The 72,089-nt window shown below is 39.2% G+C and overlaps 1 protein-coding gene across 1 annotated transcript; it reads left to right on the top strand.

Moving 5' to 3' along the window:
• The first annotated feature begins 41,912 nt into the window (after positions 1–41,912).
• On the top strand, positions 41,913–53,669 carry LOC140785910 (D-3-phosphoglycerate dehydrogenase 3, chloroplastic-like). The gene is made up of 5 exons (XM_073134015.1): positions 41,913–42,550; positions 51,420–51,796; positions 51,898–52,008; positions 52,097–52,192; positions 52,882–53,669. Exons 1-5 carry the CDS (start codon positions 42,004–42,006, stop codon positions 53,551–53,553), a joined length of 1,803 nt encoding a protein of 600 aa, XP_072990116.1. The 5' UTR covers positions 41,913–42,003; the 3' UTR covers positions 53,554–53,669.
• Positions 53,670–72,089: the final 18,420 nt, after the last annotated feature.

Below are 72,089 nucleotides of genomic sequence, written 5' to 3'. Positions count from 1 at the left end.
TCCGATCGACATGATCTTGGTTGATGTGGATTCCTTACTTCAAGAGGAACAATCAATCTAAGTTATAGATCTATTGGACGGTTATATCTCCCACAGATTTCCTCGAAAGTTCCGTCCAAAGAAGAATTTGGGTTGATCTTCATATTGTTGCAACCTGATTATTCCTGAACCTATCAGGCTTCCCTGGATTGACGGGCTATTACCAATAGTTTGTTGCCAACTATGGCTAGATCGTTGCCCCCTTGACATCACTATTGAAGAATGAGGAGTTCTAGTGGACCAAGGCAACATCAACGGCATTTGAAGAATTGAAGAAGGCAATGACCACGGCGTTAGTCTTGCTGCTACCCAATTTCACCAAGCCTTTTGTGGTGCAATGCAACGCATCAAGAGCTGAAATTGGGGTTGTCCTCATGCAAGAAAGGAGGCCAGTGGCCATTATGTCTACATATGAGTGAGAGATGCTGCCCATTATCCATGCCGTCACTAAATAGAGATTGTATCTCATCGGGCGGCGATTTATGGTGTGTACTGACTAGCAAAGTCTTCGATATTTTCTTAGACAACGGATTCACACTCGAGCACAACAGCAGTGGGTGACAAATTTGTTGGGTTACGACTACGAATTGGTGTACAAGAAGGGAACTTAGAATAGGGTCGCCAATTCGCTATCACGGCAACCCTAACTGACCGATTTAACCATGATTTTGATCCTGATTTTTCCCTTCCTTTTAGAGATTAGGGCTGCATGTTTAGAAGATCCAGAGATGAAGGAACTCATGAAGAAATTAGAGGAAGAACCAGCTAGCTATCCTAGGTTAGAAGTGAAAGATAGTCTACTACTAGACCGAGGGCGAGTGCGGGTATTGGCCAAACCCAAGTTGCGGGTGACTTTGATTTGCCACTTCCATTATACTCCTTTGGCGGGACATAAGGAACATTTATGACCTATAAGATGTTAACACAAAATTATGTATGAGATTTTCTCAGGTCAGAGGACATACAGTGATAATGGTGGTGGTCAACTGGTTGATGAAGAGTACGCACTTTTTAGCTCTAGCAACCTGTACACCACAAAGAAGGTAACATAATTTTTGTGAAAGAAATAGCCCCATTGTATGACATGCCGAGATATACAGTTTCAAATCGTGATCCAATCTTTATGAGTCACCTTTGGCGAGAGTACTTTAAGTAGCAAGGTACTGAACTCAAAATGAGCTTGGCGTATCATCCGCAAACTGACGGGCGATCCGAAGTGGTTAATCGCTGCCTTGATTAATATTTACGGTGCTTCGTCGGAGAGCAACCCAAGAGATGGCTAGCTTACCTACCCTGGGCAGAGTACTCATACAACACGGCTGACCACACCGCTATTGGGATGACACCCTTTGAGGTAGTCTATGGACTGTTCCAACATAGATGAGGTGCTATTAGAACCAGAGGAAGTTCTCAAGTGACTCAAGCTTCAGCTAGCAGCAACACAGAACCGAATAAAGCAAGTGAATGATCACAAACACTAGGATTGAAGCTATGAAGTTGGCAATTGGGTCTATGTTCGACTCCAACCATATCGACAAATCTTGATACGACCAATTTTGAAGAAAAAATTAGCCCATCACTTCTTTGATCCATTTCAAATTCTAGGGAAGGTGGGAGCTATCACATATAAGCTAGACTTGCCCGAGTCATCTCGAGTTCACCCGATTTTCCATGTATCTAGCTTGAGGGTGCGGGTTGGTCCAGTTGAGCAAGTTGTGGCAAAACTACTCGAGCCTACATTGGAGGCAACTGAGTTCACTCTAGAGAAGATCCTAGCACGAAGGAGGGTTAGACACAATGGACAAATAGTCATAGAGATGTTGGTGAGCTGGGCCAGTCAGACACAAGATCAAGCCACATGGGAACCCGAGGTGACATTGATGGACCATTATCCTGGATTTGCACTTTGAGAACGAAGTGAGTAGAAGCATGGTTGAGTGATGTGATTTGGACCACACTAAATCATCTCGTGCATGGATACAACCTATGGACCCTTTTCATGTTTTGATTTCTTAGTTTTCTGAAGAATAAGAATCCCGGCTATCGCGTTCGAATGCAGGGAGGTTGTGTTCAAATGCCCTTTTGGTTTCTTAGTTTTCTTGTAGAATAAGAATTTTGGCTGTCAGGATCGAAAGCGGGGAGGTCGCATTCAAATGCCCTTTTGGTTTCTTAGTTTTCTTGAAGAATAAGAATTATGGCTGTCGGGATCAAACGCGGGGAGGTCGCGTTCAAATGCCTTTTTGGTTTCTTAGTTTTCTTGAAGAATAAGAATTCTGGCTGTTGCATTCGAATGCGGGGAGGTTGCATTCGGACACCCCATTTGAATGCGGGGAGGTCACGTTCGAACACCCCGTTCAAACTCGTACATACATTCTCACATACAAAGAATATGAATTGATTGTTCAAATGTGCTCAACCTCGTTCGAATGCACTCAACGAGAATGCACTATTTCTAGGTTTATCATTTGTTAGTTTTTCTTGTTAGGTTAGCCACTTAATATGTGGACGGCAATCTCATTGGGATTATCAATGAATATTGTGTTAACCTTTCTTCTTCTAATATTCTAAATCTTCTCCCTCCTCGCTCAAACCCTAGTTTTGTGCCACCTCGATGCCAATTACTCCTAACCTCCCTCGATTGTCAAGTCCTCCCTCCTTCTTAGGATCTCAACCACCTTCTCCCCCCTCTTCCTTCACTCAATAGCACCTCGTGCAACTATTCTATCACCACCATCATCAACGTCATCCATCATCTCCACCTCCACCATAACTTTGCCTATTTTCGCCCTAGCGTGAGTCAAAATCTGCGAAAGGCATGCATATTAGAAACATATAGGAAGATATGGAACAAACTTATCTAGTTTCATAATTTTCTGACTATGGAAGAATATTTAATAAATATTTTTCTCCGACTGCATAAATTGCTTCTTTGCATCTGAGCTTAATCGTGTAGCTAAGGTCGATTCATAACAGCCACCTACTCTAAGGTCGTCCACCACCAACTTAGCCATCTTCCACTCTCCGACAATCGCCACAATGTCAGATATTTTACTATTCTACCTTATTCTCACCTTGCTCCACTATTTTATTTATATCTTTTATCTTGACCTCTGATTTAGATGAAATCAAAGCTATTAAAACTCTAACTCATGATGCTACCAACACCTAAATTTTTATAACTTTCTTACATCCATATCGATCCAGATTTGGTGCATAACAAACCAAGCTCAGGCTCAGCTCGAGTAAATAAGTTGGGCTACAAATTGATTTTGAGCCAATCCTGACTAGCTCCGGGCTCACTCAAGTTTGGCTAATTTACACACCTACCTTTTTTTCCTTTAAAAATAAAAATCACCCTTAACATCATACCGCCTCCTCCTCTACCCAGCACCACCACCACCACCACCCCCTCCTCATCCTCCTCCTCAGCACACTACCTCCTCCCACTCCACCTCCACCCACTACCATGATCACCTCCTCCTCTTCCTTCCATTACTTTTCTTTGTATATTATTCGTCCAAAATTTTGTACACCATGCAAACATGATAAATTAAATGAATCAAAAGGGAAAAATCAATATAAGATCCTTTAGTTGCACTTTTGCAATCTTATATGTTCATATTCTTATGGAAGTTTTTCGTAATTTACCTAAAAGAGGCTCTAAGTCATCTGTTTATCTTAAAAAATGAGCTGGTATGCACTTGTACCTTTAGAAACAAAAGGTGCAGCCCACCTATTTTTTATTCTTTGCCATTTTGTTTTTACGGGCTGTAGGCTGGCCCACAACCCACTTGCCATCTTATTTCTATGGGCTGTAGGCTGGCCCACAACCCACTTGCCATTTTGTTTCTGTGGGCTGTAGGTTGGACCGCAGTCCACTTGATCAATTTTTTTTTATGATTAAAGTTTCGTATGTTTTCATTATCTGTTCACTTTTAGAGTTATATTCTTTTTAACAAATAACAAAATTAAGGCAGTAGATATTAATTATTGGGAAAATGGTATGTCAGTCATCTTTATTAGTTGTTATAAACTGAACTTAACTAATTTGTAATAGATGTAGAAAATTTTGTATCCTTCATAGTTATTTTATATTGATCTAATATAGATGCTTATATTAAGGGCACCAATAATTAATAATACTTCAAATTATCATAGATGCTAACACTATTATTTGGGCATTTAAATTTAGGAATCTAAACCTACCCAAGTTGATAGCAGTAATGCGTAGCCTAAATAATTAGTCAGATCTTGGTAGATATGTTTGTTTATATCCGATTATTTTATTAGTTGGTAGATCCATTACCATATTGGGAGGAGCTCGAGACACATGAAAAGATCAGCATATCAGGAGAGCTTATTGTAGTCCGGATATACTTTTTAGCATGATATTGTGAATATTATAATAATGCATATATTTTGTGACATGTATCTTATTCCTTATGTTCATATTCTTTACTTATGTGCATGTTATAAGTTAATGATCTGATCTATGCATTATAAAATCATGTGTCCTATAATTATCATAAATATGATGTGATTCAAACTTGATGAGCTTACCTTAGAAGACTGAGCTTGATGGGTCGAGTCATATCTTGACTAAGTCACCTGCTATTTTGAGTCCTAGTTGATTAAGTGGTCTACTTGGCTTAGTTAGTTACTTATTGTAACGAAAGTCTTAATTTAAGTTCGAGTCTAGTTAGCCTCTATGTATATGTGGTGTGTTGCCCATTTTATGGTTATGACAATATTAAAGTTTATCTCCTCAACCCTAATCTCTCCTCTCTTTCTATCTCTCTTCGGTTCCAATCATAGCCACCGAGCCCATACCAAGGTCGGCCGCCCCATTCCCTCCTTCGATCACTAAACCCCCTAGACCATTAGGACCTTTTCTTCCCTTTCTTCTTTTCTAATCCCTAATCATTTACTCACCAATGCCCTCATCCTTGTTGCCCACACCTCAGTCTCCATAAACTCTAGCCGCACCATACCACTACCTCCAAATAGCACCATGATATGTATGGAACGTTCCCTTCGATATCTAGATTGGTTGTAGAAAAGCAGTCCGTGCAACTGAGGGAAAATATTTACCAGATATTCTTCTGTAGTCAGAAAATTACGAAACTAAGGGTGATCAATTCGTAACTTCTTGATCTACATATTTAGCTCTTTGTAGATTCGAACTGTAACTAGGACGAAAATACGAAAGAGTGAGGGTGATGGTGGTGGTGATGGGTGGAGGTGATGATAGGGTTATGGATGATAATGGAGATAAGGGTGGATGGTTGATGTAGTTTAAGAGATAAGGATGAAGGGGGAGAAGTGGACGAGATCCCAATGAGGAGGGAGGACTCAATAGACGAGGGAGATTAGAAGATAGATGAGACCTTGCCAATGGTAGAGGTGGCTGGTTGGTGAAGAGGGAGGAGGGAGATTAGGGTAGAGAGATAAGAGAGAGAATAGAGAAAGATAGAAATCAAGATTCATTCATCATAATGATTTTGGTTGCTATCCACACCTTTAAGAGGCTAACCAAACAAACCAAAATAACAATTATTAACCCTAAAAATAGTGGACTCTCATCGATCGCGTTCGAACGAGGTTAACTATGTTCGAAAGCACCAATTGTGTTCTCTGTCAATGTGAACTAATGCAAGCGTTCACACCCGGCATTCAAACGCATATTTTGCGTTACCTGTTGATGCGAACTGATGCAGGCATTCGCAAGGGTGTTCGAATGCGCCCCCTCCCGTGTTTGAATGCTTCCCCCACCTTGTCCTCAAGGTGCGAAGTCAGGAAAATGCTCTAAGATATCTATCTACAGCTCCCATGTCGCCTCGTCGAATAGTTTGCCAAGCCACTCGACTAGGACCTCCATCTCCAATCTAGTACCGTGACATCGTCGGCGCATAGCAAGTACACAAACTGGCTCTACAATCACTATCTCCACCAATGGCTCTGGTAGAACCGATCCAATGACCCAGTGATCTCCAATCCACTCCCTCAGCAATGAAACATGAAGGACCAATTATACTCTCAACCCCTCAAGCAGCTCTAAGCGATACGCAACCGGATCGATATGCTCTAACACCCGAAACAAATCGAAGTACTGATGTGCTAACTTCTGGTTTTGCATCGGAGTCATGCCAATATTGCTATGGTGAGCAATATTGTAAGACCACTCCGCCCTCAGTAAGATTTCTGATCAGCATCTCTGCATCTCTCCCACAAAGTACCGCAAATACTGCTCAATCCCTCGATTGACTACCTTTGTTTGGTCGTCCGTCTGTGGATGGTAGGCCGAACTGAAGTTCAATCGAGTCCCCAGCAATCTGAAAAACTCCATCCAAAACTCCTCGCATCTCGTCTCAGTCTTGACCACGTGCAGCTCTATGACATCCTCCTATAAGTCCTCAAGACACCCTCATGACTGGCCTCCAGAGTTTGGTGGAAGTGCTCTAATAATTTTTGTTGCAATCTGTCATTTGTGGGCACCCAGATACATCCGCGGTCCAGTAGCAAACTGCCTCGGTTCTCCAACTCTAAATGGTGCTCTGGATCATCCAACACCTCCTGTAACAACCTCTTAACATCTAGGTCAGATGTACATGCATACCTTAGCTCGTCATGAAAAGAAAAAGTGGGAGAAGAAAAGGCTGCGAGCTTGGCGATATCGGGTTGGCACGATAGTACATCCGCCGCTTTATTTTTTGTTCCATTCTTGTACTAAATTTCATAATCATACCCCAGCAATTTTGTAACCCATCTCTGCTGTGCCAAAGTGTAAATTCGTTGTCCCATAAAGTATGGAAGACTCCTTTGATCGGTTTGAATGATGAATCGTTCACTGTTCAAATAAGGCCTCCACTTTGTCACCGCATGTAGAATTGCCAACATCTCCCTCTCGTAGGTCGATAATTGTTGAGATTCTTGTGATAAAGCATTGTTGATAAAGGCTATGAAACGTCGTCTTTGTATTAGTACAACTTCTATGCCAACCCCCGAATCATCGCATTCCACAACGAACTCTTTGGTGAAGTCCGGTAGAGCTAGAACGAGCGCCGTTGTCATTGTTGTTTTCAATTTTTGAAAGGCTGTAGTGGCTTCCTCCGTCCATCTAAAAGAGTCCTTCCTCAGCAATCAAGTGAGAGGAGAAGCGATCTTTCCATACCCGGCGATAAAGCGATGATAATACTCGGTCAGCCCCAAAAAGCTGCAAAGTCCTGTGGTGGAAGTAGGGATCGGCCAAGCTATCATGCACGCCACCTTTGAGGATCTGCCGCCACTCCTTCCGCTATTATAATGTGGCCTAAATACTCAATTTGTGGTACTCCCCATAGGCACTTAGACTTCTTAATCTTCAGCTGGTTTTGCTTCAACAATTTCAGCACATTCTCTAAATGTCGCCAATGCTCTATTTTATTCCTATTATACGCGAAAATATCGTCAAAGAATACTAAGACATACCATCGTAGTAGTGGCCAAAAAATATCATTCATGAGGCCTTGCAAAGTTGCTGGAGCATTGGTGAGCCAAATGGCATCACCTGAAACTCATAGTGCTCGTCCGGAGTTTGAAATGCAGTTTTATGCACATCCACTGGGTGAACTCTAATTTGATGATACGTAACCCTCAAGTTAAGTTTGCTGAATATGGTCGCCCCTACAAGCTCGTCCAGCAGCTCCTCTATGACCAGAATGGGATACCGGTCCTTGATGGTAATAGTATTTAGTGCCCAGTAGTCGACACAAAAATGCCATGACCCGTCCTTCTTTCGCACCAATAACATGGGCGATGAGTAAGAGCTATGATTTAGTTGTATGAGGCATTGCTCTAACATCTCGACCACATTTTAGAGATAACATCCTTCTGTACATGTGGATACCGATATGGTCTCACATTCGACGGTGCAGCACCGGGCACAATCTCTATGCAATGGTACGTCATTCGCTTCGGCAACAACTCTTTTGGCTTCTCAAACAGTCCAACAAATTTTTCCAATAGATTAGACAAATCAATTATAGTACCTAGGCTCATTTGAGACTCATCTCCTGCTGATCCTAACTGAAGAAGATAGGCCCAATCACTTGCATAAGATAGCTCCGCCATCGGCTGCATCGCTGGAATAGGCAAGGACTGAATGCCATCAAGCCATACCTCTTTGTTTCCTTGCTAAAATTTTATCCACATATTTCGAAAATCAAACGTGACAGGTCCCAAGCTCTGCAACCACTGAGTGCCAAGGACAATGTTCGCTCCTCGCAACGCCAACGGAAACAAGTTCACAATGATGTTGTGTCCTTGCACTCATATACCAACCCAGCGGCATAAACTCTCCGCCCAAAGCTTCGTGCTGTCTCCAATAGTGACCTCAAACCCTGTGGTTGGTTCAGCGTCCAAGACCGTCGATGAGCATCACACTCCCGATCGGTTTGGAACACCGATGACCGGGGGTGAAATGTTCATCGCATCGAAAGCAAAGCCCCTTCGCTCTTTGCTCCTCCACTTGGGCAGGTGTGAGAGTTCGAATGGGGTGTCTTTTGCCTCCTCTAACATCAGAAGAGGGTCTCAAGGGTGGTTGTGCTCCAGTACTAGCAGCCGCTGCCTATGAACCAGCAAAATTTCCAGCCGGCATTCTCGACGTAAACCACCCATCTCGATTGCCCCAACTTGCCTTCGCTGCCATTTTAAGAGCCTAGTGCTTTTGCTCCATCCTTGCGACCTTCTCAAAAGCATCCTCAAGTGTGGTGGGACAAAGAGCACGAATATCCGCCTGAATCTCCTCCTGCAGCCCTAAAATAAATGTGCTCATCAATGTCGGTTCGAGCAAAGGTGGCTCGGAACGACTACTAACTCTTTTAAATTCTGCTTGGTACTCCAACACGGTTGTCCTCTAAACCATCTTGCTTAATGTGGCAGCAAAATTGATACACTTAGTTAAAGTCTTTTCTTATTGCATTAGTTATTTGTTTTTATTCAAATAAAATTTCTATAGGTCGCGTTCGAACGCAGTTGGGGGCGTGTTCGAATGGCTTTGTGAACGCCTGCATCAGATTCACAAAAATAGAGAATGTGAAATACACGTTCGAATGCGGTCGAGCGCATTCGAACGTCTACATCACGTTCCATCGATAGAGAATGTCTTTTGTGCGTTCGAACATGATCGGGCGCATTCGAATGCGATCGACGGGAGTCCACTAGAATTAGGGTTAATAATTGTTATTTTGGCTTGTTGGCTAGCCTCTATAAAAGTGTGGATGGCAGCCAAAATCATAATGCTATTGGAATATTATTTTCTTGCCTCTCTATCTTCTCTCTAGTCTCTCTACCCTAATCTCCCTCCTCCCTCTTCACCAACCTACCACCTCTACTATTGGCAAGGTCTTTTCTTATTGCATTAGTTATTTATTTTTCTATAGGTTGCGTTCGAATGCGGTTGTGTGTTTGAACGGCTTTGCGAACACATGCATCAGGTTAACAAAAATAAAGAACACGAAATGTGCATTCAAACACCGCATTCGAATGTCTACATCACGTTCGCATCGACAGAGGATGCCTTTTATGTGTTCGAACACGATCGGGCGCGTTCGAATGCGATCGGCAGCAGTCCACTAGAATTAGGGTTAATAATTATTATTTTGGCTTATTGGCTAGCCTCTATAAAGGTGTGAATGGCAGCCAAAATTATAATGTTATTGGAATATTGGTTTCTTGCCTCTCTATCTTCTCTCTAGTCTCTCTACCCTAATCTTCCTCCTCCCTTTTCTCCTACCTACCACCTCTATCATTGGCAAGGTCTCTCTTAACTTCTAATCTCTCTCATCTGTCAAGTCCTCCTCTTCTTTAGGATCTCGACCACTTCTTCCCCTTCATCTACTTTCCTTAAACGTCATCACCCACTCACCCTCATCTCCATTATCATCCATAACCCAAACATCCACTCCACCTGTCACCTTCACCATCATCCGCACTCTATCATATTTTTGTCCCATTTATAATTCGAATCTGCCAAGGTTGTAAATATAAAAAATGTATATCGGGAAGTTACGGATTGATTAAACTTAGTTTGATAATTTTGTGACTACCATAGAATATTTGGTGAATATTTTCTCTCAATTGCGTGGGCTGCTTTTTACAATAAATCTAGATTTTGAAGGAATCATTCCGTAACCCATCATTGGTATTAGAGCCAGGTGAATCTTAGACCTCCATTAATGGTTGAAATAAGGAAGATGGTATCAACAAGAAGATTAATGAAAAACACACCGATGAGAGAAGACTCAATCCACGATAACCCTAACCGTGAGGCCGATTCCTTTGGAGCGACCACAGTAGGACCGAGTCAACCAACGTCCATGGATGTGTACATGGGCTTGGCGGATGAACTTATGGTCATGTTCCAAATATTGCTGCATAGAGTTGACGCAATATAGAATGATCATAATGCTTTAAAGGTATATGTCATGAATCGATCGGCTTCGTCATCGCCTCGATAAAGATCGGTGCCTCAAGAAGGACTAGTGGTGGGACCACACTGAACCGATACCCCCACAGGTCTAGGTGCGCAATGTTAATGTCAATGATCCTCTTATACCTATTCCTGCACATCATCCTCCACCTTTGATACACAATCCAAGACCGACAGTGGTAGAACCCAAGAGGCATGCGGCACTGGTGCACTTCGTCGATGAAGAGGATTGGCGCTTAGAAGATGATGTTGATCCCTTCGGAGATGGTGATAGACATGCTCAAGGGTTTAGAGAAAGAGATCAACAAGCACAAAGGTTTAGACCTAAGCCAAGGATCTTTCTCGAACCCGACAATGCTATCTGAGGGAGAATCTCACGTTTGGACTTCCCAAAATTCTAAGGCAGTGATCCGATGAATTGGGTATTTCAAGTGGAACAATATTTTGATTGTTAAGGGATAGCGGATGATGCAAAGGTCTAGATGGCAAGCTTTCACCTCCAAGGAACGACATTGCATTGGTATAGATCGGGTATTTATGGTTGAGGATTTACCAGTTGTGCTGACTTTCGTAGGAGGATTACACACAGATTTGGAACAGCGACATATGAAGATTTTACTGCCACATTAAGCAAGATGTTTAGAGGAGGACCATATTGGAGTACCAAACTGAATTTGAAAGAGTTAGTAGTTGTTATGAGCCATCTTGACCCAAACCGACATTGATGAGCACATTTATTTCAGGGCTACGGGAGGAGATTTAAGCGGGAGCAAAAGCATAAGGCTCTCAAGATGGCAGCAAAACCAAGTTTGGGCAACCGAGATGGGCGGTTTGTGCCTAGAACGCCGACTAGAAATTCTGCGGGTTCAAAGACAGCGGCTGATAGTACTAGACCACAACCACCTTTGAGACCTTCTTCTGATGTTAGAGGAGGCACAAGACCCCCCGGTCAAACTCTCACACTTGCCTAAGTGGAGGAGTAAAGAGCGAACGACCTTTGCTTTCAATGCGATGAGTGTTTCACCCCCGATTATCGGTGTTCCAAACCGATCAGGAGTGTGATGCTCATCGACGGTCTTGAGGAGGATGATGAGGTTGTTGGTGATGGAGAGTGTTTAGGGGAGGTCCATGAGGAGGCCGTAGAGGAGGGTGCGGAGGAAGATATCCAAGCTGAAATATCGATGCATGTATATTGGAGCACTTTCGTACCGAGTACATTGTGGGTGGACTGACTCGTTAGAAAGTATTGTGTGTGTACACATCCCTATCAATTCCGGAGTACACACAACTTTATAGAATAGAGGTTAGTGAGGAAGTTGGGCTTGGATGCTGAATCGACCGCGGGGTTTGACTTTGCTATTGGAGACGGCACGAAGCCGATAGGCATTGGAGCAGTTTTGATGCAAGAGGGTAGACCTGTGGCATATATGAGCAAGGCATTGTCAAACCAATCGCGACAGCTATCCACCTACGAGCGCAAAATGCTAGCGATTCTACGCGCCCTCACCAAATGGCGACCCTACTTGATCGGCCAACAATTTACTATCCGCACGGACCAGCGTAGCGTACCCTACTTCATGGAGCAACGTGTGCACACCCTAGCCCAGCAACGGTGGTCATGAAATTCCTTAGGTATGACTACGAATTAGTCTACAAGAAGGGGATCGAGAATCGAGCGGCCGATGCCCTTTTGCGCCAACCGGACACAAGTGAGCTCGCCTCTTTTTCAGCACCAACCTTTCCTCTAATTTTAGATATGTGGGGAACTAATGCAGACGATCAAATCATGGAGGAGCTAGAGTCAGATATCATGGATCGCTTCCCAAATTTCAACCCTTGAGGACAAGGTTGCGGAAGCGTGGTGGATTGATACAATTTGGACTTCTCCGATGTCATCTCGAGCATGGATTCACTTTAGGGGTGTCTTTGTTTCTTGTTTTAATGTTTAATTCCTAAGAAAATAAGTTTTCTGTAAGTCGCGTTTGAACGCGGGTGGAGTGCGTTCGAACACGGTTGTGAACGCCTACATGACATCCAGAGATTGTGAATTGTGCATTCAAACACGCTATGAATGCCTATATCGCATTCGCAAATCCAAAGAAGTGGGAAACAAGTGCGTTCGGTCGTGCGTTCGAACGCCTGCATCGCGTTCACAAATCCAGAGAAGAGCGAACTAGGTGCATTCGAACAAGGTCGGCAATAATGTACTATTTAGGATTAATTTTGAATTGTTTGGTTAGCCTCTAAAGGATGTGGATGGCAACCATAGAGTCATTATTGATGAATTGAGTTTTGTCTTGCCTCCTTCATCTTCGCTCTCGTTCTCTTGATCCCCGACGATGTCGCTTCTAACCTCCCTAGTCCCTTAGGGGTGGCCCTCTCCTCCCCCTTCTTCCAATCTATCCAACACTTGCCCTAACCGTTCCATCAACCATAACCCTTCCACCACCACTTTTCACCGGTGCCACCCCATTAACACTCGTCCAACTCCAACCACCATCATCCTAGGATCTCATGCCTCCAACCACGAATCCTGATATGACCCCCTAATGTTCGTCCACTAATCGAACGATATCTCGAGATCCTCACATCCGATTCACTTGAAACGTGATTTGTTGGAAAGCTCTTTTCTAGGGCTACATATCCAAATTTTAGGTCGATCCGACGGCGGCATCTTTCAGGATCTATTTACAAAGTTTCGTGCCAGATCTAGTTCAGATCTGAGAATTAGAAGAGATCGAACCTTAGCTAAAAGGGGAGATCGTATCAAAGGAGAAGAAGAAGATTAGGGCAAAAACTCAATTCATTCCATAATCCATTTTTGGTTGCCATCCATACCTTAAGAGGCTAACCAAACAATTCAAAAATGACAATTATTAATCCTAGAAACATTCAATTTTTGCCGACCGCGTACGAACGGGTTCGAACGCATTCAAAAGCAGAAAATGCATTCTCTATCAATGCGAACCTGATGCAGGCATTATAATAGGTTATAGAACAATTCCTTCAAGATCTGGATTTATTGCAAAAAGTTGTCCGTGCAACCGAGGGAAAATATTCACCAAATATTCTCCGTAGTCAAAAAATTTCGAAACCAAGTGGAATCGATCCATAACTCCCTAATCTATGATTTTTGTAATTACGCCCTTTGCAGATTCGAACTACAACTGGGACAAAATTATGATTTAGTGCGGATGATGGTGGTAGTGATAGGTAGATTGGATGTTAGGGTTATGGATGATAATGGAGATGATGGTGGATGGTTGATGTTGTTTAAGTGATAAAGACGAAGGGGAAGAAGTGGTCGAGATTACAAAGTGTATCCATGCTCGAGACATCATCGGTGAAGTCTGAATCGTATCAATCCAGCATGCTGATACGATTCGGACTTCACCGACGTCGTCTCGAGCATGAATTCACTTTAGGAGTGTTTTATTTCATGTTTTAGTGTTTAATTTCCATTAAAATAAGTTTTCTGTAAGTCGCGTTCGAACGCGGGTGGAGTGAGTTCGAACGCGGTTTGTGAACGGGGTTGTGAACGTGGTGAAGAGAATGTACTGTGCGTTCGAACGCACTGTGAACGCCTGCATCGCGTTCGCAAATACCGACAGGCACGTTCGATTGCGCGTTCGAATGCCTGCATCGCGTTTGCAAATCCAGAAGAGCGAACTCGGTGCATTCAAACGCGGTCGGGCGAGTTCGAACGCGGTCGATGAAAATTGTGTTTTTAGGGTTAATTTGAGTTGTTGGTTAGCCTATAAAAGGATGTGGTAGGCAACCAAATTGATTATTGATTATTGAGATTGAGTTTTGCCTTGCCTCCTTCGTCTTCTTCGCTCCCGTTCTCTCAATCCCCGGCGACGCCGCTTCTAACCTCCCTCATCCGGCTAATCACCCTAGTCCCTTAGGGGTGGCCCTCTTCTCCCCCTTCGTCCAATCTATCCCACACTTGCCCTAATCCTTCCATCAACCATAACCCTTCCACCATCACTTTTCACCGGTGCCATCACATTAACGCCGGTCCACCATCCACCATTACCTAGGATCTCGTGCCTCCATCCACGAATCCAAAACAGAGCATCCTGATGTTCGTCAACTAAACGGACGGTATCTCGAGATCCACAACTCCGATTCGCCTGAAACTTAATTTGTTGGAAAGCTCTTTTCTCGGGCGACAACATATCAGAATTTCACATCGATCCAACGGCGGAATATTTCAGGATCTTATTTCAAAGTTCCGTGCCAGATCTAGTCCAGATCAAGAATTGGAAGAGATCGACCCTTCACCAAAAAGGCATGATCGTATCAAGCTGGTATCAGAGCTCCATAGCCAGAGGCGTGATCGTATCAAGCTGATATCATAGCTCCATAGCCAGAGGCGTGATCGTATCACATGCTTCCATACACCTTGTCCTCAAGGTGACTCGAGTCAAACTTGCTGTGTTCGATGGGTCATCCTCAGTCGAGCTTGGATACTCATACTCCTACTGGCCCAAGGTGGGATTCGGGTCTATCTATATTGAGTCCACTTGGTCTCGGGTGGTCGAACCAATTGACTCAATGTCAATTCAGCTATAGAAATCTAGTGCATCCGATTGCGCTCGGGTGGTTGAGTTAGATATAGTTGGTGGATCCTTATTAGGTCCACCCAGTGACTCGAGTTTGGTTCAACCAGCTGAACTGACTGTTGGTTGTGATCATAATCATTCTGCCCACTCCATAGATTTGGATCCAAGTCAAATGTGTTCTGGTATAAGCAATATCGACTTAAGTCAAGTAGAGGGTTTCTGATCAGGTCCCTTATTTGACTTAATTGAATTCCCAAGTCCAAAGATGACTCACACTTGACTTGACCACTTTGGTTCTTACGTCCAACCCAGCTCATGTCCAGCAATTCAACCTGGTCAAGCCTAACTATGTAGCCATCTTGAAATTCTAACCACTTAGGGATTTCAAAAAAATTTGAAATCCCTAATATTTCTCCCACAATTCCCTCTCCATCAGCCATTGCCATAGGAGTTGCCTTGGCACGTGGTAGCCATGGCTGAGTAGTGACCACCTCCAGTAGTTGCTTTGGCAGGGTTCCCGGCAGTGTGGTGGCAGTCGGCGACGATGGAAGGCTGAAGTTAGCCCCAAAAATGAAATCTTCATCTCTTTCTTCTCTGTCCCGTTGTAGCCATGGCAAGGATCCTTCGGCCATCTGGAATATGAAAATAGCTATTAGTGAGGTATCTTTTGGGATGGCGGTGGTCGACTGATGTGGAAGGCTGAGTTTTGCAAAAACAAAATCTTTATCTCCTTCTTCTTCATTTACTCGTAGCCACGGCAAGAAGCTTTCAGCCGTCTAGGTGAGAAAAGCAGCGGCCCACGAGGTCTTTATGGGGCCGTCAACGCCTGGTGCTGCCATGAGTGGAAGATTGCAGCCTTCTCCTTCGAATTGTAGCTCGGCGGGGAGCTGCAACGTCATCGTCGATGACAACACTGTCACGGTCGACTGTCAATTGACCGTGGAGAATGGTGGATGGTCACTGGAGGCCATACGTGATTTCTTCCTGGTTGCCAACTCACCGTGGTTGCAAAGGGAGGTGGTGTAAGGCGGCACAAGTGCTGGAACTCGCGATTCCGGATCATCTCCCTCACCACTAATGAGGATTCCGAATAAGGGATATCCAGTGACCATGCATGGTCTTCCTCCATTCAATAGTGGTTCGCACGGTTGTCGACTCGTCGAAGAACTCCGTTTTGATGTCGAAAGAACCTTTCCACCCGTCGAGCTCGTCAGAGGAAACTATTGCCTTGAAGCTGGACTCTTCGTTGTTTCTGCAAAGATCGGGAAGGTTGCGGCCAGCCTTTCGCGGTTTGTCGACGAGGTCTCCGATGCATGGGAAGATGTGGAGGTTCCGAGGGCTACTACGATGGTTGAGGATTCCATTGTAGCCGATGGCGATTCGTTGCGGCTAACCATGGGTCGGGGTGTAGAAGCTCGATCTTGTTGGATAGCCAAACTCTCCCCTATTTTTGTGGGGAACGAGGAGACCATGGAGGATGTTGGGTATGCTGCGGAGGGCTCCCCATGCTGCCTTGAGATTGCCATGCTTGTTGAAGAAGGTTTTGGCCACGCCCATATTTCTTGCATTAGCTCCATCATCATCTAATTATTGATAGCCATCTGTTCAGAAAGAGACCCAAACATGGCTTGAACGCTAGGCTCTTCCATATTCAAATTTGGTCGGGCGGTTCCGCAGGCAAGAAGTCCCCGCAACCGTTTCCCCTTCCTCTATTGGGGAAATCTCATCTTCCTCATCTCGCCATGCAGCCATGGCTCTGGTTGTCATCATAGGAAGTCTGTGTCCAAGGAAGGGTGACTCTGATACCAGCTTGATACGATCTCTGCTCTGATACCAACTTGATACGATCTCCCATTTTGGCTAAGATTCGATCTTTCCTAATTTCAAATCTGAATAGGATCTGTCATGGAACTTTGGAAAAGGATCTCGTAAGATGCAGTCGTCGCATTGATGATAAATTTTTATATAGCCCTGGAAACAAGCTTTCCAACAAATCTAGTTTTAGGCAAATCGGACGGTGTGATCTCTAGAAATCATCTGATTAGTAGCCGGACGTCAAGAAGTACTTCTTTGGATCCATGGATGGAGGCACGGGATCTAGGTGATGATGGATGGTGGTGGACCGGTGGTAAAGGGGTGGCATCAGTGAATACGTGGAGGTGGAAGGGTTATGGGTGATGGTAGGGTTTAGGGCAAGGTGATAGATAGATTCGAAGAAGGGGGAGGAGTGGGCCGCCCTAGGGTGATTGGCCGGTCGAGGGAGGCTAGAAGCGGTAACGTTGGGAAACGAGAGAATGAGAGAGAAGAAGATGAAGGAGGCTAGGGCAAAAACTCAATTCATTCAATAATAATTCTATGGTTGCCATCCACACCTTTAGAGGCTAACCAATCAATTCAAAAATGGCAATTATTAACCCTAAAACAGTAGATTTTCGCCGATCGCATTCAAACGCACATTTTGCGTTCTCTGTATTTGCAAACCTAATGCAGGCATTCACAAGCGCGTTCAAATGCACTCCATCCGCATTCGAACGCGGGCGCGTTCGAACGCACATTTCGCTTTCTCTATTTTCGCGAACCTAATGCAGGCGTTCACAAGCGCGTTTGAACGCACTCCATCCGCGTTCAAATGCGACATATAGAAAACTTATTTTTTTATGAAATAAATACTAAAACAAGAATTAAAGATACCCCTAAAGTGTATCCATGCTCGAGACATCATCGGTGAAGTCCGAATCATATCACTCTCTATCTTCTCTCTAGTATCTCTACCCTAATCTCTCTCATCCCTTTTCACCAACCTACCACCTCTACCGTTGGCAAGGTCTCTTCTAACTTCTAATCTCCCTCGTTTATCGAGTCCTCCCTCTTCTTTGGGATCTCGACCACTTCTTCCCCTTCGTCTTTATCCCTTAAACATCATTACCCATCCACCCTTATCTCCATCATCATCCATAACCCTAACATCCACTCCACCCATCACCACCACTATCATCCGCACTATATCGTATTTTTGTCCAAGTTTCAGTTCGAATCTACCAAGGGCTTAAATACAAAATATGTAGATCGGGGAGTTACGGATCGGTTTCGTAATTTTCTATCTACTAAAGAATATTTGGTGAATATTTTTCCTCGGTTACACGAACTACTTTCTACAATAAATTCAGATCTTGAAGGAATCGTTCCGTAACCCATCAAAAATATTCATACACTGTTGTCCCAAATCTGTGTATAATCCTCCTATAAAATTATACCCAATTGGTAAATCATGCACCTCATATGGTTGATCGATCCCAATGCAATGTCGTTTCTTGGAGGTGAAAGCTTGCCATCGTCATCTTTGCATCGTCTGCTGTTTCTTGACAATCAAAGTATTGCACCACTTGAAACACCCAATCCGTTAGATAATCACTTTAGACTTTGGAAAGTCTAAGCGTGTGGTTCTCCCCCAGATAGCATTGTCGAGCTCGCGAAAGATCCTTGGTTCAGGTCTAAACCTCTGTGCTTGTTGCTCTCCTTCCCTGAATCCTCGAACACGCCCAACACCATCTCCGAAAGGATCGATATCACCATCAAAGTGCCAATCTTCTTCACCGATGAAGCACACCGGCGCCGCGCGCCTCTCGGGTTCCACCGCCGTCGGCCTCAGGTTGTGTATCGAAGGTGGGGGATTTTGTGTAGGAATAAGTAAAAGTGGCTCATTGACATTAACATATCATACTTGGACTTGTGGGGCGTCAATTCGGTGTGGTTCCATCGCTGGTCCTTCATGCGTCATTGATCTTCGTCGAGGAGATGATGAAGCCGATAAGTTCATGACATATTCCTTTAAGGCATTATGATCATTCTGCATTGTGTCCGTCCGATACAGCAATGTTTGAAACATGCCCCTAAGTTCATCCGCCAAGGCCATGTTCACACCCATGGACATTGGTTGACCTCGTCCTACCATGGCTGCACCAAAGGAATTGACTTCTCAGTTAGGGTTTTCGTCGGTTGAGCCTTCCCTGATTGGTGTGCCCTCCATTGATCTCCTTGATGATGCCATCTTCCTAGTCTCCACTATTAATGTAGGTCTGAGGTTCACCGGGATCTGATACTAATCATATGTATGGAACATTCCCTTCGATATCTGGATCGGTTGTAGAAAAGCAGTTCGCGCAATTGAGGAAAAATATTCACCAGATATTTTTTCGTACTCATAAAATTATGAAACTAAGGGTGATTCAATCTGTAACTTCCTGATCTACGTTTTTGGTATTTATGCCCTTTGTAGATTCAAACTGTAATTGGGACAAAAATATGCAAGAGTGGGGGTGATGGTGGTGGTGACAGGTGGAGGTGATGATAGGGTTATGGATGATAATGGAGATGAGGGTGGATGATTGATGTAGTTTAAGGGATAAGGATGAAGGGAGAGAAGTGGCCAAGATTGCAAGGAGGAGGGAGGACTGGACAGATGAGGGAGATTAGAAGATAGATGAGACCTTGCCAATAGTAGAGGTGGCTAGATGGTGAAGAGGGAGGAGAGAGATTAGGGTAGAGACATAAGAGAGAGGATAGAGGAAGATAGAAATCAAAATTCATTCATCATAATGATTTTGGTTGCAATCCACACCTTTAAGAGGCTAACCAAACAAGCCAAAATAACAATTATTAACCCTAAAAATAGAGGACTCTCGTCGATTGCGTTCGAATAGGGTCGACTGCATTCAAACGCACTAGTTGCATTCTCTGTCGATGTGAACTAATGCAGGCATTCGCACGCGGGCGTTCAAAAGCGGTCGACCGTGTTCGAACACACATTTTGCGTTCTCTGTCGATGCGAACTAATGTAGGCATTCACAAGGGCATTCAAATGTGCCCCTCCCGCATTCAAATGCACAAAAACTTTCTTTTTTTGAAAATAAACAACTAATACCATAAGAAAAGACTCCAGCAAAGTGTATCACACCAAGCCTTCACCATTTCTACTATTGCCATCGTAGCCCTACTACCCTTAAACTGCACCATCCTCTACCATCTCTAGCCACCCAAAATCTGGACATATCAGTCTGGTATCAAAACATCGTTCTTTGGACCAGATGCTGACCACAAGAGCCTGGCTTGGAGATATCACAAAGGTACATCTACAATAATTTATACGATGAGATTGGAGGAGTCAGAATGATCCCTACTTCAACGACAAAAGCAACCCTTTCAACCTCTCATGAGCAGTTAGAACTTTTCCAAATGATAGCCATGATGCAAGTGTCGTTGCTGGAATCACAAAGAGCAATACAAGCTTCCATCAAGGAATTAGCCTAAGCCGTTATTGGCTTGCAACAACAAACTATACAGTGAAAGCTCCCCTTCCCAATCAGATCCCACTAGCCCCTCCGAGACATGGAGGAGGACCACTATGGCATACGCTACTACTGAAGGAACACCTACTGCTCACACCAATAGTTAAGCGACCTGAAGTAGCTACATATGACTATTGACTACTGCCCAGGCTACCGCTTGAAGAAAATTGATTATTGGGAGGAGTTTGAGGATTCCATGCCTTGATGGCCTTACCCTAGGGTTATGGCTCTCTCTTATCATGCTCGAGGAGACTAGAGACTAGAAGATTTTTGAGATATAGGGGCGAAAGATACGGCTTGAGTTCCCCAAGTTTGGCGACGGTGATCCACTCTATTGGATCTATCATGCAGAATAAATTTTCAAATCCCAAGGGAAAATGGAGAACTATAACGTGCTACTAGCATTGTTTCATCTTGAAGAAGTTGCAATTCAGTGGTATCAAGCTGCCCAAAGAGTGAGGCCCTTTGACTCTTGGAATGATTTTGTCGACACGCTTTGTTTGCGGTTTGGGCTGATGGACTATAAAGACTTCCAAGCCATGGTTATCAAGCTAATCCAAAAGATGATGGTTCGAGCTTATCAAGAGTATTTGAATGGGTGAGCAACCAAGTCTGTGGTTAGGGGAACTTGGCATTGAAGAGCACCTTCATTAGTGTCCTCCGTTGCAACATTCTAGCCGAGATGAAAGGCATCTAACCTTAGACCTTGCTAGAGGCTTTCACAACAGCCCAGATGTAATAATCCTCTACATGAATGACCGTCATAGTGTAACAATCCTCTAGATGAAGGACCGTCATAGTGTAACAATCCTTTAGAAGAAGGACCATCTCCCCGCATAGGTTGGACGTGGTTTATGGGCTATTGGCAAGTCCAGATGGGTGAACCACAGAGGGAGGGTGGGGATGATAGTGAGCATGAGGGGTGCGTGGGTTTGTGAGGTGGGGGGTCAAAGTTAGCTTAGTCTACTCCTAATGCAGAAACAAATATTGTCCTTCATTGATAATTAATTATGCATGCCACAACCTTTTATAAGCGGCTATCCTAAGCGCAATGGCAAACCCGACACAACTAATGCAAGTGGACCAACCAATAAGCTAAGAATCCTAATACAAAAATTAAATGCAGCAAAGGGTAGATAAGTAGGCTTAAGGCCCAAGTAAACTGATCGGACTTAGTTCTAGTGTATTTAGGCAAGTCAAATGTTGACCTGTGCTTGGGTCATTACACTCCACCACACTTTCATTTACCATGGCCTCAGGTATAAAGTCGGTATAACATCACACTAGATCATCCTCCATCTACCATGTTTGGTCCGTCGAAGGCCTACCAGCCCACTCCACCAACACTTGTATCTCTAATCGGCCCTAGACTCGAACCCATTGCTTAGCCAAGACCCTGAGTGGGCTTGTTGTCAGATTATTTGCATTGGTCTCAAGTAGCCAAGTCGATGCCTCCACCTCTAGTCCAATCCAAGCCGTAGCACTGAAACATGGAATACGAGGTGCACCTTCAAGTTCATGGGCAGGCCCAACTGATAGGCGATTGGACCAAGTTGGACAAGCACCCGGTAGGTTCCAAAGAACTGGTGAGCCAACTTCTAATTGGCCATAGTTTTGACTAAAATTTTGCAATGCAGTTGAAGAATCACGTAAACCAATCTCCTACTATAAAGGTCAGGTCCTGGTGCTTCTGATTGAACACTTAGCACATCCGATTTTGAGCCCCCACCAAGTTAAGCTCCAACCGTTAGAGGTGGTCATCTCAGTCTATCAGCGTCTCATCAACTTCCGTCCGTTCAATCACAACGCTGGTAAATAAGCCGTCAAGGTGGGTGGTGGTCGACCGTATATTGCCTCAAACAATATGGAATTAGTTGCTGAGTGGTGTGCGATGTTGTAGGCCCACTCTGCCCATGGTAGAAACTAAAAGCCATCACCACAGCTTCTCTCCTGCATAGCAGCTCAATGATATGACTCAGGCCAACCGAGTCATCTCAGGATGATTAGATAGGGGTAGAAACCCCTTAGTCTAATTATATTTATTTACTTTTACGATTTAGTCTTTGTATTAAGTTGATTTGCTTTTAGCCTAATTTGATTTGAGTTGATGTGGTCGGGTTAGCCGAAACGATTGTACCGTGGCAACCTATAAATACTTAAGTGTAGACCATATTTAGATTATTGAATAAAATAGAATTTTTTGACATAGACTCTTTCTCCCTCAATCTCTCCTTCTTGTGCAATGTCCCTCTCTCACCGAGCATCGTCCTCGCCAGTGGCCATTGCCACCGCCGCCCTTCCCTTATGCATGACCGCCCTCTCCCATCCCTAAAAGTCAGTCCACTTCTTCCCCTCGTCTAGTTTTATGTTTTATCACGCTACCACAACTATCTTTCACCTTCCATACCCCTAACCTTAACCACAACTCTATTTTTCACTTTCCACATCCATCTCACCACCTCTGACCTTTGGTCTGTTTATCCAACATATCTCTTGATGTACTTATCTGATCGATAAGATTATAATTGCGTTGGATCCTTGCTTCCAAAGGAATAACCTAATCTCAGGTCTTTTAGATGGCTAGATCATTCTGCATTGATCTCCAAATTCCAGTGTCCAGATCTATATAGAGCTATCCCTTATTGCGATCACATCTACCTCGAGGGTGATCGTAATAACTTGGTATCAAAGAAGGTTGATCCTTGGACCATACACAGAGATGACAACCACTAGAACTATGGCCTCAAAGCATGTGACGGAGGAGGATGTATCAGAGTTGTCAACATGCGAAGAAGACAAAGGGGCACTACCTGTAAAACTCCTCAATGCTTAGGTGGCCAGTTGTAACAACCCAACCTTTTAAAAAAATTTAATTTTTGGGCATGACGTGGCCGGCCTTGTGCCCATGTGGCTAACTGCATAAGGCAGCTTGCATGGTGAGGCGCCACGTGCCCACCGTCGCTATCGCAGCCAATTGGCTGCGACTAGCTAGCCGCGGTGGGCCGCGGCACCGCCGCCCTTTTCCCCTCCACCGCCTCTCTTTCTCCCTCTAAATCTCTCTTTCTCTCTCTCTCTCTCTATCAGTCTCTCTCTCTCTCATCGAGGCTGGCCTACTACCGCCGCCGCCATCCTTGGAAACTACCACCGCCACCTCATCAAGCATCGGTGAGCTCCTCTCCCTCTCTCTCTCTCTCTCGCTCGCTCGCTCGCTCACACCTGAGCTTAGGCTCGTCGGAGCCGAGCCGCTGGCTAGCTAGCAGCGACCGGTGGCCTCCCCACTGACTGGGTCTACACTTCCCTCCCCTCCTCTTTCTCTTCTCTTCTTCTTCCTTCCTTTCTTTCTTTTCTTCTCTCGTTCTTCTTCTTCTCCCTTCTCAGTTCCTCTTCCTCCTCTTGCTACAATAGTGTTGGGCTCAGCCCAGCATTGTAGCAAAGAGGATTATTGTTTTTTTTCTTATTTTATGCTAATTATATAATTATTTTCTAATGTTAGGTAAATTAGTTTATTTACATAATTAATTATTTTGATAATTTACACTCACTAATATAATTTTACTAAGTATTTTTAGTATAATAATTTATTAATTATAATTATAAATATTGCCTATAAATTTATTTATAGTTTAGTTATTATTTATTAAATTAATATATGTAGTCTTATTAATAATAATCTTATATTTATATTTATATATATACGCTAAGGGTATCTTAGTAAATAATCATACCCTGCTATACGCTAAGGGTATATCATTGATAGTTGTACCTTGTTATACGCTAAGAGTACAACCATCAGCTATCACCATATTCTACCATATGCTAAGAGTATGTCCAATATCAGAAGACTCAATACACGTATCCCTCCCGTCCATCGATCAATCGTCATAAATCACTACCAAGGTCCACGGGGTCTTAAATAAGGGAGTTGGGATCTAAAATGTTTAAATAATATAATTTTAGTTATTTATCCAATTATAATCCATTCGAGTAAAATATCATATTTATCAAGTGCGCTCGAATGTAAGGAAAGGGTGTTTGAATGCATCGTTCGAATGCCTACATCATGTTCACACATATAGAGACACTATTTTGGCTATTCAAATGCCTCATTAGGGTTTTATGGAATGAATCATTGAGTTAACCTATCTTCTCCACTCTAATATGAAGCTTCTCCCTCATTGCTTCAACCCTAGCCACATGCCACCTTATCGCTGGTTACCCCTAGCCTCCTTTGATTATTGGACCCTCCCTCCTTCTTGGGATACCGACCATCTTCTCCCCCTTTGGCCCTTCCTTCAGCCTGATGCACCTTCTACAAACCAAACCCAAAACCCACGTCCACTCCATCCCCACCATTATCACCACTATCGTCACCAACACCACCATAACTCTATTGTATTTCACCCTTGCTATAGTCTAATCTGCAAAGGGTTAAATATCAAAAATGTAAATCAAGAAGTTATAAATCAAACCCATTTAGTTTTATAATTTTCTAGCAATGGGAGAATAGTTGGTGAATATTTTCCTCCTACTATGTGGACTACCTTCCTGCACCCAAACTTGATCGAGTAACTGAGACCGAGTCATAACAGCATCATCAGGTACCGCTAGGTCTACATCATCCTACCCTTCTCTCTCACTTAAATACCCTAAAGGGTATGACTCTCATCAATCGATAGTAAATCGCACATCACCCGATTAAATGGCTTGATCATCTATGATCAACAGACTAAAACCTCAAGCATGGCCCTAATATATAAAAATAATAAATATTCCCTGGCCCTAACCCTAGTTAGGGAGATGTCAAGTGCTGTCGAGACGCAAATGTCACTCCCTTATGGTCGTGCAAATATGCTAGTAGCATGATATTATACCATTAAACAAGCATAATAGAACAATCATTATTATCATGTATTATGTGCTATCATACATAATTATGCCACTAGATATACATAAAAATCATGGTATGCGTAATCTTGTCGGACAGCAAATAACATTAGCATGTGCCACATGCATTAATAACAATAAGGAAATATATGCACATGCATAATATGAATGTGATGATGTCTAAGACACTGCATTTTCTACACGACTCCTAGATTATAGAAGTTTCTCTTGTTTCACAACGCTTCCCAACTAACTAGCTGTAACGGTGCCATGAGATCATCCTCACATGATATAGAGTTAGGGGTGAAAAAGGGTCGGATTAAGTCTAACCTGATCTGCTACACGATCCAGATTGGATACAGATATAAAATTCCTATCTAATCTGGATCCGAATACGGATATGAATAGCCATTTAGTAAAATTTCCAGATCCAGATATGAATGGTCTTTTAGAAAAAAGAGCAATACAGATACAGGTATAACTAATTTTATTAGATATAGATTTAGATAATAGATATTCATTTATTCGCTTATATAAATACCTAACTCATCTAGATTTCTAAATACCCTAACCCTACCCTCTCCATCTCTCCCAAATGCCCATAGCCATCTCCACCCCCAACTCTAAAATCTCTCCTCGCCATTATCGATCGCTAGACGCCATCAGCTAGCTCTTTGATCGCGGCGTCACTAACCTCGCCTCCTATGGTCCTCCCTCATTGAGTCTCTAAAATCTCTCCTCGCCATTATCGATCGCTAGACGCCATCAACTAGCTCTTTAATCGCGGCGTCACTAACCTCACCTCCCATGGTCCTCCCTCATTGAGCTTGGTGTCACTAAGCTCCACCTCTTTTGGTCCTCCCTCCTCAAGCTCGACGTCACCAAGCTCTGCCTCCTCCGGTCCTCCCTTATCGAGCTTGAGAGGCAATAGAGTGAGAGCTTGAGAGAGAGAGAGAGAGAGAGAGAGATGGCAATGACTCTCACAATGTATTAGGCCTCGTAGGGATTGGAGAGGAGGCAGAAGTAGTGTCTACCGGCATGTTGCGTATTCCAAGTGTTTTTTAGTTCTTCTTTCTCTATTGGAGGAGAAAGTTTGGATTTTTAATGCTTTATGCATTGTTGTTTGCATTCATTTAGTTTACTTATTCCACCAAAGACTTTGATTTTCTCTTCCCACATCTTTGTATTGATATAATTGTCAAAATATGTTTTTGACTATACAATAGAAGCTGAGTTAAACATAATATTCTACAATTACAAGCAATAAAGAAGTAAATCCAGATTAACTCTAGAATGATTCAAATATTTAACTGATACAATTCCAATTCAAATTCTGAAACAACTGTAATCATAAGAACTGGAGTTCTTCAAGGCTATTGTTTGTCAATCTAATGTAAAATGAAAAGCACATGGGTGCTGCATTTGTAGCTTGGGGGAAGCACAATGCTTTTCATGTTATCTTGCAATTCTCTAGATAGGTGCAGTGTATTCTACATCAAGATTTGCTTATGCCGAGTTCCTAGGGGTGAAAACGGATCGGATATGGATCGGATAGTGCCCAACCCATATCTAGACCCATATCTGGATCCTAACTAAACAGATACGAATAATTTTCGGATAGATGATCGGATCTTAAACGGATATTGATTAAATTTAAAAGAATTATAATATTTTATTTAGATATAATTAACACAAAAATATTAAGAGTTTTACAACAAATAAATTTTTTGTATGTCAAATATGTAAAATTAGAGAAATTAATCTCTATAAATAATATATAATGTATTATTAGTAATAACATTAATATTTACTATTTAAATAAGCAAACTAAAAATTGTAAATTATTCAAAATAATATGTGGGTAAACGGATATCCAATATCCGTATCCGAATCGAAAAAATATATCTGACCCGTATCCGAATTCGTATCCGAATTTTTTTTCAAAAACTCTATCCGTATCCGAATCGGATTTAAATTTTCTATTTGAATCCGATCCGAATCGGGTCAAATAGCAGGTCGGATCGGAGTTAATCCGACCCGTTTTCACCCCTACGAGTTCCTTATTACAGAGTTTGGAGCAACAAAGGTCATTGTATCAGTGTGAGTATGATAACCCTTTAATAGCCACTATTATTATTATTTTTTCTGTTTATGTTTTGAGCTAATAAAGGAACATTTTTTCTCAATAATATTAGATAGATGAATCCATATAATTTTTTGATAAGTACATTTTCAATTGTTTTATGAGTATCAGTATATACTTTTAGTAGTTTAATTTTGTCTCAAGCAGTCGAGCTTTACTGTTAGTCGCTCCTCTAGTTGTTAATGCTTAATTGAAGTGGTTTATTGTTTCTTGTGTGGTGTAATTTTGTTAATAATGTTATACTATGTGTTAGGTTTTTATTTGTTGGCAATTGTGTACAAAATATTCTAAGTGTATTTTTTCATGTATATGAACTTTACACAAGTCTAGAATATCTCTGGTTTGAAGAATTGCAAGATTATTAGAGAAAAGCCGTTGAGTTCACACCGCGTTCACAAACGCATTTGAACGCGGGTACTGCATTCACACAGATAAAGAGCCGCGTTCACAAACGCATTCGAACGCGGGTACTGCGTTCACATAGACAGAGAGCCGCGTTCACAAACGCGTTCGAACGCGGGTACTGCGTTCACACAAATAGAGAGTCGCGTTCACAAACACGTTCGAACGTGGGTACTGCGTTCACACAGACAGAGAGTCGCATTCACAAACGCGTTCGAATATGGGTACTGCGTTCACACAGATAGAGAGCCGCGTTCACAAACACGTTCGAATGTGGGTACTGCGTTCACACAGACTGAGAGCTGCGTTCAAAAACGCGTTCGAACGCAACCTGAAGAATTCAAGTTGTCGCGTTCGAACGCACTCGGGCCCGTTCGAATGCACCTAAGATCAAGTCATGTCGTTCGAACGCACCCGGGTCGCGTTCGAATGCACCAATGAAGTTTGATAAAATTGGACTTTCGTGAGTACGGATAAGACTTAGATTTGGCTCTATCTTGGATATCATTTATAAGGATTGTGATGCCCTATCTCTAGGGTGGTTGAAGAAGCATTATTGAAGAAGACTTCTTGAGGCTACATCGATTCTTCAACTAACAAGGTTCCACTCATCATTAAAAAGTTAATCTTTCGTCTTAAAGGCTATCTAGACGAAAGATCAATCTCGAGGGTTACTGAGATTGGACTTCAATCACGAGAAGCAGTGAATCGTGGGTTCTAGCGAAGACTGAGAAGAACAAAGTCATTTGGATCAACGGGTTGTTTTGTGAGTCAGTCTTGTAACTGCTACTATTCTAGTGATTGGTTTTGATCCGAGTTTGGATCCATGGTTTTTTCCCGTTTGAGTTTTTCCACGTTAAAATCTTGGCGTTCATCTCTTCTTTCATTCCTAATATTTCTACGGACTTTTACTTAAGCGAACGAGTGATATCATTGCCTAGTATTTAGATACATACTTGTGTCTAGGGGTTTTTCAATTGGTATCAGAGCGGGTTCTCTCACTCTTTGAGAGAGATCAGATAGGCATGGATTTTCATAGAGATGGACCATCATCTATTGGACCTCCTATCCTAGATGGATCAAATTATGGATATTGGAAAGCTAGGATGAGAGCTTACTTGAAGTGTATAGATAAACGAGTATGGTTTGCCGTTGTGAACGGTTGGAGTCCACCAATGTACATGGTGGATGATAAACTTGTTGATAAACCGATAGAGTCATGGGATAGGTCAAACTATGAAAAAGTTGGATGGAATAGCAAAGCAATAAATGCAATTTTTAGTTGTGTTTCCTCGGAAGAATTTAGAAGAATTTTGACTTGTGAGATAGCAAAAGAAGCTTGGACGATCTTGGAAACTACTCACGAAGGAACTATGACTGTAAAACCTTCTAAACTTTAGAGGTTGACTACTAGTTTTGAAACTCTACATATGGAGGAGAATGAGACATTTGATGAGTTCTATGCAAAGCTGAGTGATATAGTCAACTCCAGTTTCAACCTAGGAGAGAAAATTCCTGAAAATAGAATTGTCTGTAAGATCCTTAGGTCTCTTCCAGAAAGGTTTCAAGCGAAAGTTACAGCTATTGAGGAAAGTAAGGACATCGATTCTATGAAAGTTGAACAATTGGTAGAAAATCTACAAACATTTGAGTCCAGTCTTTCAAAACCGAGGAAGTCCAAAGGGATTGCTCTATCCACAGTTGAAAAAATTATAGAGGAGTTTGATGATAAAGGTGATTTAGATGTTGAGATGTTGGCCATGTTTGTCAAAAAGTTTAATAAATTCTTTCAGAAGCCAAATAAGTTGAATGCTGAAAAACTTGAGAAAAGCAAAGCTTTTATTTTGTGAAAAAGAAGAATACTGCGAGTTTGAATATAGGTGTGAGCAATAACAGTGTCAAACAGAAAAATAAGAATTCTGAGAATAAAGTTCGATGTTTTGAATGTTCTGGTTTTGGACACATAGCACAAGAATGCCCTAATCGCCTTAAGAAGAAGGGTAAAGCTATGAAAGTTACTTGGGATGACTTAGATGAATCTGATGATGATTCTGGAAAAGACGAAGAAAACTTTGTTGCTTTTGCCTCTTCTCTACTTAATATCGATTCTGTTGTTGATACTGATAGTACAGATGATCAGGATATGTTACCAGCTGAGGAAGATGAATCTGAAATTCAAAAGGCATATAATGACCTATACTTGGAGTCGTTTAAACTCAAGAAAAGCAACCTTAGACTACTTCAACGACTCAAGGTACTTGAACTAGAAAGAATTCAATTTGAGGAGAAGTACAAATTGGAACTTGAATGTGTCAAAGATCTTTCTAAACAACTTGACAATGCAAAAAATAAAATGAAGGCTAATGAAATTGAACTAGAGTGACTGAATAAGGAAGTGACATTTCTAAAAGGGAAGAACAAACTTGACGAGATCCTAAAGGCTCAGATCTCTAGAAAAGACAGGTATGGTGTTGGATACACTAGTAATTCAAATAATAATAAAACTGTCTTCGTTTCTGCAAGTATACAAAAGGAAGAATATCTAAAGTCATCAACTACATTTACAAAGCAATCCTAGATGAATGCTTCTAAATTGAAGGTGAATCTACAAACTGGTGAATCGTCAACGGCACCAAAGGTAAACTTTAGTCACACTCCTCGACAAAAAGTCAGTAGAAAAGGGTTTGTTCCGACATGCTATCATTGCGGCATTCTAGGGCATATTCGACCTCAGTGCAATTTTTTGCAAAAACCTAGAACTGCTTTCATTTATGGGATAAAAACAAAGGCCATATGGGTCAAGAAAAGTGATTTGTGACATTCAGAGATGGTAATTCATCCAAGGTAATAGGTAAAGGAAAAGTAAGTTCTCCGGGGGTTCCTATTCTTGAAAATGTTCTTTATGTTAAGGGCTTGAAAGCAAATCTTCTGAGTATCAGTCAATTTTGTGATGAAGATTATGAGGTAAAATTCTCTAAAAATGATTGTACTATTCTAGATCATGGTGGTAATGTTATATGTTATGGATCTAGAACATCTGATAATTGCTATGTTGTTGGAACGCCACATAAACTGAAATGTAACAGTGCCTCTTTCGACATTGCAGATCTTTGGCATCAACGTCTTGGACATGTGAATCACAAGAAATTATTTACTCTGTCCAAACAAGAAGTGGTAAGAGGAATACCTAAGATGAAAGAAATGTCAAAAAGAGTGTGCGGTTCGTGTTAAATTGGAAAACAAATTCGGATCTCACACAAGAAGGTAAATGCAGCTACCACCGACCGTGTGCTTCAATTAGTTCACATGGACTTGATGGGTCCAACAAAAACGAAAAGTCTTGGAGGTAAACGCTATATATTCTTAATGGTCGATGATTACTCCAGATATACCTAGGTTGCCATTTTACGTGAGAAGTCTGAAACCTTTGAAGTTTTTAAATCACTATGCTTAAAATTGTAGAATGAAAAATCTACAACCCTAGTTAGGATTCGTTCTGATCATGGTAGAGAATTTGAAAATGAAAATTCTTCTATATTTTACGATTATTTTGGTATTCAACATGAGTTTTCAGCTCCTATAACTCCACAACATAACGAGATTGTTGAAAGAAAAAACCGAGTTGTGTAGGAAATGGCTAGGGTTATGCTTCACGCTAAAAAGGTTACTCAAAGGTTTTGGGCAGAGGCGGTCAATACAGCGGTACATGTGATAAATTATGTTTATCTAAGACCAGGTACAAAAATGACTACTTATGAAATCTGGAAAGGTAAGAAACCTAGTGTTAAATATGTTCGAATTTTTTGTAGTAAATGTTATATCTTGCGTGATCGAGAATATTTGACTAAATTTGACACTAAAAGTAGCGAAGGCATCTTCTTGGGGTATTCGAATAATAGTAGAGCCTACAGAATATTCAATCTTGACACTTCTACTGTTATGGAATCTGCTAATGTTATGATAGATGAATCCACGACTGATTTAACTGAAGCTACTCCTATTTCTATTTCTGCAGATACATATGACAAAGAAATAGGAAAAGAGCTTGATCTGGAAATTGAGAATCAGGACAAGGACAAAGTTGAAATGAACAAAGATGACTGCAACGTACCGGAACCATCTGCTAGAGTGAAATCAAATCATCCACTGTCACAAGTGATCGGAGACGTGAATGAACCAATTAAGACAAGACGACAAATCCAAAGTGAGGTATCATTTACTTGTTATACATCTTCTTTTGAACCTAAAAATGTGAAGGAAGCATTGTTAGCCGATTCTTGGGTTAATGCTATGCATGAGGAATTAGAGCAATTTTCTAGGAATGATATTTGGTATTTAGTTCCTAGATCTAAGAATGTGAACGTCATTGGAACAAAATGGATTTACAAGAATAAAAGTGATGAACATGGCAATATAGTTTGAAATAAAGCTAGACTCGTAGCACAGGGATATACTCAGGTTGAGGGTATAGATTTTGATGAGACATTTGCTCATGTTGCTAGATTAAAATCTATTTGTATACTGCTTGCTATTGCCTGTCACTTAACATTTAAATTGTTTCAAATGGATGTGAAAAGTGCTTTCTTGAATGGTACTCTGAATGAAGATGTTTATGTGGAACAACCGAAAGGGTTCGAAGATCAAAAATTTCCTTCTCATGTGTTTAAACTAAAAAAGGCCCTCTACGGGCTAAAACAAGCTCCAAGAGCTTGGTATGAGAAGTTGACCACTTTTTTAGTGGATACGGGGTTCACTCAAGGGGGAGTGGACAAGACATTGTTCATTAGACGGTCAAACAAGAGTTTAGTTGTGGCATAAATATATGTGGATGACATTGTCTTCGGGGCAACGAGTCGACCATTAGCTAAGGAGTTTGCAGATCTTATGCATAGTCATTTTGAGATGAGCATGATGGGTGAATTGAAGTTCTTTTTGGGACTTCAAATTACTCAGATGGAAAGAGGGATATTTATCGCTCAAACCAAGTATGCTAAGGATCTTGTGACTAAATTCGGTTTAGAAAATGCAAAACATGCTAGAACTCCTATGAGTACAACTACCAAACTAGGTAAGGATATTTCAGAAAAAAAGTGTTGATCAGACACTGTATAGGAGCATGATTGGTACTCTTTTGTACTTAACTGCTAGTAGACCAGATATTGCATTTAGTGTCGATGTGTGTGTGCTAAGTTTCAGTCTGAACCTAAGGAGACACATTTGTTTGCTATGAAACGTATTATAAAATATGTCGGTGGCATAGTTGACTTAGGTATCTGGTTTACGTATGACTTGGGAGCTATCATATCTGGATACACGGATTCTGATTGGGTAGGTTCATGTGATGATAGAAAAAGTACCTCAGGTGGATGTTTTTATATCGGAAACAATCTGGTTGCTTGGCACAGTAAGAAACAAAACTCGATATCTTTATCTACTGTGGAGGCCAAGTACATTACAGCGGGAAGTTGTTGTTCTCAGTTACTATGGATGAAACAAATACTATGGTGCTTTATTGTGACATTGAACAAGATACGGCATTGAACAAGATACTATGGTGCTTTATTGTGACAACATGAGTGCTATTAATATTTCAAAAAATCTTGTTCAACACTCGCGTACAAATCATATTGATATCCGACATCATTTTATACGCGAGTTAGTTGAAGACAAAACAATAGCACTAGAATATGTTGAGACGGAGAAACAGCTAGGTGATCTATTTACAAAACCTTTGGATTTACAGAGATTTGAGTATCTTCGTGCATCTTTAGGGATTTGTGCTTTGGATTGATTTTGTTTTAGTTTGGTTTGCGTGTTTTTTTATTATTTCTTTTCGTTTCTTTTTAGGTTTTATTTACTCTGAACTTTTCTTTGGTTTTAGTTTCAGATTTGTCAAGAGTTTTTGTCACAAAAAAATAATTTGATGCACTCCTAGATTCAATAATATACTCTTAACATATAAATATGATTTTTCTCTTGATTATGAGTTATGATAGTCAATTCTGTCATCTTGTAATATAGTATATCATTTCTGATTTGTTCACTCTCTCGACTTCTATGATAATTAAACTAAATTTAATGTACTCATAACGTGTGTATATTCTTGAGTGAGCATGACATCATGAAATTTTTTTAAATAGCTCACTATTGACATTGATTTGCATAGTTTGACCTCATGCTTAGTCATCACAAATGTGTTCATAAAAGATCAATGAAAAGGGCTACAATGAGTTTGTGTGAAAGCCATCTTGTTTAGAGTCAAGTTTGACTCAGTACATTGCTTGCAGATTAAATAAATTTTTTAATGTTTGTGAATATTTTCTTGCACATTGTTTGATATATACTACAAGAAAAGGGCTACCTACTCATGTGTGAAAGACATCATTGCACCTATATGGTTTATGTATAAAAAATATTACAGGAAAAATTCATGTTCGGTTATGGAGAATAAGTCGAAAAGTGCAAATTTAAATACTAAGTCGGTTTGACTACTGTGTTGTATCATTGTTTAAATAGGAAAGTTTATTTAAGAAGAATGTTTCATGTTATCTATGCTCACCTTACATATGTATATTGTTATGATCAATCAAGATTAATTTAATTTTGAGTGATGCATTAGAATTGATTATAATATGCTTTTGATGATTTGATTGATCTGTGTATGACTTATTTTATTCGATTGTCATATTCTATGTCTTGAATCTATTTTGAATTTTTAGAGGTGCATCTCCAAAAAAAAAAAAATTTTATTTTTCTTAGATTTTTTACTTAAAAAAAATGGGCGTTCGAACGCAAATTTTTGAGTTCGAACGCGGTGACTGGCGCGTTTGAACGCGCAAACTGATACGTTCGAACGCACTCGAGGATTCTTTATATATTGCGTCCGAACCTAAGGGTTTTCATCTTCCATCTTCCAAACCCTAGAAACCCTTCATTTTCTCCCTTTCAAATCTTCAAGATCTTGGCATTTTTCATCAAATTTCTCACTACAAACCCTTTTAAAGGGTCGTTCTCCTCCAGATCTAGCATCTTTCGGCCGAATTTCTTAGTTTTTCTTCACTTTTGCGAGGTATGATCATCCATCAATTTTCCTATTTTTTATTCAATTAAGTCTCTTGATCTTGATTGATTTCGTGCGTTTTCGAGTTTTGATCACGTTAAAGTTACTATCTTGATGTTCCTTGTGTGATTGAACGTGATATCTTAGCATTTTCAAGTAGATGATGGATTTCATTTAGGGCCTTCATGATTTCTTGGATTTTTTTATTTCTTGCTATCTTTTTGTTTGCTTTGGGCATGTATTGAATCTTGCATCTTGTTTCTTTCTCAAGGATGCCTAGAAAAGCTGCAGTTTCCAAGAAACCTAGGCCGCCTTCCTCACCTACTTCGGCTCCAAGTTTTCAACATCTACGGCTGCGGGGCATTACAAACATAATTTTGGCACCCGTCCAGTTATCTGTGAACGACCCGTGGTCATTTTCAAATTTTCTTCTTTGGGGATAGAACAGATATTTACTGAGCGAGGATGGTTATCGGTGTGTGGGATGAGCGGGACTGCTTATGTGGAAGTTGTTCGGGAATTTTTTAGTAATGCCACAGTTTTAGACCGCTGTATATGTTCTACTGTTCGTGGGGTGTCTATATACCTAGACTCAGATGTTATTCGCGCTGAACTTCGTCTTCCTGATGGTGAGTTCAAGTATCCAACGTCTGCTCCACTTCCAGATGTCGATGAATATGCTGGCACTGTACTGATCAAAGGGGAACGTTGGAAGGGAAACATAATGCCGCATGCAAAGCTGACGTCCGTGGTTCGCATGCTTCACCTGTTTTGTCTATACAATGTCACCCCTAAGACTCGACATTCAAGTATTAGTCTAGATCGTGCATTCCTTCTTCATGCAATGTTATATGGAGTCTCGGTTGATTTGGCTGCGGTGATCTATGATTTAATACTCACAGCTACACAGAAAGAAGCACCTCGTGAGGGGTTACCATTTGGCATCTTTATTATAAATTTGTGCACTTAGAATGGGGTGCATGTGGATGCTTCGGAACCTTCTCTTACTTCGCACAAACCATTGGATCGGATTACTCTTAAGCAGAGTCAAGCTCACGACCAGTCGCCTCCTCTCAAGCCGTCCTCTTCCGCCGCTGGTCACTCCTCGCACCTCGACAGCTCTGATGATAGCTCTGACGGTGATACATCTCACTCTGAGGGGGAGTTACCACAGTACTCTGACTGTTTCGATCAGCTTAGTACTCAAGTGCAGGATCTCCATTCGGCAGTGCATAATTTACAAGCTGAGCAAGCTCGTTAGGGGACTGTACTTGACTCTGTGTTAATAATTCTTCAGCGTCAGTTTTCTCCGAGTTCCTAGTCTTTGACATTTGTGTCAAAAATGGGGAGAGTGTCGAGGTGTCTAGGTGTGTAGGGGGAGCATGGTAATAGGGGGAGTTTATTAGAGTCTTTCTGTCTTTCTAATTTTGTTTATAACCTTGCTTGGAGGAATTGTGAACTTTGTCTGTTTAAGTACTTTTGAACTTATGCTCCATTGATAACTTGTGTTTGGATTGTTTATTCATTTCAAGTTATTTTCACTTGATCTTGGATTGGTATATGTTTATTTGCAAAGATTGATGTGCAAAATATTCTAGTCTTGTTGATTGCTCAATTTGAAGTCTTTGTAATATCTTGTAACATAGGTGTTTTGTCACAAATTGCCAAAGGGGGAGATTGTTAGGTTTTTATTTGTTGGCAATTATGTACAAAATATTCTAAGTGTATTTTTTCATGTATATGAGCTTTACACAAGTCTAGAATATCTTTGATTTGAAGAATTGCAAAATTATTGGAGAAAAGCCGTTGAGCTCACACCGCGTTCACAAACGCGTTCGAACGCGGGTACTGCGTTCACACAGACAGAGAGCCACGTTCACAAACACATTCGAACGTGGGTACTACTTTCACACAGACCGAGAGCTACATTCACAAAAGTGTTCGAACGCAACCTGAAGAATTCAAGTTGTCGCGTTCGAACGCACTCGGGCCCGTTCGAACGCACCTAAGATCAAGTCATGTCGTTCGAACACACCCGGGCCGCGTTCGAACGCACTAATGAAGTTTGATAAAATTGGACTTTCGTGAGTACGGATAAGACTTACATTTGGCTCTATCTTGGAGATCATATATAAGGATTGTGATGTCCTATCTCTAGGGTGGTTGAAGAAGCATTATTGAAGAAGACTTCTTGAGGCTACATCGATTCTTCAACTAACAAGGTTCTACTCATCATTAAAAAGTTAATCTTTCATCTTAAAGGCTATCTAGACGAAAGATCAATCTCGAGGGTTACTGTGATTGGACTTCAATCACGAGAAGTAGTGAATCGTGGGTTCTAGCGAGCAAGACTGAGAAGAACAAAGTCGTTTGGATCGACGGGTTGTTTTGTGAGTCAATCTTGTAACTGCTACTATTCTAGTAATTGGTTTTGATCCGAGTTTGGATCCGTGGTTTTTTTTTCGTTTGGGTTTTTCCACGTTAAAATCTTAGCGTTCATCTCTGCTTTTGTTCCTAATATTTCTACGGAATTTTACTTAAGCGAACGAGTGATATCATTGCCTAGTATTTAGATACATACTTGTGTCTAGGGGTTTTTCACTATGTAGAATGTGTTATTTTTTATTGTTATGTTATTTGTAGAGATTAAGTTTGCAAACTTTATGTATTTGACATGCAAGAAATTATTTTTGCGAAACTCTTTATTTTTTATGTTAATTGTGTTTAAAAGAAAGGTCATAATTTATTTAAGATATGATATGTATCCAAAAACTATTCGATATGTATTCAAAAACTATCTAATAGGTATAAAAAAAAACTATCTAATTCGTATCTATTTAGCTAGGATATGGTTTTAAATTTTGTTATTCATCAAATATTCGTATTTGAATCCCTATTCGGACTAGAAATATAGATTTGAATGTGGGTTGAGCACTATTCAATATGTATCCAATCCATTCTCACCCCTATACGGAGTTATAATAGTTAGCTAATAGTTTGTTTGCATAAAAAATTAAAGTTCCAATCAATCAAAGGAGCAAGTCTCGGGATGGCCGTTCAAACCCATTTATCCGAGAGCTAAAAAATTAATTAGGCGTTCGAAGCCCTCAAAGGCTGTTCAAACGTCGACAATGAGAAAACCCAGTTTAGGTGTTTTAATTAAGTGTTTTTGTTTATGTTAGGCAATAAGATTCAAGCTTATTCGATCCAATTGCCAAGTCTAGTTGAGTCAGGGAGCCACTTATAAATAGATGTGATGTGCACCTAGATCGTCATTTTGGATTATTGAAGTTAATTTGCAAGATCGTCTCCTTCCTCCTTGTTCAATTGCCTTTAAACTTTGGAACCCTAGCTACTTCTTCTCTATCCCTTTCCTACTAACTACCTCGACTTCCACCACCTTCCACAACCCTAGGCCCATCACCACCATGCCTCTTCAACCTTCCCTTTCCATGATCCATCGTGATAGATTTATTCTCCATCCCAAATCTATCTTAATCCTAAAAGTATTTTACCTTTTAACTATTGGATTTCTAGTTCATTCTTAACTTCTACGTGAGCCGAAATCCAGTTAAGTCTTCGAATTTGGACTCACAGTGATCATGAGGTTATGAAGGTGATCGTTATAGGAGTCCACTTTAATAATGATAGTAATAAAAATATAAGTACAACATTCTTATCACTAGTTAACTAAATAATCATATTAATGCTCATTATAGGCTTAGGTAAGTCAATCTAAAAAATTCTATATTTATTAATCATTATATGTTATTAAAATAATTAAAACAATTTACTTTGAATTATTATTCCACTAATTATTATTAATTTAAAGTAAATCACATAGGCAACATTTAATCAATTTGCTATGTTGATGACATGCTTAAAATAATTTTTCTATAATAATCTATATTAATTATCAAACAGGAGTAACTAATACGAATACTCCTAGATCACAGACTCATTTATTAAACAAATTGATTTAACAAAAATTATAATAGACCACATTAAACTCCAATTAGAGCTAATTCTTTATTATGAGCAATTAGTTATGGCACTATTAAGCCACGATCTAAACAATTATTATAACTAACAAGTTGTCCTTCAAAATGATTAATTAAGGCTCAAGTTTGACATGATTAACTAAGTAAAAGATTAAAATAAATTAGAAGAAATTAAAAAGTAAATAATCTATTTGGGCCAGCCCAGTAGTAATATTATCGTATATTGACATTTAGATTATTTAATTTTAGTTGGCTAATTAACTCTAAGGTAACATTCACGCCAAAACTATGAGTTTTAAAAGTATATATGGAAAAGCTATTTGTTTTCAAGGTACATGCAAATATTAATTTTAGAGGAACAAAATAATAAAGAATTTTTGAAAGTAAAAAGAGAACCCCATAAAAAAAATCCAATTTTGGTGTCGTGAGCCATCTTCACTTGTGGAATAGGAATAGTTTTTTTTTTAGAATAAATCTTGACTAGAATAAAAACCTCATTATTCTTGTGTAGTAATTAAATAACAAGTTAATTTCCTCTCATATACTAATTTATTATTATCTCTCATTTTATTTCAAACCACTTTTAAAAATTAATTTAATAATAACCCGCAATTAGTATTTTGCTCATAGATTACACATTACTTAATTATACATCATCTCAATTAAAGTTGAGATTTCTTCTCTATCTTTCTTCTCTCTTCTCTAGAAAGTCAATCATGTCATAGAAATAAAATATATATCTATACTACAACTCAATATAAGGACACAAGTCCGCATAATAATTACATAAGTTTGCACTGCCACGCACTACATAACTATATGTTCACATAATAATTATATAACTCCGCATTATGATATAGTATATGACTATAAGTCTGCATTAGAAGGGACATAAGTTGATACGTGCTTATAAATTTTTATTTTTATTTTTATAGTGTAGAAAATATTTTTATTAACTCAGAAATACAGAAAAGTGATCTTAGTGCATAGATGTTTGTGAGAGTAAATACGAACTTATAATGCTGGGGTGAAAGAAATTTAAAATTGTTTATTTTTGCTTGTAATGTAAGAAAGTTGGAAAATGCATGGAACTTCCGATTAAATACAATATAGTGCAAGTATACGAAGCATTTTAGATTTGCAATTGTAAAAAAATATATTATAATTTTAGATAAATATATATTACTACTGTTGATTTACATCTAATTAAGAGTATTTTTATCATTTGATATAAAATATTATAAAATTTTAATACAAATTCACTATTTTTCAATACTTTAATACCGACTTTATATCATATTAAATATAATTATAAATTTTTATACTAAAATTCAACTAAATATTAGAATACTGTTCTAAAATAGGTCGTGGAATTCCGAGAGTATCTAGCTAATTCTCGATTGTAGACATTAGAAAGAAAATTTGAATTTACAACCACTTTCTTGGTTTAATTTACAACCAGTTGTTCTAGTATGGCGTCACGCCTTAGGTAGCGACCAACCGGTAGCCTGCACGCTCTTTGGTATCAGGTTATAAAAGTAATCCTGTTGAGCTGGTTACAATGTTCCTATTCGAGCTTGTTATTACTTTTGACTGACAATCTCGGGACCTCAAAAGATATTTCTTTATATAATATTTTAAAATCTAAAATTTAATACAATTATTTTATATTGCTTGTCCGGGTACTACTGGTATAGCTACCGTCCACCGCCACAAACATAATTAAAAATAAGAAAATTTGTATATATATTTTTAATAAAATTATAATTTATACTCTATATTTTTACTGTTTATAAATTAAGCCTTATAATTTAAGGAATATATGCAGAAAATACTCTGCCATTATATTAGTTAATTAAATTTAACTAAATCTCTAAGTTAAATTAACTAAACTAAAAAATTATAAAAATACCCTCAATCAAGTCATTGTAAGGGCATTTCAATGATTTTAAAAATAAGAATATTTTAGTTATTTTAAAAATAAAATATTTTTATTTAATAGAATATTTTAACGGTGTTAATTTAAATATAATCTAGGATATTTTTCTATACATATTCGCTAAATTAGATAGCTCGATTTATAAATAGTAAAAATATAGAATATAAATTATAATTAGATTATAAATCAGGATGTTATATACACTTTTTTTTTCAAAATAATTATTATATGGAATCGGTCGGAAGACAGTTAGCTCGATAGACTTCAAAATTACAATGAAAACCCTGAGAATGCATTTCATTAAGGGATATTTTTTCTATTTTTTTATTATTAGTATATTATTTTATTTATTTAAAGTATTGCTATAACTTTATATATTCCTATTTTTATTATTAAATAATTTTATATAATTTATTCTATTATTTTGTATTACTTGATTTTAATTTTGATTATTTTGGATTGATGTGATTAATTGTTATAATTAATATAGTATAATTTAATGATATTTAATGATATAATTTAAGTTTGAGATAATCAATAATAGTTTTTTCCTTATTGAGAATAATAATGTAATTTTGTTTAGTTATTTTATATATAGTCTTGTATAAATAAATAGTAGATTAAAATTATAATATAAATTAGTAATCTCAAAATATGTTATCCCTTAAAATAAGTTTAAATACACCCTAAGGTTCATCAATTCATTCTTTAGCAATGATCTTAAATAGCAAAATTGGCTAACTATCCTATATTTTTACATTCGAATTTATATCCGTATATGGGTCCAAGCCTCTAAGGCCGATGTTATGCTAACAAGAACAGTAGAAATATAAAAATATAGTAGATTATACTTTCAGAAGCTAATCGAGTAATAATGGAAAGAAAGGCAAAAAGAATGGATAAAATCAAATATGAAAATTTAAAAAAAATCGAATAAAAGGAATATCCCATTCCCATTTATTCAACCACCAACCCCTAAACCTAGAAACCTTTGCTCACACGAGTTGAGATACTGAAAAGTGAAAACTCCAAACTTCATCCCCCTCACTGCGCATCTATAAATGCTAACATTGGTACTACCAACCCCCCCCCCACTACAGAGCATAGTTGTTGGAAATATCACGAGAGAAAAAAAAAGAAGACTGAAGAAAAAAATGGCGGCTTCCACTGTTCCGTCCAATCTCCATCTTCTCTGCCCCTCCCCGCCGTCGTCTCTCTCCCGCCTCCTCCTCCTTCCCCCTTCCTCCGTCAAAACTATCCGCATCCCTCGGCGCGCACGCCTCTCTGTGGTTGCTCAAGCCGCAGCCGCCGGTGGCATGGATGCGAAGCCTACCGTTCTTGTGGCTGAGAAGCTCGGCGCGGCGGGCTTGGCTCTCCTTAAGGAGTTCGCGAACGTGGACTGTTCCTACAACTTAAGCCAGGAGGAGCTCTGCACCAAGATCTCCCTCTGCGACGCTCTCATCGTGCGCAGCGGCACCAAGGTCGTTCGCGAGGTCTTCGAGTCCTCCGGCGGTCGGCTCCGCGTCGTTGGGCGCGCCGGCGTCGGCATCGACAATGTCGATCTCGCCGCCGCCACCGAGCACGGCTGCCTTGTCGTTAATGCTCCCACCGCCAACACTGTTGCTGCCGCGGAGCATGGCATCGCTCTGCTTGCTGCCATGGCGCGTAATGTCGCCCAGGCTGATGCCGCCCTCAAAGCTGGTCTGCTTCTAGCCCCTCTGATTTAATACCAATTGAATTGTTAGAATATTTAAGAAGCTCTTCTGATTTTTTTGATATTGAATAGTGATTACTTGTATTGCTGCTTCAATGCAATGCTTCCTACCAATTTAATATATTGGATATCTAACATAATGTTTTGATGGAGAGAATACAAGAGAAAAGAAGAGGAAGGAAGAGAAGAGAAAATTATGTTTGGTTGAAGAGAGTAGGGGAGAAAAGAAGAGCAATGAAGAGAAGAGGGAATAATTTCCTATCCTCATGTTTGGATTTATGAAAGGAAAAAAGAGGAGGAATTTTCTCAAAGAAAAAATGACCTAACCTTTGGGTGAAAATAGGATTTACTTTTCTATATCAAGTTGCATAGTAGCGTAGATGTGATCTATCCTGATTTAATAGGTTTGACTTTTGTCTTATGCCTCTTTCCTAGTATTTTTTGTGATACACTTCAAAAAATTTGTGTGGTTGCTATGTATGAATATGGAAAAATGAAAAGACTATGCAGAAAAACTCTGAATGCTTGAGTAAAAGAAGTATATGTATATATATAATTGGATATTTCTATAGAATTGGGAGTTTTAGTGACTTTTCTTTGTTCAGTACTGGATTTATAACTTGTATTAAATTTAGTTAATAAATGGACAAGACGAGGTTTACAATTATCACTACTGTTTCTGAAATAAGTAGCATTGCAATTTGCTATGTCATCATCAACATGTTCTGACTAACAAAGGATGGGATACTAGGATAACGCATATTGCTGGAGGAAAAGGAGCCATATCCCTAGCCCCAATTGTTGAGTTTTTGACCAAAGTATTGTTATCGGGAAAAATAATTCCCACAAATTATTTACTGATCTACTACAACTTTTACCAGCTTAGCAAATCGCTGTCTCAAACAATGATTAATAACTATACTACTATGTTGGACAAATGTCAGGAAAAATGATTAGAAAATTGCTCCCCCAATAAGCAATTTATAAGTCGCTTTTTGAGAAAACGATTCATATATAATATACTAATATATTGACATAGCATTCTCTATTGATATCCTTCTCCTTCTCACACAAGTCATTTATCTTTAAAACATATAGCTCTCTCTGATAGCAATTTTTAGGAAGAGCGGTTCATTAATTGTTTTTCCAACATGTTAGTCTAGTGACTAATTGAGTTAAAGTCACTGTCTGAGATAACTATTTGCTAAGTTGGCAAAAATTATAGTAGTCTTAGAAATAGTTTGAACAATATCGAACTGTAGAAATTAATTTTCCCTGTAGCAGTACTTTGTTTAAAATCTCCCAAATGATTTGAAATAAAGTCTTGGTGCCGGCTTCATTGTTCTTGACAGTTTTATATGCCTTCCTTAGATAGTTCTTAAAGTTGTTTTCAACCTTTTCTATAGGAAAGTTTTGATTGAAGTTTTTAAATCAATCAAGAGCACTATGAAACCTTGTTTTCAAGATATAGTTGTCTTTGATCAGTTAATAAATGTTTTTATTCTCCTTCTCTAAGCTAAATCTTGATTCACGCAGCTAAATCTTCTCAACCCCTCTTTTCTTTCTTTTTCTACATCTTAAACATCAAGAGTTGACATTCTTCTTCTTCCTCTCTTGTTCATTCTAATTTCTTAGATGAGAATCAAAGTGATGTTGCAGTTGGAAACTCTTTACAAGGATAGTAATGAGTAGTATAGGTATCACATAACAATACATCCCCTACATGTCAAAGTATCTATGAACAGTCATACTACCTCAAGAGTATAACTGAAAACTCAAAACAAAATTTTGTTCAGGCATAAGAACAATAAATTCTAAGTGCCAGCATCTTTCTGTTTCTTCCTGTCAAGACAAATGGGGTCTTCCATGCTCCTGCCCTACAAAAGTCATATTGCTTTTGCCCTCGTCTCTGCCCTTGGAAGTACTGCCTACATAGAGATAGAGATTTAATATGCAACACTAGTTCATCCAGGATTTTTTATACATAATGTTGCTGGAAGATGCACTTATTTCTTTCCAATCAAAAAGACCAAATAACTGTGACCACCCAAATTTTCCACCTTGCTTTGCCTTTTTTTTTTATAATTGTCAAGCTCTCCTGCTCTTGGAAAATTTCCAGGACCTTCTTGGCCTTTGGCCTTTCACCACCAAAGACATTCTCTATCCACCTGAGGATTCTCCCCACATATACACATCTAAGAAGAAAAGGCTCAACAGATTCTCTTTTCCCATAGAAAACACATTTTCATTCCCATTTTCTTTCAAGAAAATTACTCTTTATTAAGAAATCTATTGCTACCTATCAAAGAAAAGACCTAACTTTAAGTAGGATTTTTAAGCTACAAAGGCCAGGCAACAACTTGGATAGTCTTCCTCCATTATTGATTAAGCCATACAATGACTTGTATAGAAATCTCTTTATTGTCAAACCTCCAATAAGAGATATCTCTGCTACCCAAATATTTTTCACAAGTAGCTGAAACATATTTCCTCTACAGTCTTTGGATCAAAATCCAGGTTTCTTCTATAATAAATCTCCCACAATTGTTCACCAAAACCTCCTCTGCCATAACATCCTCATCCCATGCAATAGAAAACAATTAAGGGAAACAAGTTGCTAAAGAACATACACCATTCCATAGGTCTCTAGAAATGAATTTTACTCCCATTATCGAAGCCAACCAGTTCCTACTTTAAAGCTGGCCCAGAATTACTCTCCGAGAGGGTAAAAACTTTTCATATTTTTCAATATGAAATCCCTTACATTTAACCTTCTGTAGTTTCTTTTTATTATAACCTGAGCCCATAGTAGATTATTCAGTTTCAGCAGCCAACATCACCATTTTGCTAATAAAGCAGCATTCATGTCTTGAATATCTATAACTTTCATTCCACCATTTTCTTTTTTCTTCTGTACTCTCTTCTAATTCATTAGCATGTCATTTTCAAACCCTCTCTCCATAAAAGTCTACTCCTTAGTTTGTCAAATATCCTCTTGACACAACCATGTACCAATAAAATGGAAAGGTCATATAGAGGGATAGCACTAAACAGTGAATTAACTAGATTAACTCTTCCTCCAAAAGATAACAATTTTCATTTCCAAACTGGCAATATATTTTCCACTTCCTCTATGACAAAAAGCCAGTATATCATCATAAGGTGGTCGAGCCAAATATTTGATAGGCAGTTTTTTCACTTTGCAACTAAGTGCATCTACAATTTTCCTCCATTCTTCGACATTTTTTATATATCAAGGGGTTCTTACTAAAATGTACTTTAAAGACGTATATGTGCTTGAAACTAAAAAGAAGAAATTTTGGCACAACTAGCTCATTAACAAAAGCCTTTAGAAAGATTAAGATTACATTTGCATATTGCAGATTAATTACTCCTTTTGGAATTAAATCTTCTCCTAGGTCAGTAGTTGAAACTTGTTGCTTTGTTCAATGCCACAATTTATTGAATCCAATGCTTTGAAAGGCAACCCTTGGTATGTAGGCGCCAATGCAGTTAACATTTTTAATATATAATATTAAAAATTATTATATACGATATATAATATCTATGAAATTTTTAATACTACATTACACAACCATAATAGCAATATCCCAACCATTTTTAATATATGACGAATAATATTATCAAAATAATCAATCAACCGAAGAGTAAAGAAGTTTCAAACATCTAGTCCACTACGTCATCCTCATTCTCAAACAACTAAAGAAGAGAGACTAGCAAGGAAGAGCGTCATCTGTCAGTAAATTATCATTTGAGTCATTATCAAACTCTAGCTCAATGCTTATCCTCTGATTCCTTATCCAATTAGAATAATTGCTCATCCATCTCTCTTGACAGAGAAGTGGAAGGACTGCTACTTAAGATTCTAAAACTTGATATCGGGATCAGGATTAACTTTCTAGAAAAACGATATGTATTGGCCATATTAGCTACATCAACTGTCTATATCGGATCGACTATTTTTTAATTACGTAAAATTCTAAGTATTATTAAAAAATACAGAAAATTTCTAAAAATTTGAAAAAATGATAAGAAAATAAGAAAATTATAATTACTCACAGATGAAACCTAAAATTAAAAAATGTATCAACTTACTCAAAACTTATTTTTTCTAATTTTATTCCTTTCTTCTCTCTCTCTCCCTTCTATTTCCCTCTCGCTTTCGCTCTCTCTTCCTCTCTTATTGTTGATTAGCAATTTTTTGTTTTTTGATTTGTTTTCTTCATTTCATCTCTCTCACTCCCTTCTCTTTCCCTTCTCTCTTCTTGCTCTCTGTTATTCCTTTTCTCTCTCTCTTCCTCCTGCTCACTCACTCTCCATTCTCTCGTCTTTCTATATCACCTCTATTAACAGAGATAGAGAGAAAGAGTGAGGGAGGAAGAGAGTAGAGGAAAGAAAGAAAGAAAGAAAGAGAGAAAGAAAGATAGAAAGTAAGGAGGGGTTCACCGGAGTCAGAGAGGGAGAAAGAGAGATGGGGCGTTAGAGAGAGAAGAAAGAAAAAAATATAAAAAAATACTAACTTGAGGTCAGTGGAGATTGAGCACACCGGATCTTCACCAGAGCATGTTGCTAGACCTCTAGGTCGTTGGGATCTACTCTAGTGTTGCTGATATAGGCAAAGAGAGAAAATAGAGAAAATAGATAAACAAGAGGGTGGAGCGGGCCCCGTTGGATATGAGTCGGATCAGACTCATATTTGATAGATCCCACCCATATTAGGTAGTGGGGAGAATCGACCGATACAAATCCTGACTGGTTTCAGCCATGGATTGGATCGGCTATGGCGGATCTCGATCTATTTTGATTGATCCGACTCAGGATCGATCGAAACCAGGATCCATGGTGCTACTTGTAGTGCTCCTCCTTGATCTCAAATATTCTTTAGCTCCTGATGCTTCTATGATCATATCCCAAGTTAACCCTTTACTTATGAAGATCTCTTACTCTAGAGGATCATCAACGAATGATTCCGTTACATTATTTTTCTCCTTTTTTGAAGTGGTAGGGTTCATCTCTTTCTCTTTTCTTTGATCCTTCATTCTTGTACTAAATTGTACATGAAGTAAATCATTCAGCTTTATTTCCAATCTTTTGCTCTTCTTTGAATGAATATGAAATCAAAGACCAAAGCAGTATCACAATAAAATTCAACAATTAAAATTGACAATTTAATTAATACATTATACATTCAAATAAGCTCCAATTTCTTTCATATTATGAGGAGCTACATGTCAAATTAGTAATCTTTATCACCATGCTATTTAAGTAGAGGGAACCAGATTCGTATACACTATAGTAATTAGCTAATATGAAATCATCGGCACTTTTGAAATGTAAACTTGAATGAGTGCTTTTTTGTAAAAGTTCTCAAGACAACTAAGAATACCATCCATTACCTTATCATTCGACTCTATTTTATTACTATCTTTGTAATAATAATACGGATTTAATTAATATACAACGATGTTGAGAGGAGTATTTAACTTTTCATTAAGTAGTGATCAATGGCATTTAGAAAAGGCTTGTAAGAAGTCTTATTAATGTTGAAACTCTTCTTTATGTCCTTCATTGACATCATTCAGCTATCATATCCCAGTAGTAGCTTTCTTTAACCTTCAACGATTCGAAGCAACTTTATCAGGGAAGGAATACTTTAACAACTAATGACGCCTTCCTCCAAAATTGATTATTGAGGATAGTAGAATAAGCCCTTTATTCTTTAGTAGTTTTTGACCGCTTGCATGTTGTAAATTTATTAAAAGTAAACATATATCTTAATTTTTCTTTCTTCTCCAAAAGATTTTGCAAAGTAAGAAAATAAGTGGTTGGCACAAGATGTCTAGCATATGTGAGGATATTTTTCTTGTAGCAATTATACAATTGCTAAATTAGTAGCATCATTATCAGCCACAACTTGGATAATATTCTTCTCTCATTTCCTTATTACTAGAATCAACAACGTCATGGATGTATTCACCTGTATATACTTATTTAGAGATATCAACATAACATAGAAAACTAATGCCAAACTCACAATTGACATATAAACTCATTATGCTCCTTCCTCTTTGATTTGTCTAAGCATCAATTAAAATTGAGCAATCATAATGCTTCTTCCTCTTCCTCTTTAATCGACTCTCCTTCGCTCCACCTAATCTCGAATTAGAAATGGCGTTCCATGTAATTCCACCTCCACATTATATATCCAACAGAGGCAATTGGAGCCAAAGGATAATTCCCCCTTTTTTATATTGCTCTACCCTAGGGAAATAAGTCAATAACTTTCTGAAGAAGAGGGGACATAAAGCACCTCATCTTCAATAATAGTTAGCTACACTCCTGGTGCTGCAATCAATATTCCTCTGTTGTTCTCCACTATCTTTCCCCAAACTAAAAAGGTTCTTCTTCGTGTGTCACTCAGCCAAGTATCCAACAATTTCTTTTTCTCATTCTATTTTAACTTCTTCCTGTAGCTTTCAACTCTAATTTTTGCAATTGAATCTTCCCTTGCTCCCATCCTTCACTAGCACCAATACTCTGTCCTTGAATCCCTTTTTTCTCACCCAAGTAAAGGATCTGCCCTCCATTCTTTGTGGGTTTCCTCAACCTCACATACCACATTAGGCCAAACAACCACAATTGACCACAACAAGATTCTTAGGTTTATCCTCTACCCTCAGATTAGCCATGGATCTCGTTCTATCATCCACCATATCCAAAATCACAATAGAAGAAACAAGTTGATCAAACTCATACCAACCCCATCATTTACCCCGATCCACATTGAATTGTTCTTCTGAATGACCCTAAACTCTGTCCATCGAGTAAAAAGAGACAGCCATCCCTAGTTAGGTATTCCCATTTAAAACTCTTTTGCCATAATCCATCCTTTAATTACAGAAACTACCATGCTTCTTCTCAGGTTGTTTGACTTTAAAAGAATATTTCAATAACACCAAAGGTGAACTTGGTTTTAGAAGAATATTTCAATAATGCTAAAGACAACTTGAAGAAATGCGCACACCTGTCATGACTCTTCTTGGACAAGGAAATGATCTCTACTAGGCTTTTCACACAAACAAACCACACTATCCCGGCAAGCGATTGCTCAATGCCCCTCTTTTCCGCACCTAAAACACCTCTTACTGAATCAAGATTTAGGTTGCAGTTAGAGTTTTTCATTTTAGACAAAGTATTTAGGATTTTTACTTTATCAGCTTTAGCCCCCAACAGAGCAACAGAGCATCTCGATGTAGTAAATTGTTATTCAAACCGTTAATTTTATTTGATCACTTCTAGTAATCTCACCAAGAACATTGTGAGATCCCACATCCTCGAGATCTCTGTTATTGGTGACAATGTCACCTACCTTCTCTGAAAAGCACGCTTTATTGGCATCTCCTGTAATATACAACTATATATCCTGACCTTCTGCAGCACATCCTTGACCAGCATTGATGCTTTTTCCCATACTTCGATCCCTAAATGCATCTGAGGAAAACACATGGATAGCACTCACTGGTAGAATTAGTGTTGAGATTAATTGCAGAAGAAAGAATAAGATAATTGCTAGTCGAAGAACACTAAAATCGATGAAGTTGTTCTAATTTACATGATATTTCTGTTTATTATAGTTTAGCAAAAGCATTAAATGATGAAGCAAAAAATTCTATTTCCTTTTGTAATGAAAAACAGATTCACCTTTATCCACCAGAAAAAGTAAAATCAAGTTAGAAGAAGTATGGAACAACAGATCAGCAAGATGATTATCAAGTTTGAAGAACTATCTGACAACCAAATACTATTGTGCAAGTATCATACTTATATGTATTCAATAGTCATACAGCTAACATAATGAAGTATTAAAGCTTCACAGTATGCTATGCACCAATGTAACATGTGTTGCGGTTCTTAATTTAGGTGCATAGTGGAACCGCTTCAATTTGTATCAATTTCTATTTATGTTTAGAAAAATAAAATAGTTTCTGGCAGGTGCATTCGAACGCAAAGGGATGGCATTTGAACACATGATTCGCATTAGCACATTTAAAGAATGCGTTTTAGCCGTTCAAAAGCCTGATCTCACGTTCGTACATATAGAGAATACGTTTTGGTTGTTCGAATGCGATCGGGGTACGTTTGAACGCGCGACGGATAAGTTGAGTCGTAATAGGATTTGTTTAGGGTTTTTGGATGTTTGGCTAGCCTCTATATATGTGAAAAAATAGCCTCTTTGGATTATTGATTATTGAATATTGAAATTAGTTTTCTCTCTCTTTTCTCTCCCTCGGTATTCAACCTGAGTTCTTGTCTATGGCCGAGATTAATTCTCCGTCGCCTCTCTCTTCTTTCTAGCAACCAACCTTACCTTGAAGCTCCCTTCTCCCCCCTCATCTACTTCCAAGCACTAATACATCCACCATACCATAATTATCTTCCATAACCCTAACCACGTATTCTACATCCATTGCGCTATCTCCTGACCTTTGGTCACTATTTCATATGTAACTTTTGATTTACTCATCTGATCATCGTGATTCCAGTTGTGTTGGATTTCTAACTCATAGAGGAACAATATATCCAAATCTCAGATCAATTCAACGGTTAGATCGATCCCATTTACCTTCACAAGTTCTGTGTTGATTTCTGTCCAGATTATCAATTCGCATGGAACCTCATCTTCACCAAAAGCGACCATAACAACATGATGCAAAATTAACTTTCATTATCTATGAAACTTAAAAGCAATTCTTTCTGCTTGTCGTCATGGTCTAATTTGGATGGTGCTTCATGTAATTGGAATAATCACACAGATCATTATTTCTGTTTGTGCAGGTAAATGGCAGCGGAATAAATATGTTGGTGTGTCTCTTGTTGGTAAAACACTTGCTGTTTTGGGATTTGGAAAAGTTGGATCAGAAGTTGCTCGTCGTGCTAAGGGTTTAGGCATGCATGTAATTGCACATGATCCATATGCATCTGCTGATCGTGCTCGTGCAATAGGAGTGGAATTGGTTACCTTTGAGGAAGCTATATCAACTGCTGACTTTATCTCATTGCACATGCCTCTTACTCCAACAACCTCCAAGATTCTTAATGACGAAGCTTTTGCAAAGATGAAGAAAGGAGTTCGAATTGTGAATGTTGCTCGTGGTGGTGTTATTGATGAAGAAGCTCTAGTTAGGGCACTAGATTCAGGAATTGTTGCACAGGTTTCTTTCTATTAATTATCTACTCTCTAGCTCTGTTATGCTTGTGAACTTTGGCAAATAACATGTGCTTTTCATTGCACGCTGATGTCTGGAACAACCAGGCTGCACTTGATGTCTTCAGTGAAGAACCTCCTGCTGCTGACAACAAGTTAGTGCTACATGAGAATGTAACAGTGACGCCACACCTTGGTGCCAGCACAATGGAAGCACAGGTAGGATAATGGTGCATTTTAGAATCTTATTTTGTTCTACTGGCCATTTATATTGTCAGTCTAACTGTTAAATGCTCGCAACCTCCAGGAAGGAGTAGCCATTGAAATAGCTGAAGCTGTTGTTGGTGCCTTGAAAGGGGAACTTGCTGCTACTGCAGTAAATGCACCAATGGTTCCAGCTGAGGTATAATTATCTCAGCATTGTTTGCCTTATGTTTTCACCTGAATGAAACTTATAACTAGTTAAAGTCAGGTTTTATGAAAATTTCTCGAAGTAATATGGCCGTGTAGTTCGTTCATTTGTTTGGTGAAGCAGAATGAATCAATCCTTCCGGTGAATGACGCCACTCTTCTTGAGTGGTTGTGGCAATAACTGTGATATTTAAGTCTTTGAAGTTAAAAATGATAGTAATCTCCCTACTAAAGGTGGTGTATGGTAGCTGCATTTTTAAATTTGTTTAAACAGTTCCTATTTGGGATCTACCACACATACTTCTTTTCCCTTTTTTGTTCCTGGCCAGCATGAATTAGTCTAGAATACATCTAGAGAAGCCTCATGCAGCAGCTGGAGTTTAGAATGGCTGCTCTCTCGGACTTCCCTTGTCCAATCGATGCTGTTATCTTCAACTTCACTTTATATATCCACAAATTTACCTTAATCCCACTATATGAAATCTGCTACCTTCTGGACAGAAGTTGCAAGTTAGAGTTAGGCAAGAAAGGTTTTCATTACACAACATTTCTTAGTTTACTAACCTCTTTAGAGGCGCTACTGAAAGAATTTATTTTTCTTAATTTCTGTCTGAGGTGCTGTCTACTTAATTTGTCTTCCCTTTCATAGAGTTACATAGCAATGATGTGTGGTTTCTACAGGTTCTGTCAGAGCTTGCACCATTTGTTGTAGTGGCAGAAAAGCTCGGTAGGCTAGCTGTGCAACTTGTGGCTGGAGGCAGTGGTGTAAAATCAGTGAAGGTTACCTATGCGTCATCCAGGTCTCCTGATGATCTTGACACTAGGTTGCTGCGTGCAATGATCACGAAGGGTCTGATTGAACCCATCTCTAGTGTCTTTGTGAATTTAGTAAATGCTGATTTCACTGCAAAACAAAGAGGTATTCGTATTACAGAGGAGAGAATCTTTTTGGATGGCTCACCAGAGAATCCTCTGGAATTCATACAAGTTCAGATCGCCAATGTTGAATCGAAGTTTGCCAGTGCTATGTCTGAGACAGGAGAAATAAGAGTGGAGGGAAGGGTGAAGGATGGGATACCTCATCTGACGAAGGTAGGGTCGTTCCAGGTGGATGTCAGCTTGGAGGGAAGCCTAATCCTCTGCCGGCAGGTTGACCAGCCGGGTATGATTGGGACCGTTGGAAGCATCTTGGGTGAGCAGAACGTCAATGTTAGTTTTATGAGTGTTGGTCGTATTGCTCCACGGAAGCACGCTGTTATGGCAATTGGTGTTGATGAGGAGCCCACCAAAGAAACTCTGTTGAAAATTGGAGACATTCCAGCCATTGAAGAGTTCGTCTTCCTGAAGCTTTAGTGGCGCTACTGAATCTTTAGCTGGCATGATTGTGAGTTTTCCAAGTACTGCACCTTTTTGTAAGAACTCTGATTAGTAATAAGACCTTAATTATAATATCAATTTTGTTGTCTTGATCTCTTGAACGCTCTATTTCATTTAAATCAGTTTAGTGTTGTTTAAATTGCTCTCTTCGAAAATACTGGTGCATTGATTTTCCATTACATGTTCGTTACTTACTGAAGGTCCTGGATATCATGCTAATTAATTATGTAGGCAGGTGGATGAACCTCTTATTCTTTTTTCATCTTCTTTATTTTCCATCAATAGCAATTGAAATGTATTTTTTTCCTCTATAATGATCTTATTTGACAATCTTAAAAGATAGTTTCTAGCTTTCCACTTCTTCGTTGTCCTTGTCCATTCTTATATTTCCACTTCAATCAATGGCCACTTTTCATCTACTCTATGTTCTTCTGTAATTCAAATATTTTCAAAATGAAATTATAGGTTATATGCAATGTAAGTACATAGGTTCTGAAGATCTTTGATGTATATTTATAAAAAAGATATAGATTATAAAGGTAGTTGATGTATATAATTTATTGATATAATGTATACTATGTTAGGGAGTCTACCCAGTTTTATATTATGGATGAACTTGCTGTGGTCTACGGGTCTCTCTTTTGTTTTTGCTATTTTGATCTGATCTAGTATTGGTTGTATATTTCTAACCCTCTCACTCTATGTGAACCTCACATGGAAGGCATGTGACAAATTAGAAATGTTTCAACATGGTACTAGAGCTCAGTTATTAAAACTCGGCAAGTCCATCTAGAATACTATACATGTTGGCATAGGATGCCAATAGCGATGCCAATAAATATGCATTAATTTTTAGATGAATAACTTAAGATGTTGTCTTCTGATAATCTAGGATGCTACCTTGTTGTTGTCATACCACATTTTCAGAGGCCACATTGGCCTCTATGAAGAATCTCATTATGAACGTGCCAACTTTATTATGCCACAACTATTTAACAAACATTGCATGCAGATGTAGACATTTTGTTGTGGAGATTCTGAACTAGGATAGGGAGATATTGGGTACTCGGTAGGGTCAATATAGTGATGCCCGTTGTTTTATGGTGAGCTTGGGACCGGGTGGGCCCTCCGCTCAATCAAGATGAGCTTACCATCCATACTTACGCATCACTACTTTCAAGTCGACCCCATCCAACTTTGACTCTTATAGTTCAAGGGGCCTTAATTGTGCTATATGTTAGACTTGTGATTGGGGGCCCAATTAGGGGCCTCCGGGTGACTACTAGGTCAGGAGGCATACCTAGATATTTGAGGACTTGAGGATGCTACAATTTTGGCTAGGAGGGCCAATGTCAAGAGGCTGAGGTCGGGGATCAACTAGAGCTAGCTCATCTTACCGATGTAGATCCCTGTGTTGACCAAGTATATGTGATGACCAAGTAGGATGCCATGGCTTTTAATGAGATGGTGAAAATGCTATAAATTCCAATGAGGTGGCGACAAATACTACGATTTTGTTTTCTCAGCTTACTAAAGTTTTATTTGATCGAGGGGCCACACACCTCTTTATTTCTTATTCCTTCATGTGTTGAGTTTCTTGATAAGCCCTTCTTGATATCTACACCTTTAGGAGATACATCTGAGCATGTCTTTCATTCTTGCATTATTAGCTTTAGTGAGTAGGATTTTCTAATGAATCTCCTACCTTTGGAGATGTACCTTTGGAGATGTAGGATTTTGATGTTATCCTAGGAATAGATTGGCTAGCATCATATCATGCTAGTGCTGACTGTTTCAAAAGGAGGTGGTGCTATAGTTTAGTGATGGAATAGAATGTTGGATTCGCAAGACTCATCTGGGTTTCTTATCTCAGATCTCTTCCACTTTTTGTACTCGGCATATGGTGCAAGGAGATTATTTAGGTCTCCTAGCAAATATGACAGTTGTACTGGAACTAATCCCCTGCTTGGCCAATGTTGTAGTCATTTGCGAGTTCCTTGGAGAACATTGAAGAGTTACCCCTAGATTGAGGAGTTGAGTTTGTCATTACCGTAGGCCTTGGAGCAGGTCCCATTTTGAAGACACCCTATCGGATCAGGCTCATAGAGATGATGGAACTCCGTAAAAAAAAAATTGATGACCATCTAGGCAGACCTTTTTAACCCTAGTTTGTCTTCTTGGGGTGTCTCGGTGCAAAGAAAGATGATACCTTGCACTTGTGCGTGAACTATCAAGAGGTGAATTGGTTGATCATGAAGAACAAGTATCTTCTATCTTCAATTGAGGACCTCTTTGATCAGCTTTGGAGAGCCCGGGTGTTCTCCAAAATCCATCCACCACATTAACTTGGAGAATATCCTCTAATGTTTGGATGGTGAGCTCTAGCTGTCTGTTCGTCTAAAGGTGATATGTTATGATGAGATCTTTCCTAAACAAGCTGCTCTATTGTGTTAATGATGCTAACTAGCAAGAAGTTTGCTCACTTGGTTAATATGTCTAGTATTAAATAAATGGAATTCTTTTCTCTGTTTGTTCTTGGGCAAGCCGGTAATAAAGTCCATCTTAATATGCTTCCACTTTCACTAAGGAATGGATAGCAGTTATAGGGTACTCAGGGAGCTCTAATGCTCAATCACCTGTTGACACAAGTTAGACAACGAGCGACAAATGCTACAGTGTTCTTCAATCTTGGCCACTAGAAATGCCTCCGCAAGTTTGGTATATCTTGGTCTCACTAGATGCACAACGTAGATGAGCTTTTATCAAAATCTCCTCCCGTAAGTCCTTGACATAAGGTATTCATGATCTCTCCCCTTATCACAATGTCCAGAGGGTTCAAACCATAACTAGTCTTCCCACCAATTTACACCTAATAAATAATTTGGAGAAAAACTAGCTCACTGTATTATTTTGCCTCAATCCTATCTCGGAGGATAGGCTTGGTGGTCAACTAGGCTAGTTAGTTGTTACGGACCAGATCTGGACTAATCTGGATGTAATAAAATTATGAAAATTTAGATGGTGTTAGCCTTACGAGATAGGGTTTTAATGGCTCTAGTTTTATATCAATCAGATGTCTGGATGAAAAGATATAATTAAATTAGTGGACCAAGGTAAGAATGGGGCAAAATGGTAAATATTCGATGTTGCGGCGGTCGTCGGAGAGTGCCAGACAGCCAAGGGCGGTGGTGGATGGCCGTATAGTAGGATGGCTGCTAGACGTGATGGTGGCTATGGGTTGGAGTTAGAATTTGGGTTTTTAACTTAGATACTCCTAGAAAAATAAAGACGATCTAACGACTATAATAAAAATAGTAAATATGAGAATAAGAAAATAACTAAACTCAATTAATTCTCAATGCTTGGATACTTAGATGAATAAAACCCAGCCCCTCTATATATAGAGGTCAAGTACAATGAGTCATACTCTAAAGATTGATACGACTCGAACTAGGACTTACCTTAGAGGCTTACATGACTTAATTGAACTTGCTTTAGAGGCTTACATGACTTAATTGAACTTACCTTAGTGACTTACGTGACTTAACTAGGCTTGCCTTAAGGGTTTACATTGAAATTGTAACGCCCCCGCCCAACACGGGCACGTGCACGCCCACGTGCCCACACGGCACATGCGGCGCACGCGACAGGTCTGGCAGGGCCCGTCACGCACAGATACTCTCCTGTGCACATATAATCATGACATCATCAAATACTACCTGCTAACATATCCGTGCTCACATAATCCAACACCAAATAAAACATACTATCAACCAAATAAACCTATTAACATGTGAATATCCAAGTCCACAATAATATACACTAGACCACTAATTAATCTAGTAGGACCCACACAGGCCACAATAAACCATCAAGGGACAACTAAACAACTGATACAAGAGTACACTATAGTCTAACCTGTATTATATCAATTATCGTCTATACAATGAAGTACAAATATAAAATAATTGTACAACTCAATATCTGATTAAACTATCTTCTATACCATCTCGCGTCTATAGCTCACCTCATCTTTCTAAAATATTTCCTCAGAATATCTCGAGTCGGTATCACGTACCATATTATCTGTGAGGGTTAGAAAAGAAAATAAGGAGAGTTATGAGCAAAAGGCTCAGTGAATAGATCTTATCATGAATCAGTGATGCCAAATAGAGAGTAAATCATGTACTGGATAATATAAATCAGAAAGCAGCATGATGCCATGTATGAACATGTATATATATATATATCCTCAATGACATATATATGAATGAAATCAATTCTCATAAATGAGCATATTATATCCTCAACAAAAAATATATCACATGATTAAATTACCATATAACATTACCGAATATAATAACATATCATGTATAACAATTATGATCCAATAATACTAGTCACATCAATGATGATGCATGATGCATGCCAACCACTAGATAATCGTATATGTCAGAGCTAGATATAATCCACATATCTCTCACTGTCACAATCATCCGTCTCAACTCTGAATATCATCCACCATGCTGGACTATGGTACCCAGCCCCAAACTCGATACACATCATGTCACAAGCTCAGAGCATACCTTGTCATACGCTAAGAGTATCTCTGTAGATAAATCATACCCTACCATGCACTAAGGGTATCACTGTAGATAAATTATACCATGTCATACGCTAAGGGTATCTCAGAAGAAAGTAATCATACACTGCCATACGCTAAGGGTATATCAATGATAGTTGTACCCTATCATATGCTAAGTGTACAACCATCAGCCATCACCATACTCTGCCATACGCTAAGAGTATGTCCAATACCAGTCCGAACCAAATACCGTTCCAGCCATCACATCATATCACATCACATCACATCACATACACACGTATTTTTATGATTTTCTTTACATAATGAATCATATGCATATATCCAATACTGTAACAGATCATGCAACTCAGAAATTTAGGTGGTAAAGAAGCCAAGAGAAAAATGATGCATACCGACTCTAACCATATATCTAACACATGTATACTTTTGCTAGTCTATCACATGCATATTCATGATAGAGATTATCCCGACATAAAACCATAACAGTATCATCATCTCTATATATCACCAATGTACTCATAGCTCAAATCAGCCTAATCAAATGCATGATAAAATATACTTGACTGAAATCATCTCTATATAAAGTCATATAATCATGCTAGAGGCCAAAATATGCGTGTACATAAGATATAATATATCCTAATTTGAGAAAAGCATTTAGGGGATAAGACTACTCATCGTCTGATCAGAAGATACAAACCACGCATCTCTCACGTCCGTTAGTTAACCGAGTGACACTCATCGCTAGCAAGGTCCACGGGGTCTAAAGTAAGGGGTTCGGGATATGAAATATTTAAGTAGTATGATGTTAGCCGTTTATCTAATTAGAATTAATTCAATTAAAATATAAAAGTTTATTAGGTTTAGAATCGATTTTCTTTATTTTTGATTACATAACTAGGTCTATAATATAGATACGATTCAAATACTATAATTATATTATTATTATAAAATGTTAGTTATAACATAAGGAGAAGAGGCCTATTTCCTCTTATATGAGAGTATTTCTAAATATATAATTATAAAATAAAATAAAATAAAATAAAAGGCTAAATAAGTATAGACAAGGTCTAATTATAATTAATCTTATAATTCATACACTATCTTGATTAATTAGGGATAATGCAGTCTTTACTCGATAAAATAATAAATAAATAACTAAATAAGCTTAGTATTTTATTTGTTGCAGAATAATCATAAAATTAATAGAAATACTTAAAATATATATAATGAGGGTATTAAAATATAAATCTAATAATTATAATTTACAAATCTATCTATTAATCTAATAGATATATAAATAAATAAATAAATATAAGTATTACCTATATTTATACCTAATTAATCATTAACTATAAAATTATCATTAATAAAATTATATTGAAGAATATATAATATTATTAAAATAGTTAATGTCTAAATAATCTATTTGCATTAATTAAGAAGAAAAATACCTAAATAAATAAAATAAATAATTAATTAATTAATTAAATCTGCCATCAGTGCTGGGCTAGCCCAACACTGTGCAGAAAGAAGGAGAAGGAGTTGAGGAAGAAAGAAAGAAAGAAGGAAAGAAGAAGAAGAAGAAAAGAAGAGGAGAAGAGGAAGAGAAGAAAGAGAGAAGGTGAGGGAGGAGGTTGCGGACCCAGGTCGGCGGGGAGGGCACCGGCCACTACTGCCAGTGGTCGGCCTCTCGCTGGCGGCTCGGCTCCGACGAGCCCGAGCTCGGGAGAGAGAGAGAGAGAGAGAGAGAGAGAGAGAGAGAGAGAGAGAGAGAGAGAGAGCTTCTCACCGGCGGCGGCAGCTTCGGGAAGGTGGCGGTAGGCTGGCGTCGGCAACGAGGAGAGGAAGGAGTGCGAGAGAGAGTAGAGAGAGAGAGTACAGTGAGTACAGTGAGAGAGTGACCAAGAGAGAGATAGAGAAAGAGAGAGAGAGATTTAAAGAGAGAGGGAAGGCGGGGGGAGGGGGGTGGTTTGGCGGTGGCTGCCCTATTGCATGTGCCCTATTGCATGGCACCCTCCCCCCCATGCTGCCCTATTGCATGGGTTGGGTTGTTACAGAAGATAAACATGATCTAGAGATAAACATGACTTAGCTAAATCAGCCTTCCTTATCCTTCTCGGAATGTTTCTTCATTATGCCATAGATAGAGTCCTAATTTGGAGAAATCTTGAATATGAAAGTTGACTAGGATGTCTTCGATCTTCTCCACATGGTCTCATAATATTCGATCAACTGATAAATATTTGCAGAATATTTTCCTAAAACTATAGAAGTTAATGAGCTTAGCTAATTAAATAAACTCTAATCTACATAGATTCTAACTAAACTACATAAACAGAATAAATAAGATAATTAGACTCAATCAATCGAATCTAATGTCCTCATGATGCGATCTAATCTGACCCGGTTCGCATCAATCCACTATGCTTCCAACCACTTTGTCCTCAAGGTGTCCATGGTGGTTTCCATACCCTCTGATACTCTCAAATTACATGTCCTCAATCTTCGTGTGGATCTCGTCTACCATGAAGAGGAGGGCCCCATGATAGGTTCTGCTCTAGGGCCCACTTAATCAAGCCATAGTCTGTCCTAGCCACAGGTGAGTCGGGCCAAATCCTAGCCAAGAGTGGTTCGAGCCAAGGTCTTAGTGCATGTGGTTTAGACTATGGCTTGAGTGTAGTTGGTCCAAGGAAGGTGCCAACGGTAGTGGCTTGGACCGAAAGTACTTGGATCGCCGACGGTAAAATGGTTAGGTTTTTAGCCCTAGCTACCATCATGGCTGGGGAAGACGGTGTTGGGGCCATTGCTAGGGGCTTCTCTGGCATGGTAGAGGTGGCTTGGAGTGTCTGTAATGGTGGAGGGACCTCCACTGCGGCTGGAGGAGGAGTGGTTGTGGCAGTTTGGAGTTCTCCATCTCCTTCAAGGGTGGATTTTGTCTCGCCGTGGGTGGCTGGTTCCAATGTGGTCGGCGGTTCTGGCTGTGCAGGAGGGTGGTGTCGAGCTAGGATAATTGCCTTCAAGGATTGAACAACCTTCTCGATCCTCTCAGAGCTCTCCATTGCTCTCTTCGATGATTCTTGGAACGAGTCGATAAGCTCTACCAATACCTTCGCCCACACCGGTGGGTCATTGTTGGCGGCTATTGATGGTACTGAGGAAACCTCCACAGGCACTAAGATGAGTTCTTGGTCCTCCATGGACATGATCTCTGCTGGTTTAGCTTTAGATCACGTGTTCACCATCATTCGAGGAACGTCGGCTCTGATACCAATTGTTACGAACTAGATCTAGATTGATCCGGATGTAAGAAAATTATGAAAATTTAGATGGTGGTAGCCTCACGAGATAAGTTCTAATAGCTCTAGTTTTCCATCAATTGGATGTCCAGATGAAAAGATATAATTAAATTAGTATAGAAAGGTTAGAATAGGGTAAAATGGTAAATATTCAACGTTGCAGCGGTTGTTCGGAGGGTGGCGGATGGCCAAGGGGGGTGGCTGCTAGAGGTGATGGTGGCTTTGGGTTGGAGGTAGAATATGAGTTTCTAACTTAGATATACTCCTAGAAAAATAAAGACGATCTAACAGCTATGATAAAAATGGTAAATGCGAGAATAAGAAAATAACTAAATTTAAATTAATTCTTAATACTTGGATGCTTGGATAAATAAAGCCCAGCCCCTCTATACATAGAGATCGGGTATAATGAGTCCTACTCGGACTTGCCTTAGAGGCTTACGTGACGTAATTGAACTTGTCATAGAGGCATACATGACTTAATTAAACTTGCTTTATTAACTTAAATGAGTTAACTAGGCTTGCCTCAAGGGTTTACATTAAAGATAGATATGACTTATAGATAAATATGATAGCTAAATCAACCCTCTTTATCCTTCTCGGAATGTAATTCTTTATTATGCTACAGATGAAGTTTTAATCTAGAGAAACCCTGAATACGAAAGTTGTAGATTAGGACGAGATCTTCTACAAATGGTCTCATAATATTCAGTCAACTGATAAATATCTGCAGAATATTTTCCTAAAACTGCGCATAAGTTAACAAACTTAGCTAATTAAATAAACTCTAACCTACTTAGATTCTGACTAAACTACATAATAAGAATAAATAGGATAATCAGACTTGATCCATCGAATCCAATATCCTCATGATTCGATTCGATTTGACCCGGTTCGCATCAATCTACCACGCTCCCGACTACCTTGCCCTCAAGGTATCCACGATGGTTTTTGTACCCTCCAATGCTCTTGAATTACATATTCTCGATCTTCGTGTGGATCTCGTCTGCCATGAGAAGGAGGGCCCCATGATAGGTTTTACGCTAGGGCCCACTTATTTGAGCCATAGTTTGCCCTAATCACGGGTGAGTTGGGCCAAATCCTAGCCATGAGTGGTTCGAGCCAAGGTATTAGTGCATGTTGTTTAGGCCATGACTTAGGTGGGTGGTCCAAGGAAGGTGCAAATGGTAGTGGCTTAGACCGAAAGTATTTGGATTACCGTCGGTGAAAAGATTAGGCTTTTAGCCCTAGCTTCCGTAGTCATTTACTAGCTTTGGCCACCAGCGCTGATGAAGGTTTAGGTCTTTCTAGTGAATAAGTACTTGAGACTCTTATGATCTGAGTAGATTCCACACTTCTCCCCATAAAATAGATGATGTAACCAAATCTTGATAGCAAAACAATAGCGGTCAACTCCAAGTTATGAGTGGGGTAGTTTTTCTCAACCCACATTCGAATCCATATTTTTAGTCCGAATACGGAGATTGGACGGATAACAAAATTTAAAATCATATCCTAACAAAACGGATATGGATAATTTTTGGATAAAGGATCATATCTTAAATAGATGTTGATGGAATTTTAAATGAATTATGATCTTTTATTTAGACAATTAATACAAAAATATTAAGGGTTTAAAAAAAATAAACTTTTTGTATGTCAAATACATATAAAATTAGAAAAATTAATCTCTGCAAATAATATATAACACATCATTAGTAACATTATCAATATTCACTATTTAAATAAGCAAACTAAAAACTATAAATCATTCAAAAATATATGTAGGTAAACGGATACCTAATATCCGTATCCAAATCTGAAAATTATATTCGACCTGTATCCTAATCGGATAGGAATTTTTTATCCGAATTTGATCCGAAATTAGTCGGATAGAGGGTCGGGTCAGAGTTAATCCAACCTGTTTTCACCCCTATATCAATATCATCCTTTTTGATCTAAACTCATTTATCTATATTTTTTGTTATAATAGATTGATTTTTAATTCTCAGATTTTAGTTTTCAAATTTATGTCTCAATTACAAAACTTCATATATAATGATTTGATAACTATAATATTTAATATGTGAAAAGTATACTTGATATTCTATAACTTTTACATACAATCATATTTGAAATTCAGATATATATACGCAATAAGGCCTACAAATTGAAATTCAGATACATTTTCCTTTTGATGTAATTCTTGTCGGATTAGAAAGATAACTCAAATATTTATAACTTATATTCTGACCACAAAGTCCAGTTCTACCGGTTTAGTTATCAACAAGTTGCTACAAGTCAGATAAAAAATTTGACTAGAATTTGCAGAAATTAAATGCTTTGCAAAATGATCTTTATTGCTTCAAACTATTTTAAATGGAAAAAGAGCCTTCTCAAGTTGTCAATCATCCTAGAAGATGATCAACCCGATTCAAAAAGCAATTCTAGACAAAATTGAAGACAGAGCTTGCAAAGGCAATGCTGACGATCTACCCATTGGAACGACCCGAGATTTCGATATATTATTCCCTTGGAACAATAATGATCAAAGTGGTCTGCACCTAATTATTCATAGGTGGCCACAATACAAGTTAGTTCGACTAGCCGACCACATCAACTTATGTCAAATCAAAGAGCTAAAAGCAAATACACCTAATACAGAGACTAAATTATGAAAGCAAATAACCTAAATAGATTAAGCAATTTCAGCCCCTATCTGCTCAGTCCGAGACAACTAGGTCGGTCCTAGTCGTATCAATCCACCATGTTTCCATCATCTTGACCTTTAGGTGTAAAATTAGGAAGCAGTCCACGATGTCTGACTCTAACTCGCTAGTGGACTCGTTCGTCAACTTGCTAAGCCACTCAATTAGTAATTCTGTCTCCAATCTAGTCCCCATGGCATCTTCTGCATCGTGGCAACACTCAGATTGGCTCATGTGGTCCATCTCAGGTGTTTGGCTCGAGTAAAATCAAGCCGATAGTCGACTCGGGTCCCACCAAGCCCTTAAAGACCGAGACATGGAAAACCAGGTGGACCCGGACCCTTTAGTAACACGAGATGATAGGGCACAAGCCCAATCCTCTCCACGACTCGATAAGGTCCAAAATATTTGAAATCCAGCTTCTGATTTTGGACTAGCCTCAAGGTAGCTTGGTGATAGGGTTGAGCCCACACGTACACCATTTGATCCACTTCAAAATTCATTCACATGTTGGCCCTTGTCATTGGTTGGCGATAGGGTTGAGCCCACACGTACACCATTTGATCCACTTCAAAATTCATTCACATGTTGGCCCTTGTCATCGGTATGCTTCAGATGATTTTGGCACTAAGTGAGCTTCAACCTCCTCAGCACCTTATCTCGGTCTACTAGCTCAAGATCAATCTTGGTCTGGTCCAAGGCTACGGGCTGATCGTACCCACGCAAGATGGGTGGTGTGCACCTATAAACCGCCACGAATGAAGTCATTCTTGTGCTTGAATGGTGCGGCGTGTTGTACAACTATTTAGCCCAAGATAGGAACTTAACCGAATCCTTTGATCGGTCTGCCATTGTTTGCACTTTGGTTTCAATTGTTTACTATTTGATTTTGATGATAACAAACAAATGAATTACTTACATTATTTTGATTAACCAAACAAGTTAAAAATAATAATTATCAATTGAGGATCTTTTCTTTTTAATGTAAAAGTTGAATTAATTCTAACCATGTATTAATATTTTGAGCATAACTTTTAATTGTTACATGATATCAATGAGATTCGTTTTGATTTGAAAAGAAGACTCATTTATCCTGTATTTCTGAAAAATATGTTCATGACAACTATTCAGTTTTTTATTTATTACTTTATTTATACTAATCTGATAAATATGATATTTTATATTACACTTGATATTCTATAACTTTCATATACAAATATAATTGAAATTTGGATGTTACCTTTGTGCAATAGGGCCTAGAAGTTGATTGTCCATAGCTCTTTCTAGGCTGACATCTTCTAAACACGGTTGGCCATAATATTTCAGCCAAATATTCTTTTAATATATTCTTGTCAAATCAGAAAGATAACACAAAGATCTTCAACTTATCTTCATGCCACAAAGTCCAATTCCACCGTTTTGACTATCAACAAGCTGCTGCTGCAAGATAGAGAAAGAAATCTGACCAAAATCTGCATACATTAAATGCTTTGCAAAATAGTTTTTATGGATTCAAATTATTTCAAATAGAAAAGAGCCTTCTTAAGCCTATAAAAGAAGGTAGATATCTTATGTTGAAGCAAGAGTTTGAAAGGAAAAATAAAGGATACAAAAAAGAGCAATCTAATTCAACCCATATTGGAGAAGAAGAGAAGTTTCCACATTGATAAATTTTCTTTCTCTCTTCTTTCTTTTAATTAGTAAGATTTATTTATAAATCAAACTCTTTTGGAATTGTTACACATCACGAGTGTGTTTGTTTCTTATTTGATTTGCGAAGAAGGTAGAAAAGCTTGATGTTTCTTATTTGATTTGCGAAGAAGGTAGAAAAGCTTTCGTGGTTCGTGATTGAAAAATCAGGTAGATTTCTTAGAAGAAGTCGGAGGACTTCTTGACTTAAGACAAAAGTTATTTGAGAGAAGAGATTTTGGGGGATAAATCTCTTATATAAAGGTTTCTAGCACCTTGGTAAGTTAGTGTTGTATGTCTTTTAGTGCATAATAAATTCTCAAGTAAGAAACCTTGAAGAGTGGACGTAAGTATTAACTGAACCACTATATATTTTGGTGTCATATTCTCTTGTATTTTTAGTTATATCATTTAAAGTTTTATAGCATAATCATACATATAAGCATAAAATTATCTATTTGCATTCTCTTGAGTTGTATGAAGCTTTGAATTTTTTTGTTATCATTACAATTTGCGCTTATACTTAGTTTGTTAACCCAATTCAAAACCCCCACCCATTTTCGGTTGCTAACGGTCAAACCAATATTTTGTACTTGGTTGGTTAGAAGTGAATTGGATCAGAGCTCATTGAGCAAGGGGACAACCTAGTTGAGTTCAATAAATGAATCAAGTCAAGTTAGTCAATTGAGTATGTAATTCATTAGGGTAGCTGCCTATAAGAGCTATGGCATGCACCTTATTGGAGAACAATTGAATGAATGAAGCTATTTTCTTACATTTGGAGTAGTTGTTAACGTAGCTTCCACCAACCCTAGCTCAACTCGATTATCGACCATCACCACTGCCCTCACCGAGCTCTACCACCATCTTCCCACCCCCCACATATGGCCACCCTCTTGAGCTTTTGAGAGACATCCCCATGCAAGTATTCATAACGATTGTACCATCCCAATTGCACTATTATAGTTTTGGTATCAAAGTCGTTGTTCCTTGGCAAAATGGCCCACACAGAAAGCATGTTCACGCACGCATAGGGGAACAATTAGTGGGGAGAGAGTCTTCCGCTGATGACACTCCTTCACTAGTGGACGCCTTATCGTGAGAGGAGACCATCCCAGCAACGGAGATGCACCAACCGTTGGCATGGGTTGTTGCCATGGCTAAAAAAATAACAAGGACAAGAAGGTCCCAGACCGTACCATGTAGCAAATAATGGCCTTCATCGTTGGAAGTATGCGACAACAACTGGTAGAGCTTGCGCTACCCGTCCCTTCATCGTAAATAGATGCGGCTATGATCGTGGTCACCACATTGTAGGAGGAGCACGCACCCCCTTAGGGCAAAACCTAGTCCACCCCCTAGGGCACGACATCCAAGGATCCACACCACTCGATCCTAGCTCATCTAACAGACCACGGGTCGCTCCTAAAACTCTAGCACCTAACATGGCTCAGGTTCACACCAAACCAGCCAGGCTAGGGGTCCAGTTTATGGTACCGCAGGCCACACGCGAGCTAGTCATGCCTCTTTTGGGTTTGGAGGCTAAGACAAGGTATGTAGATTGGTGAACCCGAGCCACAACCTTGTATCGATCTAGCCGGACCTAAGTTTGGGTTCAGTCTAGAAAGGCGCAACCCTCTAACCCTAATCAATGAGGGACCATATCCACCAATGTGACCCTGGGGCCACCAACGGTGAGAACCACATGAATCGTATCGCGATTAGGTTCGAAGTGGATATAGGCAATGGAATGGTCCTACGGATGCAAGGAAAATGTGGAGTTAAGGTACAAATCCAAGGCCTTGAGTTTGAACTAGACCTATACCCTCTTAGACTCAAGTGGGTAGACATCATACTCAGGGTTCAATGGATGCGAGGACTCGACTAGATCATATTTGACTTCAAGGCCCTTTGGATAGAACTCAAGTCTGGAGGCGAGGTGGTATGATTCAAGGAAACAAACTCGTAGACTCAAGCCACCTACCAAGCTTTAAGTGGGCTACCGCGAATTAGTTGCCGTGGGACACAGGTGCACTGGGCTTGAAATGAGCAAAGCCTGATCAGGATTGGACCAAACTGGCATTGCCGCACTAAACCAAGGAGGACCGATTCGAGTGTGGAAAGGGGAAGAGAAACCGCTCGAACCAAGCAAAGTTGATTCTTCCCTATCGCTTCGACCTAGAGCCTGATTGATCAAACTGACCGTGCTATGCCTAGCTAAGGGACTGCATCGACCAATAACGTGGACTAGACATGAGCTACATCTAACTATGCCACTGCGAAGTAGAACCAAGTCAAGCGAGTCTAGGCGCAAGCTCGGGCTTGACTTGGGCGTGACTCAACCCGATCAAGGTAAATGGAGAGGTAGCGACGCTTGGGGGAGGGAAAATGACCGAAGCTTGTGAAGGTCAGAAGCCTTCTATATGAGAGGTAACCTTGCTCGCAGGCTGACGAAGAGATTGAGAGGGCGGCACTAGAGAACGAGCCCTTATCCCAATTTAGGTTGCCGACTCTGATGCAAATGGTGTTAGCTTGAATCACATCAAGGGGATATTGGGCTCGATAGATTGAGTCTAGTTATCTTATTTATTCTGCTTATATGGTTTAGTTAGAGTCTAAGTACGTTAAAGTTTTTTTAAATTAGCTAAGTTCAATATAGTTAACTTCTATGTAGTTTTTAAAAAATATTCAAAAGATATTCATATGACATCTGAATATTATGAAACCACTTGGATAAGATCTGTAACATCATGATCTATAACTTTCATATTAGTTTATCAAAATTCATTCTCGATCTACAGCAACGAAAAAACAAGCCCAGTGCTTAGTTTATTTTGTTTTTCTAGACATGTTTTCTTTGTATTTGGTCTCTTTAAGGTCTTTAGGACTTGGGCTATGTGTTTAGGCAGCCTCTTTTGATTAAGCATTAATTGCTTTGAGAATTATTTGTCTTTATCTTTATCTCTCTCGCTCTCCTTCTCTCTCGTTCAACTAACTCCAAGTTTTGGCCAATCTAGCTTCAATCTAGCAATGTCGTTGCTTCCTTCCTCCTCAACTTATCACCCCCTTGTATTTGTGGAACAACCAATTTCTCCCTCACAAGCACATTCCTCTCATTCTTCTCATCGATTTAGACTACTCGCATGCCCAAATCTGTCACTGATTTCATATTCTACGGCTTTCTCTAGCCTATCTATATATAAACTGCAGAATTGAAGTCTAGAAAGATTGAACTCCCAATACACTCTTAATTGGAATGTATCAATTTAGTATCAGAACCAATGTTCTTCATACCATTATGACAACAACTAGATTGAAGGTAGTGAAGCAAGCAGGGCAAACATCTCAAACAGCGGAACAAGCTATGGAAGGGGATCACACAACGCCATCAAGATCACCATCTCAACCAAAGAGCTATTGCGGTATCAATCAAAAAAACTATTGTAACTACTAGACGGTAGAATGGATTTTGAAATTTATTGACATTCTCCAAAAAGGGTACTGTCAATAATCTCATTGGTACTAAAACCATTAAAAGAATGCCCAATAACTTATTGGGCACTGTGCAAAGTATTTGAAATATGAGAAAGAAGTACCATTCAAGTAATATTTCCAAAGGAGTTGCAAATGGATCCGTCGGTTCACCAATCATTGATGGTTCATGTGATCCTATGAAAGGCTATGGTAGTCTGTCGCACGCCATAACACTAATAGCGCCGGCAATAATGGCATTGCAAGCATCTCTACCAAACATGAATCATTGCCTTCTCATTCCCACATCTGATCCTACTGATGCAATTTGAGTTAGTTCGAATCACATCATAGGGACATTAGGCTCGATGGATCGAGTCTAGTTATCTTATCTTCTTATTTGGTTTAGTTATAGTCTAAGTAGGTTAGAGTTTATTTATTAGCTAAGTTTAGTTTAGTTAACTTTTGTGTTGTTTCGAGAAAATATTTGTTAGATATTTGAATATTATTATGAAATGGAGAAGACTGGGGATGTCCTAATCTAGAACTTTCATATATGGAGCTCCCTCAAATTCGAAATCTATCTATAGTAGAACAAAAAGTAATCCGAGCTAGATAAGAAAGACTGATTTAGCTAAGTCAAATTCTAGTATGAGTCAATTTAGGACTAGTCTCTATATTCCTCCAGCCCTCTAGAGCTCTATTCTCCCTCAATTCTCTCATCTAACTTCTAGATCTCCTTTGCCTAGTTGTTCCTCTTATTTTTGAGGTCAGCCTACTTGTCCCTCTTCGTCCATTCACCCTCACAACAACGAATTGGATCTACATGCACATCTTTCACAATCTGCCATCTTAACCTCATAACATTTATCCCCAGTTTTCATCTAAAAAATTACCACTTTTCACCAAATCACCACCACCATCATCTTCCCCTCGTTCTTCTTGTAAATTTTGATTATATACACATCCAATTCCACCTTGGAAATCAAAAGTTACGATCTACCCTAGTTTCATGAGTCATAATTCCCAAATTTGATGTTTCTTAATTTAAACCCTTAAAATGGTTTGTATCACCTACCACCTCCGAGATGAACCAACATGGTGGCATGCCGGCTAGAACCAACATGGTGGCATGCCGGCTAGAACCAACATAGCCACCAGATCGGATCCACTTGTGCTCGTAGAAGAACCAGTGATGGCTGCAGCTTTTTTGGCTCCACCAACACTAGCTCAACCAGATCAACGCCCTCCCCCTCATGATCATCAACGTAGACCATAGGAGCATCTACTGTTCCAAGATCAGGTCTAGCAAGGACTGATCTTGCCGGCACCTTGGCTGTGGCATGCCGAACCATGAGGCCGACGCATAGTATTTCCACTCGCACGTCCGAGTGCCCCCATGGCTACATATCGAGATGAGGACCCTTGGGAGGAGTGGGAGGAACACCCTCATCAACCAAGATGCCCTCCTTATGAGCTGCTTACTAAAGACGCAAGAATGGATGCAATCAAGCGCTACAGCCACAAACCATTTGAGTTAATTTTCTTAAATTCAACGGAGGAAATCCATTGGATTGGATCTTTTAAGCGAAGCAATTCTTCACCTATCAAGGGACCCCTGACCACAAAAAAGTGCTACTGGCCTCCTTCCATCTAGAAAATGTAGCTATTCAATGGTTCCAAGCATCTCAATGCACGCAACACTTCAATAGTTGGGATAAGTTTGCCAATGCACTTTGTGTGCATTTCATACCATCCGACTATGAAGACTTCTAAACCACCTTAACGAAGTTGACACAAAGACTTCTATAAGAGCTTATGAAGATTAGTTCAAAAGGATTAGCAATCGAGTTCATGGATGGTCAGACTCAACTCTCAAAAGCACTTTTGTCTCCAAACTTTAATGTGATATCCAAGCAGAGGTCAAAGCTACTCGTCCTACACTGTGTTAGAAGCCTTCTCAGTACTACAAATGATGGAGGAAAAGAAATAAGAATTGAAGCGACCCACCAATCAATGTGTACCACAATGAAATCATGGACCTGCCAAGCTATGGGCACAACCACGAACCAAATGTTGTGCCACATCTAAAACGGGCTAGGTCAAATCCAAGTGGGCCAGCCCCTCCTTAAACCGGGTCAAACTCTAAAGACTAGACGAGGATGATAGGCCGATACCTTAACCCAGCAGAACTAGAAGAACAAGACTCAAAAGGTTTATATTTCTACTATGATGAATGCTTTATTTTAGGGCACAAGTTTGTCAAATAACTAACAACCATCGTGTTAATAGGAGTCACCCAATGATGAGAGCGAGGGCGACACAGAGGATTGACCAATGGCAAAGTATGACCAAACTAAAGAGGACACATACTTGAGGAAGCAACTACAGAAGAATTGGAAATCACTATGAACACATTGGGGACAAGGTGGACGGAAGCGTGATGCATTGATGCAAACCGGGTTAGCTCGGATCACATCAAAGCGACATTGGACTCGATGGATTGAATCTAGTTATCTTATGTATTTTTCTTATGTAGCTTAGTTAGAGTCTAAGTAGATTAGAGTTTTTTTAATTAGCTAAATTCAATTTAGTTAACTTCTGCGTAGTTTTAGAAAAATATTCAGAATATATTCATATGACATCTGAATATTATGAAACTACTTGGATAAGATCGGTAACATCATGATCTATGGAAAAGCAAACCTAATGCCAAGTTTGTTTCATACTTTTGGATGT

This window comes from Typha latifolia, chromosome 1 (genome assembly GCF_019914945.1).
Source record: "Typha latifolia isolate L0001 chromosome 1, TyphaL0001v2, whole genome shotgun sequence".
NCBI classification, from domain to species: Eukaryota; Viridiplantae; Streptophyta; class Magnoliopsida; order Poales; family Typhaceae; genus Typha; species Typha latifolia.
The sequence above is the reverse complement of the archived record's forward strand: the minus strand, read 5'-3'. Positions and strand labels throughout refer to the sequence as shown.

Coding starts and splice junctions, on each gene's coding strand:
- LOC140785910 (XM_073134015.1), top strand. CDS start 42,004: ATGGCGGCTTCCACTGTTCCGTCCAATCTCCATCTTCTCTGCCCCTCC. Junction 42,551..51,419: donor TGATGCCGCCCTCAAAGCTG/GTCTGCTTCTAG, acceptor CTGTTTGTGCAG/GTAAATGGCAGCGGAATAAA. Junction 51,797..51,897: donor ATTCAGGAATTGTTGCACAG/GTTTCTTTCTAT, acceptor TGGAACAACCAG/GCTGCACTTGATGTCTTCAG.